At 44.9% G+C, this 72,089-nt stretch overlaps 1 protein-coding gene and 1 pseudogene across 2 annotated transcripts; one reads left to right on the top strand and one right to left on the bottom strand.

Moving 5' to 3' along the window:
* Nucleotides 1–370: 370 nt before the first annotated feature.
* On the bottom strand, nt 371–28,990 carry CAMK1G (calcium/calmodulin dependent protein kinase IG). Of its 2 annotated transcripts, none has more exons than XM_059041181.2 (13): nt 28,905–28,990; nt 20,123–20,243; nt 14,215–14,343; nt 10,795–10,869; nt 8,526–8,664; nt 7,766–7,889; nt 6,320–6,395; nt 5,159–5,271; nt 4,319–4,397; nt 2,768–2,855; nt 2,107–2,531; nt 1,396–1,523; nt 371–1,261 (listed from the first exon to the last, which is right to left on the bottom strand). In XM_059041181.2, exons 2-12 carry the CDS (start codon nt 20,212–20,214, stop codon nt 1,433–1,435), a joined length of 1,431 nt encoding a protein of 476 aa, XP_058897164.1. In that variant the 5' UTR covers nt 20,215–20,243; nt 28,905–28,990; the 3' UTR covers nt 371–1,261; nt 1,396–1,432. The 2 variants fall into 2 exon arrangements, with proteins under 2 accessions (XP_058897164.1, XP_058897154.1); XM_059041171.2 differs by lacking the exon at nt 28,905–28,990 and adding an exon at nt 27,265–27,436.
* LOC131764745 (small ribosomal subunit protein eS25-like) lies at nt 14,500–15,196 on the top strand (annotated as a pseudogene).
* Nucleotides 28,991–72,089: the final 43,099 nt, after the last annotated feature.

Consider the following 72,089-nt stretch of genomic DNA (forward strand, 5'->3'; position numbering starts at 1 on the left):
AGGTGGCACTGTTGTCCCCAAGTGAGGAAACCAAGGCACAAAAGGTTGAGTGACTCCCCCAAGGTCACAGATGTGGCAGGCAGGGCAGAGCTAGGCCTCAAACCCAAGTTCATCTATTACAGGCATTAGGAGGATGGCTGCTCCGGCTGGGCTGTCTGGGTTCCGGTGGCACCTCCCCCAAGGGGTTGTTCTGAGAAGGAAATGAGTTGATGCATGTAGCTCATGTCACTAGGTGCCTGGCCCACTGTGTGTCCCCTGACCACCCCTACCGTCGCTACCTGACCTCAAGCTCTCCGTGCATTTTCCACTCCAGAAGGCCCAGAAGCCCCTGAGCTGCTTCTGACTTAGAGAAGAACCAAAGGAAGCCTCATAGAAAAAAATATGTTCATTTTATTCAGCACAACACAGAGCACAAAGCTGGAGGGAGCGGGAGACAAGAAAACTGGGAAGGGACAACAAGGTGCCTGATTTTCAGGGAGAGAAAGGGGGGTAGAACCAGGATTTGAATTACTGGCTGAAACAACAGCCAACTTCCAATTTTTACTTAATCGAGTGTGTGTGTAGAGGGCATCCGGCCAGGATAATAATTCCTTATGGTACCTGGCTTTGGGTTTCTTTCTTTTTCATCTTGGAGGGTGTGGTCCTGCTTTCGGATGGGGGCAGGGAGGGAGGTGGATCTGAAGAGTGCTAGCCCAAGAGTGGGCTGGCCGGGTTTGGAGCTAATCCCGGAGTTAGGATTTGTACTTGGAGAGCTCACAAGCAGACCACGAAGCTGCCTGTCATTCATGCAGATGCGCAGGCCACTCCAGTAATGAGCCCATTCTGGCTATGAGGACGGAGGCTGGAGAGGCAAGATCCAGTGTGTGCTGAGCGGGGAGTCTGGGTAGATGCTCCATATGGCTTTGCTCGGAGATGGTGACGCAGCTTGGCCAGCGCATTAAGCTTCTCACGACAAACGACACAGACCCGGGTGAGAGCTATCTACGGACGCTGTGCAGAGCCACGGCACGTAGGGTTGGGGGCACGGAGCAGGCAGGCCAGGGAGACCTGGAAGCCTCGGATGCCGCCCCTCCTGCCCACAGCTTCGGTGAGGCCTCCACGCTTGGAGACTCACTCCTGGGCCTTCTGTGAGGGTCTCTGCCCCAGGTGGCAGATGTCTGCTGCGCGTAATCAGGCGTTGCTCGGCTTGCTCTCCCTTCTTCCCACTGCAGCGTAGACTCCAGGTTTGGAAAGGCAGAGAAGAGGTGAATAGCTATCTCTCCTGCAGAGGAAGGGGCTTCAGGGTGGGGGGTTGCTGTCGCCTCTGGTGTCCCTCGGACCCCATCACTGAGACTCTGTGACTGCGATTTCCCCCTGAGCCCACGGCCCTGGCCCTCCTCCCTCTAGTTCCCTCACCTGAAAATTGTAGTGACACAGACACAGGCCCCAGGGATCACATAATGAGACAGACACCAGTCTGCCCCACCCGACAGTGAGAGCTGCCGCTGGCTTTAACTGGCACCATGACCTCCGATTTGAAGTTCCTGGAAAGGAAACGGAGCAGCGGGCTATGGGGTATTTGAGGAGGAAGGAGAGCCGGGATAGTTCTCTGTGCCTGTGGCTGCCTCTCAGCCCTCCCTTCATGAGGTTCAGAGAGTACGAGCCTTTATAGAAAAGATGAATGAGATAACCAAGCCCCCAATGTCCCCCTGAAACACAGAGGCCCTGGAAACTCAAGGAAACTAACGCCCACCACTCACATCTACCCAGCTTTCTGCAGGCATTTATAATCCCTGTTGCCTCACTAAACTTTGACAGTACCTCTGTGGGGCAGGCTGAGCAGGTATGATCCAATCAACCCATTTTACAGATGAGCAAACTAGAAACAGAGATATGGATTGAAATGACAGTGGCCACACAGCTGGTGAGGGGTGGGGACAGGACTGGAGGCATTTCCCTTGACCCCCTCCTCCCCCCCATCCCCCACATCCAGAGCTCTTCCATCCTACAGAGCTGCCCCCAAATGGGAGAGGCTCTTTGGTCAATTTCTTTCAGCTCCATTGCCTGAGTTCTTTCAGACCCTGGCTGAGCAGGGCTAGGCCTTGGGCTTTGGGTGAAAATACGTACTGTTTTCTGTTGGCCTTTTTGAGGAGCGTGGGCTCAGAGCAGTAAGACGACTTCCCTTTGGTCCCGATGTTCAGGCAGCTGGAGCAGCAGCCACAGGGCCCGACGGCCAGGGGCCCCCGCTGCATGGGCACGAGGCTGCTGCTGATGTGGAGGGAGCCGTGGATCAGGCAGTTGAGGGACCTGCCCCCAGGGGCAGTGGGCGGGGGGCCATGCTGGCAGGGCAGCCGGGTCAGGGCGGGGAGGGCCCCACTCTGGTCCAGGGCGGGTGCCTCGGTGATGGTGATCTCAGGGGAGCTGGGTCTTGAGGCTTCAGAGGCTTGAGTGGTGGGTGGCCTGTGCTCTACCTCCGGGCGGACACCTGGGCTGTGCAGGTTCATGTGCAGCTTCCTCATGTGGTGTACCACGGCTGCTGCGTTGAAGGCTTGCTGAGGAGATACGAGACCAGTCTCTGGCCGTCTCCATCCTCAGAGGGCCGTGAGGCTTCAGCTTTCCCTTTGCCCTGTGACCTCTTGAAACCGATGTGTGCACTTCTCATTTCAGAGAGGGTTCAGGGAAATCCAGGGTCTGCTGGGAGACCCCAAGGAAAGCCCCTCCCCCAGCCGCCCCAGCCCAGCCTCCAGGGCCTAGACAGCCTGCCTGCCTCCTGGAGAGGACAACTCACCCTCCACTTGCTCTTGGCAAAGTTCTTCTGGATCTGGAGGCTGACTGACGGGTAGATGTCCCGGTGGAGGGCTGTGTTTCCGTTAATCCTGCGGGCGTGGAGGGGACCCCTGGCTAGTGGTGGTTACAGGGACTCAGCGGGGTTTGGGCAGGGGCTGGGCATGCAGGTCCAGGGTAAACTGAGTGGACTGCCTCAGGACAAGGGCAGCCAGAGCTAGGAAAGGGCTGGAGCCAGGGCTCCTCTTTCCGCCGGGCAGGTCATAGGGGGCCTATGCTTTAGAAACTTGCTTTAGAGCTGGGTGGGCAACCTATAGCCTGTGGCCAAATCTACTCACTGCCTGCTTTTGTAAATAAGGTCTTGCTGGAACACAGACACGCCCATTCATTCAGCTATGGGCTATGCTGCTTCTGAGCTGCAACAGGCAGATTGAGTAGTTGCCATGGAGATGATATGGCCAGCAAAGCCTAAAATATTTACTATCTGGCACTTTATAGAAAAAAAGTTTACAGACCCCATCCCCCCCCACCCCACGTCAGAGGGCCTTTGGGCTGTCACCATCCTTTGGCTCAAAACTTTGCTCAGAACCCACCTTCTCCTGCAAACCTTCCTCAGTAAGGCCACCCAATACAAGCTGCCCTTTTCTTGTCCCCTCAGCCTGTTATTCATCCATCTCTAAGTGTCCCTCAGACACTTGCCACGTACACAGTACTTTCTAGGTACTAAGGGACCCAGAGAAGTAACAGACTCGGCCCTGATCACTAGGGACTTACAGTGTAGGTTTGAAGCCTTGTTTCATGCCATGAACTAGAATAATTCATGGTGCGCTGTGTAATGGATAAGGAAAGATGGGAGGTCTGTCCAGATTGCAGGAGGCAGGGTTTTAGAGAAGGACAAAAACTGCTCTGGATCCTGAAGAATGCTACATCCAATGCAGGGCATTCGATGTGGTGAGAATGGTATGACCCAAGGTGTAATTTGGAAAAAAACTTGGTTTAGAAGGAGGGGGAGGGCAGGGAGAGAAATACAGCTATTAGGCCTTTCTGGAATACAGAAGGTATGCTGGGAATCCTGAGAAATGAAGTTAGAGGTAACAGCTCAGGCCAGGTTAGGGAAAACCTAGGCTTGCTGTGGTGGGAACTGGGAGCTTGTAAATTTCCCAGCGGGGGTGTAGCATGAAAAAAGAAGTGTTTCAAGACTTTATTTACCTGCTTTACCAATTGGTTGCTTTGTGATTGTTCTCAAAGCACCTTGCATGGAACAGACTTTGACCTCAGAGTAAAATGATGCTCTTAAGGACAGGGCAAAGTTACCTGTCTAGCTGTGTCTGCCTCCTGAACTTGACTACATGACCCAGCTGCCACCATTGGGTCAGAATCCACTTACTTAAATGCTATTTTCTTCTCTAGCTAGATCTGCTCTGTGCCCTTTGCACGTCACACAGTAAACAGCTAGGGCAAGCAGACTCCAGGGAAACACGCTGTGAACGAGTCAGCATGGTGTTTGCGGACCGACAGGTGAGGGTCTAGAGCCCACCCCCCATTCCTCACTCACCAGGGGTGCCTCAAGGCCTTCTCACAGGTGTACCGCTCATTCGGGTCCTTCTCCAGCAAGTGGCAAATAAAATCCTTGGCTAGGGGGAGCAATCAAAGATACAACAGATAAGGACCAGATTTCATGACTGATGGAAATTCACTTCCAGGCTGGTGGGTGGCACCGAAAACATCTTTAGCTCATCTTCCAAAGAGGCAATTTTAAGAGTCTTGAAAGAGAGAAAAAAACCAAACCACCTAACAACAACCCACCACAAACCACCAGAAAGGCTCTATGCAGCCGTGTCACCCACCCAACACTGTAGATACATCTCTGGGTACGAGGCACCAACGTGACTGATGTCATGCGGATGCACATTTGCACCAGTCAGGGGCCAGCACCGCACATGGGCACACGTGTGAATGCTAGCTTATCCCAGCTCTGATCCCCACTTAATGGACCCAACAACAAACACTGATAACCTTCCCACACACAGACGTTGCAGACTCCTGAGTTTGATAGGTGAAAGGCAAAACTTGGCCTTGGTTTTGCCACTCCTGCCTGGAACACTCCCTTGTGCTTGGCTCTGCCCTCCTGGCCCCTCATCTGAACCACCTGCTCCGCTGTTACCAGACATACTGCGGTTCTGCCTCCAGGAAAACAGAAGCATGAACCTGAGATGCGAATCACTTACTTGGCCTTTGACCCAGATGAAGATTTCTCCACTTTCCTTGGAGCCCGTTCTGTTAGATTCCCCAGGGACGGTCAAGAGCCAGGAGTGGCATCCTTTGTAAAGCTCTTGTCTCTTGGCAGCCTCTGCCTTGAGCCTGTTATTTTGTCCTTCACGCTGGCTGGTCTTACCTGACTCAGAAATGTCATCCCAGAACGGAGACTCAAACTCATAGTAGCCCTCCTTGATTTTCTCAAAAAGCTTAGACTCAGTGTCTTCATAGAAGGGGGGATACCCACACAGCCTGCAGTGGAATAGGAAGGTACATGCTGCTGAACGGTCCCATCCTCCCTGGGCCAACCTCTCCCCTCTGTCCAGCCTCCCACTATATACTCAGGTAGGCAACAAAAAGGTCCCCACCAGCAGTGTGACCAGGACATGGGTCTGCCTCTGATTCAGGAATGATGCAGGTTTTGTCAAGTGTTTATGAAGGAGTCAAAGCTTGGAACAGGCCACCCTGAAAGGCTTCTTTGAACATTATATCCCCCAAACCCTCACCACCTCTCCACATACTTCCCCTGACTCTCAGATGATATATAAAATATTTTTAAGAAGGATGGTAGAAACGTCCACTTGAATGTAAGTTTCATGAGGGATTTTTTAGGCTCCTTTGTTCGTCATTCTTCAGTACCTAAACCACTGATTGGCACAGAGCAGACAGTCGCTGAATATTTGTTGAGTAGATGAATGAAGAGAGGCATTATTCAACATAAGCTGAGGAAATAGAGAAATGCATCCACACTGAGGAGTCAATGACTAATCTCAGGTTATTTTCCTAAGAGCAAAGTTTGCTATAGGTGAGAAGGGATGCTGGGGAAGAGGCGGTGAGCAGGTTTGGAAGGGACAGCCTTAGAACGTGTGGAGAGGAGCGGTGACCAGGTTCGGGTTCATCCAGGCCATCATTTTGCCTTGGGCTGATGTTGCCACTTGGGCTGACGTTGCCACTTCTAAGCTTAGCTTGGCTTCTCCCTCTTTTATTGGTCACTCAACTGAGTGGGACTCAATACATTTATATACAGTAAATGGGGGTGGGGTGCTTAAAGAGGGAGTGCCATGTGGCTGAACAGTGGGTTCACACTGAGCTCTGTTTTTATAACCTGGTGGAGATCAGGACAAGAGCCTTTGGAGCTGTGTGCGTAAGTGTGTGTGTGTGCGTGCGTGTGCGTGCATGGGTACGTGCACGTGCTTTGGAGGTGGATGCTGCTCAAGGAGCTGAGATGGGGAGGAGAGAAGGAAGGGTGAGCAGGCTCTGAGATTCCTCAGGAACTAAGCCAATGCCAGCTTCTACTCACAATATGTAAGTGATGACGCCAATGGACCAGCAATCCACAGCCTTGCTGTAGGGTTTCTGGGCCAACACTTCCGGAGCTGCAGCAAACCAAAGGCAGAGTCAAAGTGAGCAGGGGCAAGAGAAAACGCTGAGGGGTGAGGGACAAATGTCAGGAAGCAGCTTAACGAAGAGGACTAGCGTAGCCCCTGGGATAGTGTTGTTTTTTAAGACTGAAAATTCCACTAGGGCAGGGACTGTGTCTTTCCCAGCAGACTAAATCTTCCTCCATCAGACTGAAAGTTCCCATGACAGGGCCTTTGACTCCCCCATCAGACTGGGGCTCTCCAGGGCTATGTTTTCCCCATTAGACTGAGTACTCTCTGGAGGCAGGGCTTACATCTCCCCACTCAGCTGGGGGACCCCCAGTACAGGGACCTTGTGCCTCCTTTCAGACAGGGAAATCTGCAAGGTAAAGGCTGTCTCTCCCACTAGATTGGGATCTCCCTGAAAGCAGAAGTTCCATTAATTGAGGACTTCCATCGAGTAGTAACTGTTCCATCAGTCTCTGTTACCTTCTGAGGGCAGGGCTTAGTCTACCCCATCAGATCAAGAGCTCCGTGAGGGAATGGGCCATGTCTTCCTCTGATTGGGAGCTCTAGGGCAGTAGTGAGCTGCTGTCTGCATTTATCCCAGATACCAGGGATTTGTATCCAATGGACTCAGTACGTGCTGGTAAGTGACCAACCTCTCTATTGGGGAGAGAGAAGATTTCCTCTGTTGATTCAGCATTGTACTTCCCACTCCCAGCCCCAACCAGGTGATGAGTGGCTAAGAGGGAAAGGGCAGTAGTGGATGCTCTGAGTTTTGGCTTTCTACCTCCTAGATCCCATGAATGCTCTCTCCTGGTACCCTGCCTGCTCTCACCTTTTGGGGGGCCCTGGAAGCCTATAGGGTTGTTAGGCAGGAGGCCCCACTTCTGCCAGTTTCCTAGGGTATTTTCTTGGGTATATATTTGGGAACCCATATTTGAGTTCCTCAGATTCAAACACAACACTGTGCCTCCAGGATACCACCAGTTGGGGGGCTGAGGTCTTCTCCAGACTGGAAGGAAGTAGAAGGAGGTCTAGTGGCCAACCTCTCAGCAATTTACTGATCTCTGCGTTTGTGATCCTTTCTCTGTGCCTGGTCTAGATAAAGGCAGGAAGTCTTTCTGCAAAAGTGAGAGCAAAAGTATAGACAGGAGGAGTGGGAAGGCTCAGGGGTAGGATGTCTTTGAAGATGTAGGATTTGTGAGCAGGAGGGGTAGTTCCAGATGGATTGGCTGGCCCTAAACCTCATAAGTGACTGTCCTACCAGGATCACCCCTGAAATTGAACACTGTCTCCTTACAACAATCCTTCTTCATGAATAACATCCATGTGGTGGAATGTAGCCAACTGGCCAACCTCCCTTCTCTTCCTAGACTCACCCACGTAGCCTGGGGTCCCACAAGCAGTGGACATGACACCATTCTGCTCCATCTTGGAGAGACCAAAGTCCGTGATCATGATCTTAGAATTCTCCTCAGGGGTGAGGTACAGGAGGTTTTCAGGCTATGGGAGAAGAGAAATATCATGTAATGCAGGATATAATCACCTGAAACAAGCATCACTTTCCTTATCCCGATACATAATTTCTTAGGGAGCAGCATCCTGTGCTCCTGACTTCAAAGCCAGACTAATCTTCCTCCATTCTTCCTTCCTTCTTCCTACCAGACCTTCAACCCCTCTAACCCAGCACCTTGAGTTTTGGCTTTGGCCCTGACTTTGCTTAGCTTTATAACTATTAATGTACTAACCCTTCCTCCTCACATCCCTGACTACCCTAAGACTGTTTTGCTTGTTGAGGAAACCAACCCTTAGTTTATTTTCTCTGATCTCTCTAAAGTCTGGTAGGTGTCTGTGACCACGTTAGCTTTCAATAAGTATTTATTAAATTTGACTGTGGCTAAATTCAAGAAATGTGTGGATTATTTTGGTATCCTAGTAGGGTGAGGCTTAGTGAAAAGTTCAGGAAAAGGCTGAGGTGCAAATGAACAATGATTGTTCAGTCACCCAAGATTTGTTTTAGAATCTGAGGGATGAGTTAGTCTAACCCTCTCATTTTACAGAGCTTAGACTTCTCATGACTCATGCAGCTTCCTAAAGGGTCATTCCCTGTTTCCCACTGAGAGGGCCCCGCCTTGGCACCTTTAAGTCTCTGTGGACGATGCCATTCTCGTGGAGGTATTTCACTGCTGACAACACCTGCTGGATCACCAGGCTGGCATCCTTCTCTGTGTAGACACCCCGTTCCAGAATCCGGTCAAAGAGCTCCCCACCAGAAACACTGTGGGCACAGGGGCAAGTGCAGGAATCCAGTACTTATTTCAGGTCAAAGGGACATGAATTCATTTGTTCTGTAGCCCTGGGGACACAGCTGTGGTGGAACAGGCAAATGCCCACAGACTGTGATTCGAGGGGTGCAGGGAGAACTACTCCAACCTCAGAACACATTCTTTGGGTACCTGGAATGATATTACTAGGGAGTCATTTATTTGGGCCAACCATTGACCTCTCCCTGGAAACTTTTTTTTTAAATGCAAAATGCTTCTGGTTAGGGTTTTGCAAGAAGCCAATAATCAACACAACATTGTAAGTCAACTATACGTCAAAAAAAAAAAAAAAAAAAGGAAGCCAATAATTGCTTCCTGTGGACACATTTCTTATCTTAGCTGCCTTCTTTCCTGGCCTAGGACACAGGAAGCCATGATGCAAAGGAGAGGTGAAGCTGAAATCAGACAAAGTAGGAAAGAGAAGGAAGTTGCAGATGAGGGCTTATGCCAGGATTTCTTTCCTCATTTTGGAAAGTTGAGATACTTAAAGCTGAAATTATGAGGTAGAGTCATATAGTAACTCTAATAGTAATAGTGTTTTTAGGCTCACATGTTATGGTATCTGAGGATTCAGAGGAGCTTTAAGGTCAGGTCCAACCCCCATGTCTTGAATGTTCTCTCCACTATTTTTGCCAAGTTTTCTAGACGGTACTGGAACACATCAGTGGCAGAGAACTCACTCCCTCCTAAGACAGACTGTTTTATTTTTTGACACTTTCTTACTATTTCTATATATTATGATGCAACCTGATTCCCTGTAGTTTCTGCAAGTGACACTGGTTGTGAATATGCACACGTGACAGCACCATGCAGCAATAAGGAAGTAGAATTTCTCTAATCAAAATGCACACCATCCTACTCCTTTTGTTTCTGTCCTGAAGCTCTGGGCTCTGCTATGGGAGCTAGAGGCCCATGAGAAAGATACTCTTTGTACACAGGTATTCCTGACTCAGAATGCCCTGGGTCCTGGAGCTGGTGCTCTAGGAGGCTTGACGTACTTTGGTGACATCTAAACCCGCCCACCTTCCTACCTGGGTGACTGTGTGCTAATTCTGTTGACTTGACCTCATTAAGGTGCCACATGGTCCCTGCTTACTTCTTAGTGCTGCTCTGGGCCCTTCCAAGCTCACTCCCTTGACTGCTTGCTACCACTATTCACTGGGCCTCAGGTGAGCCCAGGAGTTAATAGCCTGAGTTAGCTCATTAACATTTCTGAGGAATCAGCCTATCAGTCAAAAACATTGCATCCAGCTGTGCTGATGGCCGGGTGATGTGTGTGTGTGTGTGTGTGTGTGTGTGTGTGTGTGTGTGTGTGTGTGTGTGCGCGCGCGCGCGTGTGTGTGTGTACTTTATACACAGAAGCATCTCTGAGCCTAAGGCTGAGCCCTCAGGAGCACTGACCAGCCCTATAGCAGTCACTCTGAGGCATAGCTCTTATTTGGATATGACAGTGACATGGATTCCTTTCTAATGGGGTACCATTTCTGTCCTACACATGGGTACACACACAATATCAGCTTATTGTTAGCATTGGGTGCCTCTCTTTTGAGAAAGTCATTCTTTCTATTGAATTGATATCTCTCTACCTGTGGTTTCTACTCCCATGGTACTTTTACCCTGGAGGATGTTAAAATATTTAATGCCCCGTTAAGAGGACATAGACTGACTGGTCAAAATGGACTCAAGCTATGGTGCCAGAGAAGGGTTCTGGAGGCCTCCTGCTATGTCAGGCATTACCCCTTCAATTGTAGGGTTGTGGGGAGGTCCAGAAAGTTGGGGGTATAGGGAAGCAGGGAAGGATCGACAGGTTAGGGCCACAGCTATTTGCTGACTGGTAGGAAATATTTTAACAAGTGGTAAGGTTACATTGGTACATAACAACTCAATCATCAGCCCTAGTTTTACCCCTCTGTCCACTCAGAACACATGCATGGCCAGAAGGAACTCTTGGCATTTCAGGGTCTCTTGCACTAATTCTTGATTTGTCTTTTAATCACCATCCTTCCCTCATCACCGACCAACCTCTTCTGGTCCTCTAAGGCCCCGCAAGACATGTGCGGAGAAGCAGGTCACCTTCTACTTACAGCTGCATGACCAGGTAGTAGTGAGTGGTGCTCTCATAGATGTCCTCCAAGGTCACGATATTTTCATGCTTGATCCTGAGGAAGAGTAAGGGTAATGGAGAAAGGTATATGGTTCAGGTTGTCCAGACAAAGAATGCAGATCTAGCCCAGCTGGACTTTTATTTCTTTCAGAGACTATTGCTGACAATGTGTAGGAAGATAGCGTCCTTGTGAAGCCTTCCTAATAAGTAGGCGGTCACAAAGAAATTCCAGAGAAAAGATTCCCAGAACGGTGTTCAGTACATATTTTTGAATGGGTAATTGATCCTCGTGCCTTCAGGGAACAAATACTTCATTGTTACTCCAGGAATCTCTTTAAACTTTACCAAAAGAGAAAGTTAAAAGAACTGAGGGAGGCTAGGGGAGCATCGATCACTAGGTTATCCTACAAAATGGGTATCCAGGTCTCCTTCAGAAACATCGCATGAAGTGTAATCCCTCAACAGGTGGGATTTTGGTTAGCTAAGGCTCCTCATGGGTAACCACGGAGGGAGTGCTGCAAAATTATTGTTCCAGGATATTGTGAGAAGTAAGATAGATGCTCATTTTGACATGCTCAGTTCGGTGGGATGCCTTAGATCAGTGATTCTGAAGCAGGGGCTCTTTTGTCCCTGAGGGGATCTTTGACAATATCTAGTGACATTTTTGACTGTCACGATTGGGGAGGGGGGAAGTGCTCCTGGTATTTAGTGAGTAGAGGCAGGCATGTTGCTAAACATCCTATAATGCTCAGGAGAGCCCTCAACACAACAAAGAATTAGCTGGTTTAACATGTCAAGAGCAAAGTAAGAGAGTAGAACTGACATATACACACTACCAAATGTAAAATGGATGGCTAGTGGAAAGCAGCTGCATAGCACAGGGAGATCAGCTTGATGCTTTGTGACCACCTACGGGGGTGGGATAGGGAGGGTGGGAGGGAGACGCAAGAGGGAGGGGATATGGGGATATATGTATACATATAGCTGATTCACTTTGTTGTACAGTAGAAACTAACACAACATTGAAAAGCAGTTATACTCCAATAAAGATATTTAAAAAACTAAAATGGCAATAGCACTGAGGTCAAGAAACCCTGCCCTAGATTACCTTTGTCTGGGATTACTCAGAGGCTGAGGCAAGCAGAATAATCATATTAGCTGCAGGGTTGGTTTCTAGGCAGCATCTCTGTGCATGCCCATCCAGGAGAAAAGTCTCTAAGAAGTTTTACTCAAGGCAGTGCAGCACAAGGGTTAACAGACTTGGAGTCAGTTGGACCTGATTTCAGGTCTGACTCAGGCACTTATTAGCTGGGTAACCTTGTCTGGTTTACTCAAATCTTCTAAGCCTCAATTTCCTTGTCTGTAAAGTACATCTTTCCCATAGAATTATATCAGGATGAAAAGAGATAAGATGTGTAAATAGCTTAGTACAGTGCCTGGGGAAATAGAAAACACATAAACAATAGTAGCTAGCATCTTTAAGATATCAAAAAAAATACAGACCCCATGCAGTGGCTACATGATGGATTCAACTACATTTATAATCTGATGATGCTAACAGTACTTTATTGATGACTTACTCACTGAACAAATATTTATTGAGCACCTATGCTGTTAGGGACTACGATGCAATGATAAGAAAGACCATCTTAGTCCTTGCTCTCAATAAGTTTACAGTCTCTACCCTAATCTCCCTGAAGCCCAGACATACATCTCTAACGTCCTACCAGACACCTACCTCTATGTAGAGATAGGTGGATATTTATTCAATATATGTAGAGGTAGGTGGATATTTATATTTACTATATTGCAACCAATTTCTATTTCCTCTCAGCCTACACATCCTTTTCATTTGCTATCCCAAGTAATGATATGACGGTTAACATAACAGCTTAATCTCAGGGTCTTTTTTTTTTCTTTCTTAAACTATACATATGTATTTTATTTACACTTTGATCTATTTCATGATGAACAATTTTTTTCCATCTTAACCATTTTTTAGTGTATAGTTCAGCGGTATCAAATACGTTCACATCGTTGTGCAAAAATCACCTCTGTCCATCCACATAACTGTTTTCATCTTGTGAAACTGAAGTTCTATGCCCATTAAACAACAACTCCCCATTATCCCTTGACCCCAGCCCCTGGTAACCACCAGTCTACTTTCTGTCTTTATGATTTTGATTATTCTAAGTACCTCATATAAGTAGGATCATACACTATGTATCTTTTTCTGACTGGCTAATTTCATGTAGCATAATGTCCCCAAGGTTCATCCATGTTGCAAACATACTGCAGAATCTCCTTCCTTTTTAAGACTGAACAATATTCCATTGCATGTATATCCACATTTTGCTTATCCGTCCATCCACTGATGGACACTTGAGTTGCTTCCATGGTTTAGTTATTACAAATAATGCTACTATGAACGTGGGTGTACAAATATCTCTTTGAGATCCTACTTTCTCAGGGTCTTTTTAATGCTTTTCTTTTTTACACTCCTACCAGCCCACCCCCAAACCTAATCACTTCTCTCTCTGAAAAATTTCTTGAACCCAGTCTTCTTACCACCACGTGATCTTGCCACTACCTTTGCTTGCATCCTCACCCTTTACCTCGATTATTGAGAAAGTTTGTCAATTGGTCTCCTGTCCTCTAGGCTGGCATCCTCCAATCCATCCTCCACCACCATGTTTAAGAGGGATGGCTCTAAAATATAAATCTGATCCTGGGACTTTTGACTTAAAATCCTTTGATGACTTTTCTTTGCCCACAGAATAAAGTCAACATTCTTTATCATGGCATCTAAGACCCTTTATTAACAGATTCCACTTGACCATTTTAGTTTCATCTCCTGTCCCTTGACGGTACTCACTCTCAATTCAGGGGTTTCCAATTCTAACTCTCCCCTAACATCCCTTGCCAGTCCATGATTCTGTGTTAAACTTTATGCTTCTCTTGGCTGGACTTCCCTTTCTGTACTGCCCCTCCTGCCTCCACAAAATTCCACTCATCCATCAAGGTCTGTCTTCTTTGAAAATGTACCTAAAACACATACTCGTGAAAACACACATATAGGCAACCTGCATCTGTCTCCTCTGAACTCTGCCTTTTGCTGTGTGGCTCACATCCAATGGGACTGGTGCTACTTATGGGCACTTTTGACTCTGTTCACAAAATGCGAGCTCCTGAGGGTAAGGAATTTTGTTGGTTTCATCCTCGTGATCTTGATGCCTAATAAACTAATATAGCTGATGGATCAAACTGACCCATTAGCTCAATCAAAGGGAGTAATACCTCTGGGTGTGGAAATTCAGCCCCAGTCCTTCTCGAAGGTAATTTGTGAAGGAAATGTTGTGATTCCCACGGTTGCACTCGACCAACCCTAGGACCCACTCACTTTTTCAACACAGCGATCTCATTCTCCAGGCTGCTGTCCCGGAAGGCAGGCGACTTTTTGATGCACTTCAGGGCAAAGAGCTTCCCCGTTACCCTTTGTTTCACCAGGAAAACTTCTGAAAAAGCCCCTCTGAGTAGAAGACACCAAGAGATAAAAATTAGTACTGGCCAGTAGAGAACATTGCTGGAGGCAAAATAGATAGATGAAAGAAGGTGTGACTGGTAATTCATTTCACTGTCATCGTGGGCACCCGAGGAGCCGTATCCATGGCAGACCCCATCTGACATGCCCTTGTGTTCTTTCTTTCACCTATCATGTGGGAAAGAAAAGATTCTATTACAGAATCAGGGACTAGGCAGCTGCTTTTGCCTAGTTCCATAATTTGGGATTGGTTCCCAGAAACTGCTTTAGCTCTGGAGATTTCTCCTCTTGGCAAACCCATTAAAGAGAGGCCACTGCTGATCTTAGCGAGGCGCAGTGATAGCACTTGCTCTCCCGGCTTCACTAGGCTGCCCAAGGACCACAAGAAGAATAAGGATGCCGGAAAGTCAGCGAAGAAAGACAGAGGACAAATCTGGGGGCAAGGCCAAAAAGAGGAAGTGGTCCAAAGGCAAAGTTCGGGACAAGCTCAATAACCTAGTCTTGTTTGACAAAGCAACATATGAGAAACTCCGTAAAGAAGTTCCCAACTGCCTTCCCTGGTGGCACAGTGGTTGAGAGTCTGCCTGCTGATGCAGGGGACACAGGTTCGTGCCCCGGTCCGGAAAGATCCCACATACCGTGGAGCGGCTGGGCCCTGGCCAGGGCAGCCCTTCAGGAGCTCCTTAGTAAAGGATTTTTAAGCTGGTTTCAAAGCATAGAGCTCAAGTAATTTACACCAGAAACACCATGGGTTGAGATGCCCCAGCTGCTGGTGAAGATGCATGAACAGGTCCCACCAACTGTACATTTTGAAAAATAAAACTTTATTAAATCAAAAAAAGAGAGAGGCCACTGCAGAGTCAAGTTACTTGGCTTCTCCCAACATGGTATGCTGTGTAGTCACTGTGTGGCAGTTGGAAGTAGCACTGGGAGACAGGGCTCTGACGGTGAGAGAAAAAAGACTCTTGTATCTGTTTTTGAGAGTGATGATTGTCCTGAACCAATGATTAGCGGCAAGGGAGATGAGCATCCTCTCACTCAGTAGGATCTGTGAGGACAAGATGGAACTCAGCAGCTCTGGGCAGGCTGTCTGAAGACAGAAAGGATGGAACCCAATGGGAACACAGGGTAGGATTCCAAATTGCAGGCTTCTTGGTTCAAAGGGGTCCTCTGGAGACAAGGCCATAACAGCAGTTAGCAAATAGTGGATGCTGGAGCCTGATGGCCCATGTTAGAACCTCAACTTTTTGGGTAACAAGTCACTTAACTCCCGTATGCACAGTTTCTTCATCTGAAAAGTGAGAATGTCAATAGTATCTGATTCATAAGGTTGTTTAGAAGAGTACCTGAGTTATAGATATAGGTGCGTAAAAGTTTTCCTGAGATCTAGTAAACTACATGTGCTAGATACTAATATTCTTATTAGTTCTATTATTATTTGAATACCAGTAGAGAGAACACCTGATCGTAACAAGAGGCAATAGAGTTTAGGTGAGGAAATAGCTGAGCCATCCTCTCTCCTGCCATCTGGGGATTCTAGAATGAAGCCCCAATAGCAATCAAGCTTGTGTAAGGACATTCAGAATCTGCATTAGAAAATACTTGGTGTTTCCTGTTTCCCCCAGCTGCACTTGGAACTGAGTTAATTAGAGCCTTCAAAGCTTGCTCTATTCATTCATTCATTCATTCACTCGTCCCTCTAATCAAGATTTATTGAGCACCTACTGAATCTTAGACACTAGAGATAAAAAGGGAAGTGTTTCTGCTCTCAAGGAGCCTGTAAATTAGTGAAGAGCACAGACAAATGAGCAATTAACATTCACTTTGAAAAATGTTATTAGGCGTTACATGAATGCTTGTTGAGTTGACAGAACCTCTCCGTGTTAGGCACTCAGATTAGTATTGGTCTAGCTTAGAATCTAGTGCGAGAGACACAGATCAGAGGGAAGTATTATGAGACCACAGAAAATGGACTCTTAAGACAGGGCCTCTGCTATGGTTGGGCGATTATACACTGTACAATTCCAGCAGATGCCATCACCTTGGAGCCACTGTACCTTTTCATACAATAATTATAAGAACATTTTCGCTCTGGACAGCAAGCTAGAGAAAAGGACGCTTTTCCCTAACGTGTCCAAACTGACCACTTGGGATGGCGTAGAAGCACGTCATTTGTGGCCCTCTGACTTAAGAACACACTGAGCTCAGTTTTAAGGGATCAATGAGAGTTAGCCTAGGGTAAAAACAAGTTGGAAGTGATGTTTCAGGTGGGGGTGGGGAAGAAGCATGAGAAAAAGCCTAGAGGTGCAAAACAGCAGGGAGAGGCAGGGCTGCCTCAGGTAATCCAGCCTCTTTTGCTGGAGTGTGGGACAGGGAATGAGGGGAGACAAATGTGGGTGGGCACCTGGTCACGTGCCTGACAGCATATGGAAAATAGTCAGTGTTTGTGTGATGGATGGATGGGTGGATGGGTGGATGGGTGGATGGATGGGTAGGAAGTTTGGATTGGGATTATCTGTGTGTTCTACTTATCTTGAGACCCCGCTTTCCTTCTTGTAAAAGGAGAGTTGAACCACATGGCCTTAAAGATTCCTTCCACCTGTGATGTCCTTGGGTCCACCTTCAGATTTCTCCCCTTTCACCTGTATCTTTAGAACCACACATGGATGGTCTCCTGACTTCAAAGCTGACACCCACTCTGGGTGCATTTGTAAAATGAGATCAAACCTTTCCTGGGGGATCCTGCAAGGTGTGTTATCTCCTAGGGTTGTGCAATGTGGTGGTAATTACTGTTCTTTTGGCTCAGGCTGCCTTACGCATTGTGCGTGTGTATGGGGGTGGGAGGTGTAGTGTGTGTGTGTGCGCGCGCGCGCGCGCGTGTGTGTGTGTGTGTGTGTGTGTGTGTGGCAGGGGCAGGGGAGAGGGATTAGAAGACTTAATTGTGCCATCTGTCAGACAGGGGAGCAGAGAGCTAGTTTTGAGTGGCCAAGGTTGCTTGGGTCAGAAGGCAAGATGGGCAGACGCTTCAGAGCCAGGAGCAAGCGCTTGCTGCAATAGATCTTGATTTGCGTTTCCTGCTCTCAATAGCTCTCTGCTCTTGTTGGGAGCCTGGGTGATGGAGGAGGAAGGGAGGAACCAAGAAGAAAAATCTCTTCCTTGGCTGTGAAAGGAGGAGGCCTGGGACTTGGGTGATGTACCCTCTGTAATGGACGAGCTTTGCCCAGTGTCCCCAACAGCTGCCCAGGCCCTGGAATTGTGGGTAGCATCTGGGTTGATTTCACAAAAGCCTGTTTTCCCTGGTGGGTTGTTCCAGAGGAGCTGAGGACTAGAGGAAAGGGGCCTTTGTGATGGGATTCTGGCGCTTCCTGAACAGGGGAATCAGCTCTGTCTAGCTGCACCCCCTGTAGAGAGCACCTCACCTGGGTAACTCTGTGGGGTCTGCAGCCTGGGGCTGCCTGTTTCCATCCCGAGCACCACAGAGGTGACGTCTTCTTAGCTTTTGTTCAGCCTTAGCTGTTGCAACAGCTGTGAGTTGCCCTGTCTTGTCTACCTGCTTCCCTCAAGTTAGTGCTGGGCTGGGTACATTAGAGCCACCAGCAACACTTAAAATATAGATGCCTAGGGCTTCCCTGGTGGCGCAGTGGTTGAGAGTCCGCCTGCCGATGCAGGGGACACGGGTTCGTGCCCCGGTCTGGGAAGATCCCACATGCCGCGGAGTGGCTAGCCTCGTGAGCCATGGCCGCTGAGCCTGCGCGTCCGGAGCCTGTGCTCCGCAACGGGAAAGGCCACAGCAGTGAGAGGCCCACGTACCGCAAAAAAAAAAAAAAAAAAAAAAAAAAAAAAAAGATGCCTGGGACTTCCCTGGTGGCGCAGTGGTTAAGAATCTGCCTGCCAGTGCAGGGGACACAGGTTCGATCCCTGGTCCAGGAAGATCCCATACGCAGCAGAGTAACTAAGCCCCCAAGCCACAACTACTGAGCCCACGTGCCACAACTACTGAAGCCCACACGCCTAGAGCCCATGCTCCGCAATAAGGGAAGCCACTGTAATAAGAAGCATGCGCACCACAACGAAGAATAGCCCTTGTTCACTGCAACTAGAGAAAGCCCGCGCACAGCAATGAAGACACAACACAGCCAAAAATAAATAAATAAATAATTTAAAAATATATATATATATATATAGGTGCCTGGCCGCTGGGTCCTAGCTCTTAAATTCCAGCTTAGTAGTCTGGGACCAGGAATTTGTATTTTTCAAAAATTCCCTAGACTAAAATGATTTTAGAGAATTATTCATTTTCTTGAGTGTGACAGTGATATTTGTGAACATAGAAGAAAACGCCCTCATTCTTAGGCAGGGCCGACAGAGGACTCAGAGGTGATGTGTCATGATGTTTGCAAGTTGTTTATAAATTGTTCAATGCAGTGTGTGTGTGTATGTGAAACAAATTAGTAAAATGTTAACCACTATTGAATTTAGGCGGTGGTTGTACCGGAGTTCATTGTACTATTATTTCACCTTTTCTTTACTTAAACATTTTCACAGTTAAAAGTTAGAGGCATAAGCTCCCCATGTGGCTCTGATGTCCTCCTGGGTTTAGAAGCTGCTTGGCAGACCTCACTGAACTCTGTAAGGGTGGATTTTTGGGCTGCTTATCAAATCATTTCAGATTCACTCCTGAGCATTTTCTCTCTCTCCTGCCCAAATCCCCTCTCTAGCCAACCCCATCTTGATAATGGCCCTCCATGGAGGGTGGAGGCTCTGATGACCAGGGCGGCCGCTGAGATCCTTCTGTGTATGGAGTGTCACCCTTGTCTGGGATGGGAGCACTCAGAGGCCTCCTCTCAGGGCCAAGCTGGCTCCTTCACGGCTGCAGAGAGAGTGTAGGCGGCTGTCGCTGCCTGAGGTCACTGCCTCCTAGCCAGGCGGAGGGGGCTAAACTTAGCCAATTTGGCTAAAGGGAAAGCTGGCTTGAGTGGACAGCCCACTAAGGGCCCCTCATATCCCCGGCCCAATTAGCCCAGACTAATTAGCTGACCAGCTTGGGTTCTGAGGCCATGGGAGCTGGTGGCCTGGAGTGGGTGCCAGCCTGTGTCAACTGTGACCTCTCAGAGGAGGGGTAGGACTAAGTAGAGAGTCAGTTCCAGACAAGCTGTCTCTGCTCCACCAGCCATGTAATCATTGTCAAGGGGGAAGGAGCAGACACCACAGAGGCTGGTAGGAGTTTGGCTACAGCGTGACTTTATTTTCCCAACATGGTACCTAAATATGGAGCAGAAAGGATGGTGGTGGTGGGAGCCGATTCAGGTGTGTGTAACCCATCCACTCTCCAAGACTCAGAAGCTCCTTTTTTTGTCTATAGTAGACTGTGGGTTTGATCTGTTCGCTGCAGGTGGGAAATGAGGAAGCTGGGTGAGGAGGCCCAGGAAGGTTCTAGAGTCACTGAGTCTCCAGAGATGCTCCAGAACTCCTCTTTCCTGCAACCAGGGCAGGACTCACAAGTTGTCACATATCTGGAAGCAGGGCGGGGGCCTCTGGGAGAAAGGAGGCAGAGCCCTGGGGAAAAGCTGGATGGTTCTCTGTATTACCTCAAGGTGCCTTTCCCTAATCTACCCCCTGAAGCCCCTACTCTATTCCCTGAGAGCTATTGAGATAGTGTTACAGCAGCCTCAGCCCAGTTTATCATTCTCTGCTGGCCCAGGATGACTCTTTTCCGACTCCCCACAGCAGGCAGCCCAGCCACCCTATCCTCAGCCCCAGGACTCACGATCCCAGAACTTCCATGAAGATGAACGTTTTCCGGATGTTGGTGGTCTGTTTCTTCCAGGAACTGCAGTCATCTTCTTCCTTCCGACCCATTGCCTCCAGAGTTGAAGCTTCTGGGGATGCTTGGTTTGAGGAAGGGAAGAAAGCATCTGATCAGATAATTCCTCCAATAGGATGAGAACAAGTTGTAAAAAGAATCTAAAATACATCCTGCATGTAACAACTGAAAGGAACAACTGGGAGCAAAGCCTGGGTAATTGGCAAAAATAAGACTTATTCTCTCCACTTGCTTTTTAAACTACCATGACAACTTTTATTTGACCATCTACTGCATACCCACTGTGCTTGCCCCATGCTCATGGAGTTTAGAGTCTAGTAGTGGGAAATCCACTTTGTACAAACGTACGTAAGGGCAATAAGACATACACGAATGATTAACATGGGACTATCCAACTTGAAGGCATCTGGGCTGTTTCTTAAGATACCAAGTGATCACCTAGGTATTTATTCAGACTACCGGGTCAGCTGCCCTTCTTTCTATTATCACAGCTCTGATGCCACCTCCAGTCATTACTGTTCTTAACTTATGGGTTAAATGAATGAATATTAGATGAATGAGCATTGTGTTTCCTCCGCAACTCCCATGACATTTAGCACAGTGCTGGAAAAACAGTTATTCATTAAAATCTGAATTGAATTGTGTCCTGAGCTTGCATGAGCTCTCTCAATACCATATTTATTCAACAGTCAACACCTATGATGGGCCAGGGGCTGTATGTATATGTACCCTGACTGTATCCCTCTAAATAATATCTTCGGTAAACTCTCCTTGTTGATCAGTGTATGTCCTCTGTTTCCTGTTGGGACCCTGATTGATGTAATGAGAAATGGAGAACCAGAGAATTGGTCTTAGCTTCTAGTGAGGTAGATAGAGCAGATCTCAAATCTTTTATAAGGATGATTCAGAATGATTATCTGAAGATCAGATAATCTAGCCAAGGTTATAGAGCTAATTGTTTACAGTCTAGATTTCTTAGTCAAGACTAGGAACAGAAGCTATGCACCCCTCACTGTATCACACTGCCGTCTAGCCCCCTGACACCTAGTTCTAGTGTCTTAATTAATGTTCTTCAATATGTTTTTAGACAAGTGAGTTCCTGTTACATTTCATTGCAAGGTAAAATTGCTTATGGTACTTAGTGTATAACCCGGTGGTCAAGTGAAGAACACAGGTGATGGCTCTGCCTTCCTAGAAGGGTCTTATTTAGATGAAGGTCAGAGGAAGACTCACGTCATAAAATAGGTTCTGCAATACAGGGGGAAACCTTTTCTGCCTTTAAGTGACAACTGTGAGGCTTAAGACCCTGGAAAGAAGAAGAATGTGACACAAGGATGGTCCTTGCTAGGAGGAAGAGGTGTGGAAAGACTGACGATTTTGGCCCAAGTGGATCCTGAGAAGGAGACGGGGAGACAGATGGTGTCGTTGTCAGAAACACACATCTTGCTTTCACTCTCTTGTAGTAAACATCCATCTAGGAATGGGGGAGATAGGTGACATGGATGGATGGGCTCCCCGGGACTCTGCTGGTGGGAGACCCTAAGCCTTGGAGGAACTCTGACTTCAACGCATTTAACAGTCATCACGGGACAGGCCCAGATGGGGGAGGTGAGTGAGTCAGTGTCACATGACCTGCAGGGAGTCCAGAAGTTCCTCAGGGCCTGTGGGGGCTGGACCCACGGCTGACCAAACTCCATGCTCAGTGGCCTCATGTTGTTAGCTTGGAACTGAGCACAGTGGGAGTATTTACACCATGGGAACAGGCAAATGCTACCATCAGGGCCTCTCCTCCACTCCTTGCCCCATCCCCCAAGAACCAGATGTTAAATGTTTACCAGCTCACCTCTGCCCATGGCCCTGGTGAGGGGATATAGGGTTGCTAGGGCTCCTGTCAACCAGGGTCCTGAAGAAGAGACGGCTACAATCAGGGCTTCTCATGTGGAAGCAAATGTCTGGGATCAGGCCTTTAGTCGAGGATGTCGGCCTGATGCCCCAGGGGCCAGATGGGACCAGGCACTCCTCAGAGGTCACTAGTCAGCCTCTGTGAGTTCTCAGAGAACTGGGATCTGAGGTCCCTGATAAGTAGGGGGCCCCATTCTCCCCTGCCACAAACAGGTCATGTAAGTACCTTATAACATAAAAGGCTACCTTGAAAATGGAACAGGAGGAGAAAAGACCATCTCAAGGCTGTGTTTTCCTGAAAGATACTAGATCAGCCAAGTGAGACTCTTTATTAAACCTGAGATGCTATAATGGACAAGTTCAAATGTAAAGTTGCCCTTTGTACCCTTTTTGCTGCCTGGCAGGGTGGGAATTCATGGGGAAGATTTTATAGGAAATAAAGAAGCTACATCTTCTTTGTACATTTTAGTCTAGTGTATACATGTGCAACCTGGCTATATAATAATTGGTGGCTATTATTATGAAAAGCACATGTGGGAAATGTTAAGCATTCTTTAGCATTTGATACAGCCGAATGTAGACCTGGTGTACCCTTGTATCTCCAGGCCCATTTGTTGATTTGTTCCTCTTGGCAGGATGGCAGCCCAGAGGGACCACAGCAATTCACAGGCACCGGCCAGAGGAGGACTCGCCAGGCATGCAATGGTGGGCTGATCTTGAACTTAGAGGGCACAGTCTACAGGTGGAGACAAATGAACTCTGACTGGCAGAGATTGCTTTGGGGAAGATGAAATATTAGAACAGAGGGCTATCTTTAGCCAGATACTATTCTACAGATTCTTAGCCCCAAATCTAGCAGCTTCCACTTATCAGAGCTGTGCTTGGACCAATTGCTTCTTACTGTATAGATACAGGAAAGCTGAGAAGTCTTTTTGTTTGTTTGTTTTCTAATATTTCCTATCTTCTTTATTTTTGTTTTATTTTTTAATTTTAATTTTAATTTTTTTTTTTTTTTTTTGAGAAGTCTTGAAGGATGTAGGGGATGAGGGCCAGGGACTGGACCTTAAAAGGAGCCTCTCAACAGGATTAGTTTGTGTGACTCCCTCTCTGTCTCTCCCTCCACAGAACAACTGGGCTGTAGATGCCCCTTTTCCAAGTAAAGAGCCAATCAAGGGCCTTCTTTCCAGCGCAGGCCCATCAGTAGGGCATGCATCACTCCCCCTTCCGAAGCCCCCGTGGAATGATGGGTCCATTTTCCAGGAAGCATCACCACCTCATTAGCAGATCTGTACTCACTGTTCCTTCTTTCCCATTGCTCTTAAATAGCTTAAAAACATAGTATTCTTAGCCTAAGCTCGGCTATAAGAAAACATCTTTCCCGCCCACCCCTCCTCCCATACACTCAGCCCTAACAATTTAGTTCCATCTTCAGAGCTGCATGGAGAGCTCAGGGACCCTGATCTGAAACTCCACTTCATTCCCACCCCTCCTTGACCTTGGAGAAACCTCAGGGCCCTGGTGCCCTCTGTGCTAGGGGTCTAACTGTGGGCTCTGAGATGGGGGGCGGGGGTGTTCTATTGCTGCATCCTGCTTCTTTCCCTGAAAATCCTCCCTCTCCTCTCTCGATTTCTGTAATTGAGGCCCTTTCAGAGAAAAAGAAAAATTCCGAGAAGGTTGAAACTCCAATATTGCTCTCACTTGGTTCTAACGTAATCCCCACAGGGCAACACCAGGCTCCTAGTTCCTGCTCTGTTGTGTGGTCTTCCATATGACAGATGGCCTTCCTGATCTCTTGGGAAAAAATTTCATAGCTGGGGAGGAGACCACAGAGGGAAAAGTTATTCCTAAAGGGTAGGCTGCACAGCCTGGAGGTGGATGCTACCCCTGAGTGAGGTGCTTTCTGAGCTTCTGGGCATAGGCGGGTGGCATCCAGCCTGCCTATTTATGAGTTGCTGGGGAGAGATGCTCAGGCTGTGAGCCCAGGAGGCAGGCACGCTTCACATGCTTCTTTCACAGAGCATTGCTGTCCTTCTGTCCTTCCCAGGCTCCAACTGGTCACAGGGGCAGCAACTAGCCCCAGGCAGAACCTGAAGACACGTGACATTTATCTTCAGGGGCCTCCTCGTTGCCATCACCATATTACGTAGGTACCAAGTCACGTTATGACCCCACCCTGCCCAGGACCCTCTCTCTGGACACTCACTCCTGCCTGCCCTGGTCCACCTGGCCTCTTTAGCCAAAGTTTACTATCTTGAGTCATAGCCACTTAAGACTCTGCTCTGGGGTGCTTTAAAAAAAATTAATCAGCAGGGCTAATTACTTCAGAGTGTCACCCCACCTGATGAGACATCCCAGAATCTCGGGGGCACCATGTTTGAATCCAGAGGCATTCAATTCAGTCCAATCCAATGTATGTTTCCCAAACCCACAGCAGATTCCTAAACTGGATACAAGTAAACTAGTGGAGATGGACACATGGAAGGGGAGAATCTTCGAGTAGCATCCCTGCAGCCTACAACTCCAGATAATGGCTCTAACTCTGCCTATGGGAAGAGACTTCTCCAGTGCTCTCACTTGAGGCTTCTGAGCAAGGAGGCACGAATGACTTGGAGGTATGGTGGGCAAGCCTCAGAGCCTTCCTGTGGGATGAGGTGTGGCTCCTTTACTGACCCCAGAGGAATTAGCCCACCCTAAGACCACTTCTGGGGTTCTCCATTCCTTGAGAGCATGACTCAGAAAGGACTGTGGGTCTTGGGAGGGAGGTTATCAGTTGTCTTATAAACACATAAGAATGTGCTCCCTGTCTCCAGGTTGGGACACACAGAATCATGGCAATATATAAATTGTTTGGTTATAAAGGGGCCTAAAGACTAAAGCTGGGACATTTTCTTTCCTGGGTCTGGCCTAACACAGTTTCCTGGACTCTGGCCTATACTGGACTTCTCATCATCCTCTGGATTGAGAGGCACACTGGAAAGAGGTCAAATTCTGGCTTCCGTCTTGGCTCAGCACCAAGAAGTGTGCAGCCCCAGGCAGATCACTGTACATCTCTGGGCTTCCACCTTTCTCCTTAGTAAAAAGAGGAAAATGGTCTAGATTAGGGTTCCTTGACATTTGTTTTTTAGAATATTAGTCCTAGGACACTCTCTGTAAGCAAAGCAGATTTGCTGACTGCCCCTTCTTGGAGATTCATGTTCCGTGTTAGCTTATTAAAGGCTCTGGGGGCTGTTAAAGACACCTGCTTAACGCTCTTTAACCTAGTGTCCCTCAACTTTACTAGACTGTAACTGTAAATTCTTTCCTTTTGCAACACCTACTAGCATCCAGAGGATCTATGGTTGCTCAGAGCCTACTGGGGAAAGTGGGGACTAGGCCAGCTCTGATGTTCTGTGATTGTATAAATGAGCAGTAGATGAAACTTGCAGCAGCCTGCTGTCATCACTCACAGCCCTGCTCTCCTCCCTGTGCACAGGCACGTGGCTGGGTCTGTGTGTGCCATCAGAACCTACTTCCAATTCATAGGCTGCAGCTGAAGTGGCTGGTCAGCTTGCCAGAGCTCGGGCCCTGGACCTGAAAAGCTCCTGAAGACTTCTGGTGGACAGACCCTCCCAGGGACACCGGCTCCATCTCTGGGCCTCCCCCTAGTCTGGCATCTCCAAGGCCAACTCTGCATGCCAGTTTCTGTTCCCAAAATCACCGAGGAAGGTCATTTTTCAATTGCCTCCTGCAGTTTATTTCAGGCTCAAACCCACATGTAAGTTTAATCAAACCCTGCTGCAGTGACAAGCCAGAATTCTGTGCTGCTTTGTTTGGTGGCTGAAGGGTCGACACATAAGAGTCACTGGAGAGAGCTGGGTGTGTTACTTAGTCTTAATGCACTCATTTTCCTCATCTGCTGAATGGGACTAATGATCCCTGCTCTGTTTATTTCCCTGGATTCCTGGGGGCTTCCAATACATCAACAGGCATGAAAGCATTCTGTAACCTCTGAAGTGCCGTGCAGTGAGCCCACTTTATAGGCACGTGGATTAAACACTGGGCAGAGAGAGGGGAAACAAACAGTTTAAACAGGGGTGAGCCCATAGCAGGAAACGTGAATCTGCTGTTTCCTCAGCTGGTCTTGGCTCCCACATGCCTCTCAAGTGTGACCCGCATCTCACTCTGATTCTAAAGTGTTTGAAGACATATGATTTTTCATACACGTATCCCTGAAATGCAAATCAACTACTTTATCTGCTGCTCAACCAAGAAGGCAGAGCACGGAGTTAACATTGCCTGGGTTGGGTTTCTCCATGGGCTGGTCCCCACTGAGGTACCTTTCTAAGCAGGGTTCAAGAGTCATAGGTTTAACTGTGTGTCCGCCACACGCTGCCTTTAAGACCCACTCCCATGCAAGAGGCTCACTGTACTGCGCCCCCTGGAAGGAGAGAGAAGGGACCTCCACCTGGGGAGAGGGAACAGGAGGAAGGACAGGCTGAGCTCAGAAGGGCTGTGGCAAGAAGCTCTGAGTTCCCAGACTCCTCCTCCCCCCGCTCCAGGACACGGGTGTGACAATCATCCACAACCCGTGCAGCTCCCCGGCACCATCACCAGCTTGCTTTCCACGGGGGGAGCTGCTCACCCCCAGTCCCCGCGCCCTTGACCATGGCCATGCACCAGCACTTGTAGGGCTGGCTCGCAGCCCGTTTGCAGACAGCTGCCCCCCCTCTCATTCATGCCGCAACCCATTCACTTCGCTGCCTCTGGCAGGCTGCGGCTGGGCCCCGCCACTCAGGGATGGCAGCTTAGTTCTGGCCGCGTGTACGTGCGTGACTGGGGCACAGGGGGTCAGGGAGGCGCTGGTCTCTTGGAAGGGGATTCTTGGTAGTCACAGCCAGAATTGCAGAATTGCTCCCAGGCCCTAAGGTATTCGCTGCCTCAGACTGATCCCTGTGCTGGGTGATTTACCTGCCATTATCTCATTTAATGCCTTTCAAGGTAGGTATCAGGTATCGTTAACCCCATTTTATAGTTGAGGTAGTAATGGGTAGAAATATTAAGAAAAATGCCCCAAATCAAACAGATAGTAAGTGATAGAGCCGGGCACGAGCCCCAGTCCATCAGACCCCAACAGCAGTCTCCCTGACCCCCACCACGTAACCTGTTGACTCTTTCCTGCGGGTGGTTGTTGGGATTTCACTTACCTCCACCCTCATCCTTAGGATTCTCTCCTGTAATCCCACCAACCAACTGATTCCCCCGGAACGCATGGCTGGCTCGCATGATCCGGGAAAGGCTGGATCCCGGGAACACTCGGATTTCTCAACACTGAGACTGGGGCTGGCCATCTGTCTCTTGCCTAAGTGGCTCCCGGCTCCAGCTCAAACCTTTTCTCACTCTAACCTTGAGCTTCTTTCTCAAAGTTTTGCCCTATCTTTCTAAAGAGTGCTCTTAATACACATAAACACACCCACACTCACACCTGCACCATAGCTATCTGTAGTATCATGGAAAGGTCACTGATTATGTCAGAAGATCTGGGTTCAAATGCTATTGTCATCAAATGGATTTCACCAGTATCCAGCTTTGCCTTGTGGAGTCTCAGTGGAACCACTATTTGCCCCACCAGCCCAATGGGCTTGTCTTAAAGATGATTAATTAAAAGCACATTACTCACTGTAAAGTGTGGTTCCCATGTCAGGTATTACTAAGCACTTTGTGTTATGGCCTAGTGGGTCTTGTCTTTGGCCCTAGTTAAGCTTAAGTCAGTAGGACTGCCACGGGCCGGGCTGTCTCCAGCCTCTGATCTGGGAAAGATCATCTCCTCACCCAAGATGGAACCTGCTTGACTCTCTTGACCCTTCTCAGAGATTTTCCTCCTCATCCATTGATCTGGCTCCAGAACAAGCAGCTGGCCAGCCACGCACTGCTGCCAGAACAGCAGCGAGAGCCCTGGCAGCCGTCCCCGGGAGTCTCGGGGTTAATGTCTGTGCGTCAAAGTTACGTGGAAAGAAGGGGCCACAGTGCGGATGGGGGTGGTGATGAGTCCAGACCTCCTTTGACCATTTTTACCTGAGAACTGAACTAGGGAAGTTTAAAGACAGAAGGGAGAAAGACCTGCCCCTGGGGAAGGTGAAAGAGGGGGCCTCGTGACTGACAGCGGTGTCCCTGCTGAGTTCTGCATCCTAACGCAGGGGGGGGGGGGAAGGGGCGGGAGCTGGGCCATGGACCCTGCCAGGAAGGACTGAGGCTGGTCTGTCTGCCTTGGGTCTGCAGAGCCACTGACTGCTTACAAACCTCCGTTCGGCCCACTGACTCTCCTAATCTTCACAACAACCTAGACAGGTAGGGAGAACCAAAACAGGGCATTGCCCCATTTGACAGATGGGGTCTGATAGGTTAAGAAATGAAGGCTGAGCAGGAGGGAGGGGTGCAAGGGCACTGGAGGTCCTGACACCCTGCAGATGGACAGCCCTTCCCAGGCACAGAGCCCAGAGGGCTGTCCCTAAATGCAAGCAGGCATGGCAGGAGGGGCACATACAGATATTTTGCTCCCTTTTCTTTGCCCAGGAGTGCTAAAGGTTCCCACTCAAGCCAACCCTGAAGTGATGGCCAGATAATCCCCGAAGAGGTCCCACCCGGACACCCATTCAGACTTATCTTCCGAAGCAGCTACAACTTCCCCTTGATACCTCGAGAGTCAGGCAAGACAGGAACTGGGGCTGAAATAAACACCCAAGTTGCTTGCAAGAGTGGCTCTTCAAACCCACTCTCTTGGTGCCACGAGCCTCCTGCTAAACAAAGAAACCTCCTCAAACCAAATAAAGAAGCAGGTTCGTCTTACCCAGGGAATCGGTGAGAACGGTGCTTGTGGTCCTCCCACTCCAGCTCCTACAGGTCTGTAAGGATTAGCTGCTCCAGCGCTTCAACAATAAACCGAATTAAAGGGGAGGAATGCAGGGGTTTTCTTTCCTAGGACTGTAACCAGGCGGCCTTAAAGGGGAGGAAAAGTAGCTAGGGCGGCTTGTACCTCTCCTTTTCCTCAGCCTTTCCTTCCCTCTGAGCAGATCCAGAAAAATCCTTTTGCAAAGGGGCCCTTTTATGCTGTGTGTGTGTGTGATTGTATTTGCATGGAGGTGTGTGATGGAGAGAGGGAAAACATAAAAGGCAAAAACAAAACATCAAATTAAAGGTTTCCATTGGCCTGAATGGGGTGATAATAGAAAATCAGAGACTACCTGCCTCTGTTTCCCTCTTAACCACTCAGTTGCTGGTGTATGTTGTTTAAAATACCTTCCTGAGCAATAGGATATCTATACTGGCTGAAAGCAGAGACTACAGAACCTCAGTGTCTTATAAAATGGGAGAAGCACTTGGATATCCTTCGGGGGGCCCAACGCTGCATGGTTTCACCCCTCTCACCTGTTTCTAGAAGCAAAGCATTCTGATCCCCAAATCTACCATCCTCTTCTCAGTTCTAACCCATTGGACCCCAGGAGACCATTCCCCTCCTTCTGGAAACTCTTAGCTTTTAAATTGTGCCTTTCCAATTATTTATTTTTGGCTGTGTTGGGTCTTCGTTTCTGTGCGAGGGCTTTCGCTAGTTGCGGCGAGCGGGGGCCACTCTTCATGGCGGTACGCGGGTGTCTCACTGCCGTGGCCTCTCTTGTTGCGGAGCACAGGCTCCAGATGCGCAGGCTCAGTAGTTGTGGCTCACGGGCCCAATTGCTCCGCGGCATGCGGGATCCTCCCAGACCAGGGCTCGAACCCGTGTCCCCTGCATTGGCAGGCAGATTCTCAACCACTGCGCCACCAGGGAAGCCCCTGCCTTTCCATTTTTTATCGTTTGTGTTTTTTTGAATAAACAACACATTCATGTGGGTCAGAAATCAGAACTCTATTGAAAGCCATACACAGAGGTATCTCACTCCATCCACTCCCCACCCACCCCTTCCCCCTACCCTTCCCTCTATAGGTGGCCACTTTTATTAGTTTCTTGTGTATCTCTCCAGTATTTCATGCAGAAACAAACAAAATAATATATATATTCCCTGGCCCCCTTTCTTACACAAAAGACAGTAAGTAAATGCTGCCTCTTTTATATTTTCATCTCTACAATCTTAATTCAGGCCCCTCTTCTCTTCTCTTGGGTACTATTGTAATATACTAGACTAGAGTCTAATTGGTTCCTGGGTGAGGTAGTCCCCTGGGATAGTTAAGTGAGGCTTTGGAGAAGACTTCTAGGCTGGACTCCTGGGCTGTCTTTTAACTGGGTGTGTGGCCTTGGACAAATGGCTTAACTTCTTTGTGCCTCAGTTTTCTCAATCTGTCCAATGGGATAATCACTGAATTTATTTCACACACTACTGGGATGGAGCAAGACAGAAGGCAAATTGCTTAGAACAATGACTGGCACTTGGTAGGTAGTCAGTAAATGTGAGCTACTATTATTCTCTCTCTAGAATTACCACAATAAGAAAATTGCCTCCACCACAAAAATATCCATTCCCTACAGAATAAGATCCAAACACTTCATCCCATCAGTGAAGGCATTACCGGATCTGGTACAAAAGTATCCTCCCTCCCCTGAGTCCCTCCATCCACCCAGCTGACATTCCAGCCATATCACAAGAGTCACTGATTTCCAACTCTGCCTATGAAAATGCTATAGATTTTAAAAGTTCACATCAAATACCATATCATCCATGAAGCCTTCCATGATTTCTTCGCCCCGTTAGAAATAATCACTCCTTCCTCTGTGCTGTTCTCAAAACTCTCTGTCTACAACTCTCCTTAGTTCTTAATCTTTTCTGCCATGAATTCTAGTTTGTGTTTCCACTGCTGTCTCCCTTTTTGACTTGAGAGTTCTTAAGGCAGTGATTTTCGCCTCTATTCCTCCCCTCTTGTCTTCCTTTCCCTAATCTTCCTCCTGTGTCCAGCACAGGGTAGACACTCAGCCAATGTTTAGTGATGAAACAGATAGGTTCCACCAGAAGTGGAAGGGACTCTGAGAGACCAATAAATAAGAGATGATTTGCTCATGGTTGGTATACATAGTAAGTACTCAATAAATGCTAACTCATTAGTATTGATAACAAGAATAATAATATATTATTGTTATGGGTCTAACATCTTGTTTATTGCTTAGATTCTCTGGATATAGCATCCCTAACTTGATGAGCAGCTGTCCTCTTCCTGTTTAGACGCAGGAACTGGGGAGTTTATCACAGCCTGAAAAGGTCAAGTAAGGCTCATGGACGTCAACAAATGTTAGAGGGTTTATCTCCATAGGGAGCTGAATTCCACCTCTCTGAAGTCGCCCCCAACACATGTGTATGTACACTCATTCCTTGAATATTTATCAAGCACTGACTATGTATTAGGGGTTGAGGATAGAAGCCAGGCTCAGACTCAACACTCATAGAACTTCTACTGTCCAAGTGCAAGGAAGAAGTCAGTTCTGTACTCTAACTCAGAATGTGTTACTTTGTGATGCAGAGTATTTTGTTTTCTGCTACAAGTTTGAATTGGTCAAGGAACTGTCTGTGAGCGCCGACCCACCAGCATCCTCTTCCCTCCTCTCCCTTCCCTCCCATCCACCTGCACACTGCTGGTCTTGGAGAGCCACAGTTCCGGGAATAAATTCTCAGCTGTGGAAACGGAAGTAGGTTCAGCAGATGTTGGGTGGCATGGGAGAAAGTGTTGCCTCTTTATGCTGAATTCAGAAGGCGGATGTTTTTGCAAGTACTGACTGGGTCATATGCCAGACATCAGAGGCCGGAACGGGGAGCATCCACTGCTCCGGTATTGATACAGGTAACTAGAAAATGTTTCCCAAGGAGGTGGAAGAGAGCTTTTGGCTTGATAACACTGGCACACTTGTGCACACACAGGCATGCACACATACACCCCTGTGCTTGCATTTTGGCTTGGTTCAGATTCTTGTAATGGCTGTATCGCTATGTTTTCCCCAATCGACAATTCAACCAAATATTTATTACACATAAACTAAAACACAGAGAACAATCGGAGATCAATTAATAGCTAAATAGGATGCTATTAACTCATGTTGTCCCCAGAGATGAGGCCATGCGGAGCCGGCTGTGGTGGGCTGGAGATGGCAGGAAAGCTTCCATGGAAAAGTTTCATGGGAGTCAGCCTGAGCCTTAAGGATGAGTAGGACCAGATTTGGGAGGTGTGGTGGCTGGGATGGGATTAGGAAAAACACAGAGCTTGGAACATACAAGATGTGTGCTGGATACGACGACCTGCAATGCAGTGAGAGATGAGAGTGTCTAGTGTTGGAGCAGCGAGGGCTTTGGACTTGCCCGCAAAGGCAGTAGAGTGTCATTGCAGGTTCTTAAGCAAGGATGTTGATGGGAACCCAGTGGTGACGTGCCTGACGCTGGGAAAATCGGAGACTGGAAAATCAGCAGACAAGCCTTGCAGTCACCTAGACCTGAGGGGGTGAGGGCTGGCTGGAACCAAGAGGAAGCAGGAGTGGAGAGAAGAAGGGAGTGGCCTGAACGGGGTGTCATTGCCCGTCAGCTTCCTCCTTTCACCCCAAAATGATTGGTGTGGGTCTGTGCTTATCAAGCTATTATTTAGTTCACAGGTGATGCCGGCAAAAGGAGAAGTGGCTAAGTGTACTCACCAGGTCCTCACCTCTGCTGCTCCCGTGTGCTCACACTTATCCCCCAAATAAACAAAATAAGGGGTCTTCCTGTGGTTGGGGTAAGGGGGAGAAAAAGGAGGTGCGCTCACGAGGACAGAGCAATCCTTTGTCTGTCAAAGAGCACATTCTTGCCTCCCCTTGGTCTGTGCAGTCTTTTACATGTAATTAGATCTCAGATTGAGCTTTCTGAATAGGAAATGACAAGACATAATGAGGTGCCGGGGTGGAAAGGGAAGGGAAAACAATATCCATTAGTTCATTCATGCAACAAATATTTGTGAGCACCTACTCTGTCCTGGGCAGTAAGCTGGGCTCTGAGCATACAGTAGTAAACCCAATAGGCACAGTCTCTGTCCTGATGAGTCTTGTGTTCTAGCAGTATTGTCAGATTTTAAACAAATACAGATCATTACAATTGTGATAAATACAATGAACAGTTTAGGGCATTAAGGAAGTATATGATAGGGGAATCTTACTAGCCCCAAGGAAGTGACTTTCAAACTGAAATCAGAAAAAAGGAGAATTATCTACAAGAACAGTTGGAGACACCAAAGAACAGCAAGTGTAAAGGCCCTGGGGTGGAAAGGAGCCATACCTATTGGGAAGACAGAGAAGTGCACTGTGGCTGGCAGCGAGAGCAGGAGAGAGAGGAGCCCCAATTGCTACTGGTGAAGCAGGAAAAGGAGAAAATCACGCAAGGCCTTCAAAGTATGATGGGGAAGATGATGAGGGGGGAGGGGCCACCAAGGAACAAATCCCATTGATGTCATAACACATTTCCCACTGAAGTTGGTTAATAGAGAATGGAATGGGTACAGGGAGTGAGGATGGGGGGAGAGAATGGAAATGACAGGACAGCAGAGACAGGCTGGCACAATGTGATACTTGCTACTTTAGTATTTGTTTTCAAAATAAAGCACCAGATTTCTAGTGCTTCCAGGAATAGGCATGATCTGCATTGTTCCTGCAGCCTGTGATGTGCTCATCTTTTTATTTGAAGTGAACCTGTAAAAAGTCTCCTCTCCTAAGCACCCTTCCCTGGGTCCACAGGCAAAATGGACCACGCTCTCTGTTCTCCCAAAGCCTGTCTCTACAATGGCGTCCACCCTGCTCCAATGAGATGGACATTGGTCTGATGCATGTCAAGGTTGCCCATAAGTGACAAATTCTCTAAGGGTACAGACCATGCCTCAATTACCTCTATAACCACCATATTGCCTGGCAGAGAGCATGTTCCACAAAGGTTTGCAAAATCAAAGTGCTGAATAAAACCTAAAAGGAGAGGTTTCTGATGTGTCCTGAGTTTGACACCATTAACGGTAGGAGCAGGAATTCAGTCCATTAGTAACAGGCTACCATGGGCTACCCCTCCCCCCCACAGAATCCAGAAGAATATATAAAAGAGTTCACTTCTTCTGGTTTGCGTTGCATCTTCCAACTTCTTTAGAGTCTGCAGAGTTGGGTGTTGGGTGGGCCATTCAGTCAGCGTCTCTGGCTGCTTCCCCCTGGCCCCTCCCCCTAGGGAGGAAGGTATCAGTCCATGACACCCATATCAGCCCATGAAAGAACTTTCTCTTTCTTCTCTTCTTTCCCGTGATTCATCCTATATACCCTTCCTGCACATCTTCCTAATCTACTCAGCCTCTGCCAAGGTTCAGCAAGCATTCAGCTATATCTAGCTCTACTCTGGGTGGGACCAGGGTGGCATTGGATCCTGTAGGTTGAATGCCCTATGAGGTGAGTAGATTTTCACCTGACCCCCTCCTCTTGTGTTTGCTGTGTGTCTATGGCTAGAAGAATCTGTCACCTTTGTTGCCTTGAGTCACATTCCCAAATGAGCCAAGTCTCGGTATATGCCACGTTCCAGGAAGAAATGGGGAGCAGAATAAATCTATCACCTTGGGCTTTGGATTTTTGGCTGATGACATAGTCAGTTTCTGTGTGGGTACCTGCTTCTGGTCCTCGGCAGAGATTGCTGTACCTTCCTCCTCTGTGTCCATCATTATCTGCATGTATTTCTGTATCCGTAGCTGGTGGAATCAGTCATGACTCTCCAAGGTCACCAGTGTGACCTTGAAAGGCAGTGGTGGGGGGCAAAGGTGTTGGGTGGGTGTTCATGAGTATCACTTGCCTGATCCAAACTTTTGTTAAGGCTACTTACAAAGTACCTGATTGTCCAATTTGATTTTAATCTCCTTTTTCTGTTTCTTCCTAACCCTCCAGGGAATGAACAAATAAAGAGACTGGCCTATAAAGGAAAAATTATGATGGTGAGAATTTCACTAAAGAATTTAGCCCACATCACCATGTTTACAAACATATTCTCCCCAGACAGGGGTTTAGGTGACCTAGCATTTGTCCCCATAACATTTTTTCTATCTAAACAAACTGGGATGAGTCGAAACCTCAAGGATCTTCCTGTTCTGCTCTGTTAAATTGGGCTAACAATGTCAGTCTACCCCACAAGTCTATTGGGGTCAAATGACATGAAAGGATGTGTATGAAACATGAACAGTAATGTTGCATTTATTCCCGGTTGAAATCATGTGTCTGGCGCCCGGTCCTGCCCCCGCCTCAGGCAGAGTTACAAGGCTCAGGACTGTTCTTAGCTTCTCTAGAGAGAAGATAGGCTAGCAGGGCTTCCTCAGTCCCAAGGGGGAGCTGCCACTGCCCTCTAGTGACAGCCTTCTGCCCAGACCTGGTGCCTGCGTCCACCCCTCTGGCTGATGGGGAGAACAGACCTTCTTTCTGGTAGGACTGTTTGTTTCTGACAAACCCTTCCTCAAAAAAGCCTCGCCTTGAAATTCTCCATATTCGTGCTCTAGGTGGTGAGTGCTGCTCTTTTTTATACTATTCTAAGAACTAACAAATATTTGTCAGGGGTCTATTATGGTGGGTGGGAAGTGTGCCAGGCATGGAGGTGACCCTCCTCCCCGCCCCCGCTGTCTCATCTGTCTCAGGAGGAGAAGACCTCACACCAGTCATCTGCAGGATGTCAACCTTCTGGAAACTTTCCAGGGATGATAACTGAGCCTCCCACCCTGTCCCCTCGCCCCGCCCCCAACCCTGAAAGGACCCAACAGGACCACAGAGACAACCTGCTAATTATCTCTGTTCCCACCGTGCCCAGCGCAGAAAGGCATTCTGGGAGGATCCACCTACTGAGGAATTTGTCTACTGAATGCATAGTTGACCTTCACAAGTGCCTCCCGTGATAGATGCTGAAATTCTGTAATATGTATACATCTCTTTGAGAGTCACAGTGAAGAGGTTAGGAATCAGACAGGAGAGCAGACTTAGGATAGAATTTGGGGTGTTCTATTACTAGCGGTGTGATCCTAGGCAAGTTTCTTAACATTTCTGAGTCTGTTTCTCACTCATAAAATGGGCCTAAGGGAACACCTTCCTCAACAAGAGGGTCCTAAGAATTAAATGAGATAATGTATGTGAAGTGCTTGGGAAACGATCTGCACTCAGGAAGTGGACCCTTTGGGGGTGTGACTCAGTTTGAGACACAGCAGGGAACAATACAGAGAGTAAGGCAGCTCCAGAGGGCTGGATGGAGGGGTGGAGGCAGCAGATGGGGCCGGGGAAGGGGCAGTGTCCACATGGATGGGGAGTGAGGGTACGTGTGTGCACGCCTGCAAGTGATGTCTGAACATAGAGGATTTCCATGTACAGTGAGGTCTCAGCATAAGATCCTAAGGTGTAGCAGTGACAGGTCCTCTCCTCTCTTGGGATAACTGTCTTTTCCAGGAAGAGGAGCAGTGCGGAGCTCCAGAGCACTCTAGTACCCAGGCAAGTCCAGCGCACGCCCTGGTTATGGACTTAGTCACAAGTAGGGGGAGGGCAGTGAAAAGACCCAACCTTTCCTTAATAATGGGGTAGGGAGAGTGGCAACCAGGACTCTTGAACAACTGAAATGTTAAGAGCTAAGAGCTAGACAGTATTCTGGGGACACATCCACCCCTGGTGCCCCTGGGGAAAGTAGCCACAATGACCCTCCCACCAACCCTCCTTCCAGTGGCCCTCTCTCCACCCCTGCTGCGGGCAGGTGAACCCCTCCCCCCCATCCAAGGTTTCAGGACGAGGAGGGCTCCGAGGCTGCTGGCAGCAACACCACCAAAATGGTCTCATCTCCAATTGTCCCTGAGATAGAACATTTAAATAATAGAACTGATGATAAGTAGGAATCAGCAGAAATCATTTACTCCTGAGGAAGAAAATAACTGCTTGGTTTAGTTACCAGATCTCCTGTCTGACAGTTTGCAGTGCTGTGGTCCAAATTTGACCTTGGGAGATGCATTGAAAGAACCTTGTGGAGGGAGAGAATGCAGGCATGAGGCCTCCAGGGCCAGGTCTGTGGGATGAGAACAATGGCCTGCATTTGGAACAGACATAATACACTCCACGTCCAAGGCTAGTTCCTGTACCTTGTATTGGAGGCGAGTCTGCAGCACTGGGATGGGAAGCAAGCTGGCATTGACACTTCAGGTTATGCATTGTTTTGATCTCAACTTTCAGCATTGCTACCTCCCCCAACAGGTGGGAGGAAGCAGAGAGAAAATGGTCTGTCGAGGCTTTTCAGAACCCTGGGGAAAGCAACCAAGCTAAAAGATTACCAAGAGAACCGGAGATTATCTTCTTGCAGTGGTGGCAAGGCCAGTGTACTCAGTAGCACTAGAAAATTATTGACTGACCTTGGGGTGCAGAGGTCCTAGATGAGACTACTGCAAAGGTCATGTTTGGAGCTCAGACCTGCAAGATGGTGTGTTTAAGGGAGAGCAAGAGGAGGGAGGTATTTCTTCTATTCTCCTCCTGGACGAGGGCATAGCAGATACCAGGAACAGAAGGAAAGAGCAGCACCAAAGGCAGACCCTGTTCCTTTTCCAACCTTAGGAAGTTTTGGAAGTATCAGGTCAGTCATTCTGGACATTTCTCTGTAAGGTAAGGTTGACTTTATGGGAGCCTGTAACTGGCTGAGAATGGAAGGATTAAGGGCCAGACAGAGCTCAGTATCTGGAGAGGGGGCTGATGGGTAATAGCTGGTACATCATATCCCGCAAGAAGTAATGGGGTCATCGCAACAACCGTGCAGGAAACTGCAGTGGGGGGTCCGGGAGAAGGCAGTATTCTGAGACTGTCCTGCCATATACCTTCGTGTGGGCCGCCTCCCCTGCCTGGAGTGTCCTCTCCTTTTCTGATGAGATTATTCACTGTGCTTTAAAAATAGCTCACATCTTACCCCTCTGCGAAATCCTCCGTGACAAGGTGATTCACTCTCTCCACAGTGTCTGGCAATATCTTATTCATTTTGCCATCATTTTCAAAATTTTATATTATTAAATTAATGTATTTTACAAAATACTGAGCCCTTAGAGTAGATACTTGGTCTTTAAGTGCCTCGCATATAGCAGCTAGTAATTTATTAATTCAACAAATATAAATTAGGATTCAGGGAGGCAGGCCAGTGGGTAGCATGGAGGTGAGATTTGGTGGGGGCGATGTCAGGGTAAAACCCTAAGCTCAAGGTTAGCATAGAAACAAAGGCAAGGAAATGTCCTTGTCCCAGAGGAATTGGGGACTGGGTGGTGTTTTAATGCAGGGATCCCAGCAGAGGAATCCAGGTCAGAAATGGGACTCAGGGAGGAGAATTCATTGCAGGAATAAGGTGGGGACTCAGTCACAGAGTTGAATATTCACCCTGAGAAAGGCTGGATGCTGACCAAGTCTCAGGAGCATTGAACAAAAGGTTCTTCTAGGCTCCTTAATGGAAGGCAGTCCTGATGTCCATGCTGGAATGGGGCTGAGTCTGCAGCTGGGGGCACAGGGTTGAAGGGGTCTCTGTTGTAGTTGGAGAATTGATGATGCCATGTATCAACAAGTCAACAAGCCACAGACCTGGACCATTGCTTTGTCCTCTCTTCTCCACAAAGGGTAGAGCAGGCAGCACTAGCACACCTGATGGGCTCTCCAGAAAATCAGCCTGATGCCAACGTTAGATATTAGACATGCTCTGAACAAAATGTGGAAACGAAACTTGCAGAGATGCAGATGCACCATCCATGCACGTACTACCTGTCCATGTTTTCCACAGAGCCTACTTGTAGTTTTAAAATTCAAGAACAGTTCTGTGGCTTTTCTTTTCCCTTGGGGAGTATCACATGGTTTCTCACTCCAGAAAAGCCTCCTGGGAGAGATCCTTTTTCTAACCCATGGATTGGAGAAGGGTGGGTTACAGCTCAGGTATGATAAACACGTCTATGGGAGGTGTTTAATCATCATGAAAACAACCAGAAAGTGAAGTGGAAAAGTCAAGTAATCTTAGGTCTTAGAATAATGACAGTTCAGGTCCTAGCAGCCCTTTGCAAATTCTCATCTCATAGAAGAGGTTTTCATTCTAGATTTGAGTCCTTGTGGGGTGACTTCAGATAAATCTGAGCCTCATTTTTTTCAACTCTAGGATGGAGGAATAATCTTGCAATTATTGTAAGTAATCTTGTAAGTAAGTATTTGTAAGTAAGTAATCTTGACTGCATTTGGGTTCTTATAATCATAGTGAATAACTCCTGTGGGGTCTACACAGCCCTCTTTCCCCTTTCTGAGCACATCCTTCCACCTCTTTTCTGCTGGGAAATGCTCATTTTCTTGTTACATGGCTCCAATGGGAGCCATCATGTCTGTGTAGAACCTACCCTTGGCCACAGTTGATGGGTCAAAGGTGAGCTCCGTTTAGTTTTGTTGTCAAATGAACTTCAAGTTTATTAAAAAATTTTTTTTCTTTTGGATTTTCTGGGCTTTTTTGATTTTGGAATTGTAGATAAAGGGTTGTGGAATTGTAGGTAGTCGAGTCTAGCCATATTTAGGTCATGCATGTCTATTTCCTCTATGAGAATGTGAATTCTTTGAGGACAGGAATGAAGACCTCCTCCAGGGATCCTACAGTCCCCTCAAGTTCAGCATGTCTAATGTGAAGTCAGGAGTAGGAAGGGTCAGGGGTGAGGTGGAGCCAGAAAACTGAACATGTTCTCCCCATACTGGATCCTCCACCTGTATCCTGTGTTATCCTCTTAGTTATCCAACCTGGAAGCCTGAGTCACTCGTGACCCCTCAACCTCCCTCACCCTTCCACATCCAGTAAATCTCCTAGTCTTGCTGATTGAATTTCCTAAATATTTCTTGAATTTGTCCCTTCTTCATTCCTTCATGGCTGGACTTCATCATCTCTCGCCTGGATTATAATAAGAGCTCTAAATTGGTCTTATTTCCTCTAGTTTTGCCTCTCTCCCATCACCATTCTTCACTAGCCTGGCTAAAATGATTGATCTGTAATGTAAATCTGAACATATCACTCATTTAAAATCTACCCAGGGCTCCCCATTGCCTGCAGGATCAAATCCAAGCTCTATGGCACAGTACAGATCTGGCTAAACTCCCTGCATACACGTCGTTGTTTCATGCTTCACGGACTTTGTCGTACTGGTGCTCTCCTTTTGCTTAGGATACCCATCCTGTATTTCTCCACCTTTAAAAACCATCTCAGACTTCAACTGCTTGAGAAGCCTTCTTTGGATTGGGCAAAAAAAGTCCCGTGACACCCTATCACTCTATGTATGTGCCTTTATCGCTCAGTACATGGTTTAGTGTTGAAAATATTTTCTTCATGACTGTCTCCCCAGCTAGACCACAAATCCTTTGAGAACAGCGACCATGTCATATTCATCTTTGTAGCCTTAATTCTTACTTAGTTCATGATTAGAACTTAGTAGATTCTTAAGAAATGCTGAGTGTGAGAATGATTCTTCTGGGCTCATTTAGGAAACTGAGGAGGTGGACCTGCCAGAAGTCTATATGCATGGATGTTGAGTAGACTCTGGGGAAGAACCTCAATATATGTCTGCTGATGGGATTTAGATACAAGAGGCCAAGTCTCAGGGAACCAGAAGTGTTCTATAGAAGCAAGTGTGCAGGGGAGCCGAGGAACATTGTGGGAGAAGTCCTTCTGAGGCAAGATGAGCCTGTTCCTGGGGAAGAAACTACTTGTTAGATGGGAGGGGTATAGCCTGGTGGCAGTTACTTGAAATCACCTTGGGCTCAGTGTTAATATGTTCTCTCCAGAAGAAAAAGTGATTCTAACTAAAACAAGAAAGTGTTGCTTCAGGAAACCCTGTAAAGCATTAGGGCACAAATTGCCTCTAAACAGTGTTCCATGAAGGGGAAAGAGCCATTTCCACCTGACTACTTCATTCTCAAACTGGACATGTGCAAACAGTATAGGTAGAAGGTCAGGACGTTGGTGGTAGCACATGATGGATCAATGATGGCCATCAGGGAAGAACTGCACGGCTCCAGAGAAAAGCAGGTGAGACCAGAGTGGAAGGTGGAGAATCCCAAGGGATCTCACAGTAGCAGCAGAGAGACTAGCTCAAGGGAAGACATGAAACAGCCTCTGAGGATTTACAATAATACTTGGGGCAACTTTGCAGAAGGCTCTCGATTTGATGTGAATTCAAGGGGTGGGGTGGAAGAGATAGGGACATTTGGGTTATTACTCATTGAGATTTTCAAGCTACACTGATAGGCTAGAAAGCTGAAGAAATTAACTCTAGAATCTAATTAAAGAATGATTTCTTTTTCTCTTTATACCCTGGACATTGGCATCCGCGTCTGGCCTGTCAGAAGGGTTGGTGGTTGTGAGAGAGTATACCCTCCTGTTATAGGTTGAATTGCATTTCCCTCAAATTCATATGTTGAAGTCCTAACCCCCCAGTAACTCAGAATGTGATCTTATTCAGAAATAGAGTCTTTGCCAGTGGAATTAGTCAAGATGAAGTCATTAGGATGAGCACTAATCCAATATGACTGGTGCCTTGATAAAAAGGGGAAATTTGGGTACAGATACGCACACAGAAAGTGAAGATGAAGGCAGAGATTGGGGGGATGCCTTTATAAGACAAGGAACACTAAAGATTGCTGGCAAGCCAGCAGAAACTAGGAGAAAGGCATGGAACAGTCTCTCCCTCATGGCTCCCAGAAGGGATCAACCCTTCTGACACCATGATTTTTTTTTTCCCTTGTTCATTTTGGCTTTATTTATTTGTTTATTTATTTTTAACTTCTTTATTGGAGTATAATTGCTTTACAATGGTATGTTGGTTTCTGCTTTATAACAAAGCAAATCAGTTATACATATACATATGTTCCCATATCTCTTCCCTCTTGTGTCTCCCTCCCTCCCACCCTCCCTATCCCACCCCTCTACGTGGTCACAAAGCACCGAGCTGATCTCCCTGTGCTATGCGGCTGCTTCCCACTAGCTATCTATTCTACGTTTGATAGTGTGTATATGTCCCTGTCACTCTCTCACTTTGTCCCAGCTTACCCTTCCCCCTCCCCATATCCTCAAGTCCATGCTCTAGTAGGTCTGTGTTTTATTCCCATCCTACCCCTAGTCTCTTCATGACATTTTTTTTTCTTAGATTCCATATATATGTGTTAGCATATGGTATTTGTTTTTCTCCTTCTGACTTACTTCACTCTGTATGACAGACTCCAGGTCTATCCACCTCATTACAAATAACTCAGTTTCATTTCTTTTTATGGCTGAGTAATATTCCATTGTATATATGTGCCACATCTTCTTTATCCATTCATCTGTTGATGGACACTTAGGTTGCTTCCATGTCCTGGCTATTGTAAATAGAGCTGCAATGAACATTTTGGTACATGACTCTTTTTGAATTATGGTTTTCTCAGGGAGAGGGTATGGAGAAAAGGGAACACTCTTGCACTGCCGGTGGGAATGTTAATTGATACAGCCACTATGGAGAACAGTATGGAGGTTTCTTAAAAAACTACAAATAGAACTACCATATGACCCTACAATCCCACTACTGGGTATATACCCTGACACCATGATTTTGAACATATAGCCTCCAGAACTGTGAGACAGTACACTCCTGTTGTTTAAGTCCCCCAGTTGGTGGTAGTTTGTTACAGCAGCCCTAGCAACTCATAACACCTTCACAGAGATGGATAGGACTGACCTGGGGATAGGACCCTTGTGCAGCTGGGCAGTGCTGCAGTAAGGAAGTGCTGGGATCAGCTTGCCTCTTGCGCACACAGGCTGGAATGCGAGCTATGGAAGATCCCAAGTCTGCCTTTGTTGCTCTGTCAAAATGTGAAATCCTCAACTACTTTTTCATTCTCAGTTTGGAGTCAGAGCCCGGGGGCTGTCCTTCAGGAGCTGTGTATGCAACATGCTTAACATGTCAAAATTATCTGACACGTGAGTGGTTACTGCTTGTTTTTCACAGCACAATTCCAACTGCTGGTCCATCTGACTCCTGCAAGAAAGGAAAGACATGTTGCCATGTCTGTGACCACCTGTAGACTTGGTCAGAAAGGATTGCTTGAGGCACTGCTCGACAGCACTGTGCCTTGTGAATGCCAAGTACACCCCTGGGCAGGCTGAGACCCTTCACAATACAGACCTTCAATACAGAGTAACAGATGTGAGCACTTAGTTCATTCCGAGTTATTTGTCTTCTCAGTCAGACCCCAGGTTGCAGACAAAGGTTTGAATTGTCAGCAGAAATTGTGACTGTTGAGTGAATATGTGGATGTGTATATCTTTCTCTCTCTGTCTCTGTTTCTGTGTGTGTGTGTGTGTGAGAGAGAGAGAGAGACAAATGGATGGAATAACTGACCTTGGATCTTTGATAGCTATCTAAACAAAATAGCCAGTATTTTTAGATTGCCTTGAAAACTGTAGTGTTTCAAAATCATTGCCAGGGAGATTTTGAACTTTTATTTATCAAGAAAAACAGGAAAAGAGAGAATTGTAAACCCCAGGGAAGAAATCTGAAATTTTGAGGCCAAAGACTGACTCCCTTTGATGCGCTAACAAGGATCATTGAATATCCTGTTTTTCGGGTTAAACAAATCCCTCTTGATGATGTAACATTCCTCCAGAAATATCACAGAGTGACCAGAGAGATACACACCAAAGCTCACGTTTTGAAGCTGTATAAGGCACTAGACTAGCGCCCTCTGCTGGCCATTTTGGATCAGCTCGAGGCCCTTTCTGTAGCGAAGTCCTGTCGATTCCCGCTGATTACAGAAAAAACAAACACGTTGGATTTCCGTCTCCCTTTCCTAATTTCTAGTAGAGTGTGGGTCTTTGATAAGACACAGTAAAGGAATAGTTTTCATTACCATCACCCATGGACGTTTTGAGAGTCTATTACTATCAGTGGGAGAAAGGCTTATTTTTCATGTAGGTGCCCTAACCTCAAGAGGTGTTTTAGTCACTACTCGCTGGGGTGGCCCCTCAGTAACGCTAAGACTTAAAACCTGTTCCTATGACATCGTCAGATAAGAACCTGGCAGAAGCTCACCAGTAGTGAGAGGAGGTGCCGAGATATCAGGTGGAGGCACTGCAGCTGGATGTGTTCCTCCAGATGGAATAGGGTCAAGGGGAGGGGTTGGCGAGGGGAAGATGGAGGGAGTGAGCTTAAGGAGATTCCCGGGTCCCCATTTAAGGAGGACCCGTAAGATCTGGGAAGCAATTCTATAAGAAAAGTCGAGAAATGTCTTGTCTCATCCTCCCAATTGGTGATCAACTACTACGAAGACTGTGTTCTTTTAGAGGCATGGACACTGCCTGCATGACCTTCTGGCCATTGAGGGGCATCAGTGAGGGGCCTTAAAGACCTTCTGTTGGAACTGGATCCCATTTTATTTATTTATTTTTTTTTTTGGTACGCGGGCCTCTCACTGTTAGGCCTCTCCCGTTGCGGAGCACAGGCTCCGGACGCGCAGGCTCAGCGGCCATGGCTCACCCAGCCTCTCTGCAGCATGTGGGATCTTCCCGGACCGGGGCACGAACCCGTGACCCCTACATCGGCAGGTGGATTCTCAACCACTGCGCCACCAGGGAAGCCCCTGGATCCCATTTTAAATATCTGGCTTGAGCTAATTCCTTCCTAAATCTGTAGAGTTACTGGTGTGGGGTTGCTCCCTGTAGAACTGTTTATATTTATTATTATTATTATTATTTTTGCGGTATGCGGGCCTCTCACAGCTGTGGCCTCTCCCATTGCGGAGCACAGGCTCCAGACGCCCAGGCTCAGCGGCCATGGCTCACGGGCCCAGCCGCTCCGCGGCATGTGGGATCTTCCCGGCCCGGGGCACGAACCCGCGTCCCCTGCATCGGCAGGCGGACTCTCAACCCCTGCGCCACCAGGGAAGCCCGAACTGTTTATATTTAGAATAACTAGGTCTGAACTACCAGCTTATCCAGAAACCAGGCCTTCCCACTACAGTCTCCTCTACTCTCTCTTCAAAAACAAAATTAATTGCACAATGATGGAGCAGAACAGTGGTTGAAAACATGGACTCTAGTGTTAGACTGGCTGGATGAGAGTCCCAGCTGTGTCTCTCACTACCTGTGTGACCTGGGAAAACTGCATAACCACACATTGCTTCAGTTTCCTCATTTGTAAAATGGGAATGTAAATGGTACTTAACCATCAGGGCTGTCATGAGAGATAAATGAGTTAATACACAGAAAGCACTTAGAACCGTTCCTGGCACATAGTAAGCACCCTGGTTATTGCCTATCACAACCATCATCACTGCTCTATGACCAACATGTAAGAGGCTGAAAGTGTGTCCCCGATAACCACCATTCCGTTTTGACTTGGTTGCACGTGTTCCTGTGAGTGAGAAGAGATATGCTCGGGTGGCAGGGTTACAGTACAAGTGCTCCAACACCTAGTTCACCTCTCTCTCCCAGAGACATGGAAGGCTTCTTCTACCTGGAACGTGGGCAGGGCCGTGCGAGTAGTTGTGGTAGGTGAAATGTGAATGGATATGATTACTGTCATCACTTCTGGGCTGAGATAGTTAAAAGCCCAAACGTGATTCTTCACTATCTTTTCCTTTGTCCCAGCAGCTTAAGAAGGTCAGATGTTCTAGAAATTGCAGCTGTAAGATGATGGGCCGTCTGTTGACCTGAGTCCTCCAGTGACCTCATGGTAACAGAGATGCACTACTCTTATTCCATATGCAACATGAACAAGAAGTAAACTTTCATGGTGTGAAGCCACTGAGATTCAGGAGTTATTACCGCAGCACAGCCTGGCCCAGGAGTTCTGTCCAGTCTGCTTATCTGGGATCATGTTAGAAATGCAAATTCTTGGGTTCCACCCCACACAGACTGAATCAGAGTCTGAGGGTGGGACCAGCAATCTGGGTTTTAACAACTGCCTCAGGTGAATATGACACAGGTCAAGTTTGAGAACCACTGCTCTAACTTGTTTTGAATAAAACAGGTGACAAAGGCCAGGTAGAGATCCTACTCTCTCAGCTCCCAGTTACCCAGGGACTTTGACCTCATAGGTGGCCACAGTTTGGGATGATCCATCCTGCTTTACCCCTTCCCATTGGTTGAGATATTTAAGCATCAGCTGTCTTAGAATAGTTAACATCAAACAGATCAAGGCCCAGGGTTTTTACTTGAAGTCAAAAAATCACTTGGATATGGGTTCATGGTTGCTTTAAGAAGGTGAATGCTTTCTAGTTCTTTTAGGTGTGTCTGAAAGCACAGGGGTTTATTGCTGTCTTTCTCACTCTCTGCTCTGTAGCCCCTCTTTTTCCCAGGGAAGACAGTCTGATGGTCCCCATTTCACCTAGGAAGAAAAGGAGGTTCCGAGTGGTCCAGTTATTTATCCATGGCACAGAGCCATAGCTTTGCACTACAGCCCTGGTGCTCGGCCTCACGCAAGCAGGTGCTCAGCAAATGACTGTAGAATAATGAAGATATAAGGACATTAGCTGGCCTAATACATTGCTTAATTGTCTGAGCCCAGCTGCATCTCAGTCCTGGTACTCATCCCTGTGCCTGGGTGGGTCCCAACAGCACTAAGGAGGCATCTCGGCAAAGGGCAGACACAAGAGGGACCATGTGATCCAGCCCTTTCTGAGCCCTTTGCAGAAGAGCTCTCCCAGAGAAGTGAGAGCCTGTGGTCAGCAGAGGGCAGTATTGTTTTAACAACCACTTTGTGGGGAGCAGGATGCTTTGGCTGGCAATACTGATGGAATTGACAGAGGCCAGAGGGTCTGGTCCATTTAAAGAACAAAAACAGCAAAAAAAATTTTAAAAAAGGACGGGCTTCCCTGGTGGCACAGTGGTTGAGAGTCTGCCTGCTGATGCGGGGGACACGGGTTCGTGCCCCAGTCCGGGAAGATCCCACATGCCGCGGAGCGGCTGGGCCCGTGAGCCATGGCTGCTGGGCCTGCGCATCCGGAGCCTGTGCTCCGCAACGGGAGAGGCCACAACAGTGAGAGGCCCGTGTACCGCAAACAAACAAACAAAACAAAACAAAGGACACTTACATACCCACCATATTATTAGACAATTAGCATTTCCTATATAATTCAAATTTTCTCTCTGAAAATTTTCGTATTAAAATGTTAGAAGAAGAAAGAGGATAAAGCTCTAAGCTGTGCCACCTCAGTCCTAGGGCTAGTGAGTAGCTCACCCATCTGGACCAGTCTCATAGCCACTGGATGTGTGCGTTGGTATCAATCTTTATTAAGCATCTTATTCTTAATATTCATCATACTCTCTCTGCTCAGAGACCTGCCCCGAAGAGCTCTCTTGCTCTCTTTCTTTCCCTGTCTTTTCTTCCTCTTTCTCTCCTTTCTCCCTCACACTCTCTCCTTTACCCCTGGTGTGAGTCTAGGTGGATGGCTGCTGAGTTAGCAAGGCCAGGTACTGGGACCAAGGGGGTAGATGTGAAAGACACAACAGATCCCTTCCCTTAAGAATTTACAGTCTTGGCAAGACAAACCCACAGAAGCAGAACTTCGAGGAGAAAGGCAGGTGAACAGTTAAATTATGTTCTCTGAGCCACAGGAAAAACACAAGTTTGAGCCTTGGACTCAGACCTTGGAAAGAGGCTCTGAACTTCTTCAGGAATTCTTCATCATGAGCTTTCGAGAATGCACCTCTTCCATATCTCCAAACATCCTGAAAGGTCCTCCATGGTAGAGCTCATCCCTATATCCAAAGGAAAAAGGGACAGATTCCTTAATATGGCTGTGAGAGGGCATCTGAACTCATCCAAGAGGTTGCAGATACCCCTCCCCCTAGTATTGCTATAATCCATTCTTAGGCCCACCTGAATCATTCCAAGGCTCTGTGACCCATGTGTGACCTAGAATTAGGTCAGGCTTCCTAGGACTACTCTAGCCAGAGGCAGGGCTTAGCCAGGTTCCAAATCAGCCTGGCTCCCCATCCCCAGGCACTAGCTGAGACTTCTGAGAAGGACGCTGCCTCCTACTGCTCTGCTGCCAGAAGGAGCCAGGATGCCCCCCAGGAACTGGGTGCTGGGAGGTGAGAGGCACCATTAGCAGCTGCGGCTGCACTGGCATTAGGAGATTAATGAGCCTCTTTGAATAACCAATGTAGCTAGAGCCAACTGTTGGCAATGAGTTAGAGCAAAGCCATTCTGTGCTTCGGATCTGTCAGCTGGGACCCCCAAAGAAGTAGAACAGCAGCTAGACAGAAAGGAAGAGCTGAAATTCCACCTTCCCCCTCCTAGGCTAGTGCTCTAGCTGTAATGACCCCGATCTAAGCCTTCCATGATCATAGCAATCTAATATAGGCCATGTTGATTTGAGACACAAATAAGGCCATGAGGGTCTTTAAGAGGTCATCTTGTCTGCTATCCCGCTGCCACTTAGGACCACAGAGCAGCACTTTTCAGAGTCGAATCTGGGTCTAGATCACATGGGATCCTGGAAAACTTGCTCCCAGGTGATTGCCAATGCTTCTGATCCAGGGACGGCCCTTTGAGTAGCAAGGGAGGGGGAGAGAGAGAACACTTATTTCATTAAGTTGAGATCTTAGTGTTTATACTTCATTCATCATTTATTTGTTGACTCAACAGTGTCCACTCTGCGCTAAGCAGCTGGATTCACATATAGGCACAGCGAGGGGTGTGGTGTGGTGTGGGGTGGGGTGTAAAAGTACCCTGGAGTAACCAGAGCGATGTCCTGGGGCTAAGAGGAGGAGACTGGGTCACAACAGGGTGGGCTGTTCACTCTACAAGAGCCTGTGCCCCTCCTCCCTTCCAAGAATGCCTTCCTAAAGTTGCATTGACTGCAGCCAATAGCCAGGCAGGCAGAGGGGAGAGAGAAGGGATACTCACATCATCTTCTCTTTAAGAGAGAAAATTCATCTTAAAAGCAGTGGGAGTGGGGGCCCTGAACCAAGATGGTGGAGTAGAAGGACGTGCTCTCACTCCCTCTTGTGAGAACACCAGAATCACAGCTAGCTGCTGGACAATCATTGACAGGAGGACACTGGAACTCACCAAAAAAGATACCCCATATCCAAAGACAAAGGAGAAGCCACAATGAAATGGAAGGAGGGGCACAATCACAGGAATATCAAATCCCATAACTGCTGGGTGGGTGACTCACAGACTGGAGGACACATACCACAGAAGTCCACCCACTGGAGTGAAGGTTCTGAGCCCCATGTCAGGCTTCCCAACCTGGGGGTCCGGCAACGGGATGAGGAATTCCTAGAGAATCAGACTTTGAAGTTAGTGGGGTTTGATTGCAGGACTTTGACAGGACTGGGAGAAACAAGAGACTCCACTCTTGGAGGGCACACACAAAGCAGTGTGTGCATCGGGACCCAGGGGAAGGAGCAGTGACCCCAGGGGAGACTGAACCAGACCTACCTGCTAGTGTTGGAGGGGTTTCTGCAGAGGCAGGGTGTGGCTGTGGCTCACCATGGGGACAAGGACACTGGAAGCAGAAGTTTCGGGAAGTACTCCTTGGTGCGAACCCCCCCCAGAGTCTGCCATTAGCTCTTCCAGAGAGCCCAGGTAGGCTCCAGTGTTGGGTTGCCTCAGGCCAAACAACCAACAGGGAGGGAATCCAGCCCCACCCATCAGCAGTCCATTGACTAAGTGGATTAAAGCTTTACTGAGCTCTGCTCACCAGACCAATAGTCAGCACTACCCACCACCAGTCCCTCCCATCAGGAAACATGGACAAGCCTCTTAGACAGCCTCATCCACCAGAGGGCAGACAGCAGAAGCAAGAGGAACTACAATCCTGCAGCCTGTGGAACAAAAGCCACATTCACAGAAAGATAGACAAGATGAAAAAGCAGAGAGCTATGTACCAAATGAAGGAACAAGATAAAACCCCAGAAAAACAGCTAAATGAAGTAGAGATAGGCAACCTTCCAGAAAAAGAATTCAGAATAATGATAGTGAAGATAATCCAGGACCTTGGAAAAAGAATGGAGGCAAAGATCAAGAAGATGCAAGAAATGTTTAACAAAGACCTAAGAAGAATTAAAGAACAAACAAACAGAGATGAACAATACAATAACTGAAATGAAAACTACACTAGAAGGAATCAAAAGCAGAATAACTGAGGCAGAAGAACGGATAAGTGACCTGGAAGTCAGAATGGTGGAATTCACTGCTGAGGAACAGAATAAAAGAAAAAGAATGAAAGGAAATGAAGACAGCTTAAGAGACCCCTGGGAAAACATTAAATGCAACAACATTCACATTATAGGCGTCACAGAAAGAGGAGAGAGAGAGAAAGGACGAGAGAAAATATTTGAAGAGATTATAGTTGAAAAATTCCCTAACATGGGAAAGGAAATAGCCACCCAAGTCCAGGAAGTGCAGAGAGTCCCATACAGACTAAACCCAAGGAGAAACACACTAAGACACATAGTAATCAAACTGGCAAAAATTAAAAACAAAGAAAAATTATTGAAAGCAGCAAGGGAAAATGACAAATAACATACAAGGGAACTCCCATAAGGTTAACAGTTGATTTCTCAGCAGAAACTCTACAAGCCAGAAGAGAGTGGCATGATATACTTAAAGCGATGAAAGGGAAGAACCTACAACCAAGATTACTTTACCCCGCAAGGATCTCATTCAGATTTGATGGAGAAATCAAAAGCTTTACAGACAAGCAAAAATGAAGAGAATTCAGCACCACCAAACCAGCTCTACAACAAATGCTAAAGAAACTTCTCTAAGTGGTAAACACAGAGAAGAAAAGAACCTACAAAAACAAACACAAAACAATTAAGAAAAAGGGTAATAGGAACATACATATTGATAATTACCTTAAACGTGAATGGATTAAATGCTACAACCAAAAGACAGGCTTGCTGAATGGATACAAAAACAAGACCCATATATATGCGTCTACAAGAGACCCACTTCAGACCAAGGGACACCTACAGACTGAAAGTGAGGGGATGGAAAAAGATATTGCATGCAAATGGAAATCAAAATAAAGCTGGAGTGGCAATACTCATATTAGATAAAATAGACTTTAAAAAAAGAATGTTACAAGAGACAAGGAAGGACACTACATAATGATCAAGGGACCAATCCAAGAAGAAGATATAACAATTATAAATATATATGCACTCAACATAGGAGAACCTCAATACATAGGAAACTGCTAACAGCTATAAAAGAGGAAATCGACAGTAACACAAACATAGTGGGGGGATTTTAACACCTCACACCAATGACGGATCATCGAAAATGAAAATAAATAAGGAAACAGAAGCTTTAAATGACACAGTAGATCAGATAGATTTAATTGATATTTATAGGACATTCCATCCAAAAACAGCAGATTACACTTTCTTCTCAAGTGTGCATGGAACATTCTCCAGGATAGATCAAATATTCGGTCACAAATCAAGCTCAGTAAATTTAAGAAAATTGAAGTCATATCAAGTATCTTTTCTGACCACAACACTATGAGATTAGAAATGAATTACAGAGAAAAACACGTAAAAACTACAAACACATAGAGGCTAACAATGTTATTAAATAACCAAGAGATCACTGAAGAAATCAAAGGGGAAATAAAAAAATACCTAGTGACAAATGACAATGAAAACATGACAATCCAAAACCTATGGGATGCAGCAAAAGCAGTTTTAAGAGAGGAATTTTATAGCTCTACAAGCTTACCTCAAGAAACAAGAAAAATCTCAAATACACAATCTAACCTTACACCTAAAGGAACTAGAGAAAGAAGAACAAACAAAACCCAAAGTTAGCAGAAGGAAAGAAATCATCAAGATCAGAGCAGAAATAATGAAATAGAAACAAAGAAAACAATAGCAAGATCAATAAAACTAAATGTTTGTTCTTTGAGAAGATAAACATAATCGATAAACCATTACCCAGACTCATCAAGAAAAAGAGGGAGAGGACTAAAATCAATAAAATTAGAAATGAAAAAGGAGAAGTTACAACAGACACGAGAGTAATACAAAGCATCCTAAGAGACTACTACAAGAAACTCTATGCCAATAAAATGGACAACCTGGAAGAAATGGACAAATTTTTAGAAAGGTATAAGCTCCCAAGCCTGAACCACGAAGAAGTAGAAAATATGAACAGACCAATCACAAGTAGTGAAATTGAAACTGTGATTAAAAATCTTCCAACAAACAAAAGTCCAGGACCAGATGGCTTCACAGGCGAATTCTATCAAACATTTAGAGAAAAGCTAACCACCCATCCTTCTCAAACTTTTCCAAAACATTGCAGAGGAAGGAACACTCCCAAACTCATTCTAGGAGGTCACCATCACCCTGATACCAAAACCAGACAAAGACACTACAAAAAAAGAAAATTTCAGACCAATATCACTGATGAATATTGATGCAAAAATCCTCAACAAAATACTAGCAAACAGAATCCAACAACACATTAAAAGGATCATACACCACGATCAAGTGGGATTTATCCTAGTAAAGCAAGGATTCTTCAATATATGCAAATCAATCAATGTGATACACCATATTAACAAATTGAAGCATAAAAACCATATGATCATCTCAATAGATACAGAAAAGCTTTTGACAAAATTCAACACCCATTTATGATAAAAACGCTCCAGAAAGTGTGCATAGACAGAACCTACCACAACATAATAAAGGCAATATACGACAAACCCACAGCAAACATCATTCTCAATGGTGAAAAACTGAAAACATTTCCTCTAAGATGAGGAACAAGACAAGGATGTCGATTCTCACAACTATTATTCAACATAGTTTTGGAAGTTCTAGCCCCAGCAATCAGAGAAGAAAACAAAATAAAAGGAATACAAATCGGAAAAGAGGAAGTAAAACTGTCACTATTTGGAGATGACATGATACTATACATAGAGAATCCTAAAGATGCCAACAGAAAACTACTAGAGCTAATCAATGAATCTGGTAAAGTTGTAGGATACAAAATTAATGCACAGAAATCTCTTGCATTCCTATACACTAATGATGAAATATCTGAAAGTGAAATTAAGGAAACACTCCCATTTACAATTGCAACAAAAAGAATAAAATACCTAGGAATAAACCTACCTAAGGAGACAAAAGACCTGTATGCCAAAAACTATAAGACACTGATGAAAGGAATTAAATATGATACTAACAGATGGAGAGATATACCATGTTCTTGGATTGGAAGAATCAATATTGTGAAAATGACTATACTACCCAAAGCAATCTACAGATTCAATGCAATCTCTATCAAATTACCAATGGCATTTTTAACAGAACTAGAATAAAAAATCTTAAAATTTGTATGGAAACACAAAAGACCCCGAATAGCCAAAGCAGTCTTGAGGGGAAAAAAATGAGCTGGAGGAATCAGACTCCCTGACTTCAGACTATATAACAAAGCCACAGTAATCAAGACAATATGGTACTGGCACAAATACAGAAACATAGATCAATGTAACAAGATAGAAAACCCAGAGATAAACCCACACAACTATGGTCAACTTATCTATGACAAAGGAGGCAAAGATATACAATGGAGAAAAGACAGCCTCTTCTATAAGTGACGCTGGGAAAATTGGACAGCTACATGTAAAAGAATGAAAGTAGAACACTCCCTAACACCATACACAGAAATAAACTCAAAATGGATTCGGAACCTAAATGTGAGACTGGACACTATAAAACTCTTGGAGGAAAACATAGGAAGAGCACTCTTTGACATAAATCACAGCAAGATCTTTTTTGATCCACCTTCCAGAGTAATGGAAATGAAAACAAAAATAAACAAATGGGAGCTAATGAAACTTAAAAGCTCTTGCAAAGCAAAGGAAACCACAAACATGATGAACTGACAACCCTCAGAATGGGAGAAAATATTTGCAAACAAACCAACGGACAAAGGATTAATCTCCAAAATATATAAACAGCTCATGCAGCTCAATATATTTTGTTTGTTTGTTTGTTTTTAAACATCTTTATTAGAGTATAATTGCTTTACAATGGTGTGTTAGTTTCTGCTTTATAACAAAGTGAATCAGTTATACATATACATATGTTCCCATATCTCTTCCCTCTTGCATCACCCTCCCTCCCACCCTCCTATCCCACCCCTCTAGATGGTCACAAAGCACCGAGCTGATCTCCCTGTGCTATGCGGCTGCTTCCCACTAGCTATCTGTTTTACATTTGGTAGTGTATATATGTCCATGCCACTCTCTCACTTTGTCCCAACTTACCCTTCCCCCTCCCTGTATTCTCCAGTCCATTGTCTACTAGGTCTGTGTCTTTATTCCTGTCTTGCCCCTAGGTTCCTCATGACCATTTTTTTTTTAGATTCCATATATATGGAAACCATTATATATGGAATAGCCATTCCCGGCTTGCTGTGGTGTGTTTTTGATTTCTGTCCAGGGTGATTGATTACAGAAGAGCAAATTAACTCCCACCGCTTTTAGTTTATTTTTTTAAAAAATTTATTTATTTATTTATTTATTTTTGGCTGTGTTGCATCTTTGCTACTGTGCGTGGGCTTTCTCCAGTTGAGGGGAGTGGTGGCCACTCTTCATTGTGGTGCATGGGCCTCTCACTCTCGTGGCCTCTCCCATTGAGGAGCACAGGCTCCAGACATGCAGGTTCAGTAGTTGTGGCTCACAGGCCTAGCCACTCCGCGGCATGTGGGATCTTCCCAAACTGGGGCATGAACCCATATCCCCTGCACTGTCAGGCAGATACTTAACCACTGTGCCACCAGGGAAGCCCTTACTTTAAAAAAAAAAAAAAAATTATTTTATTTATTTATTTTTATAGCAGGTCCTTATTAGTCATCCATTTTATACACATCAGTGTATACATGTCAATCCCAATCGCACAATTCATCACACCCTCCCCGCACTGCCGCTTTCCCCCCTTGATGTCCATACTTTTGTTCTCTACATCTGTGTCTCAATTTCTGCCCTGCAAATCGATTCATCTGTACCATTTTTCTAGGTTCCACATATATGCATTAATATATGATATTTGTTTTTCTCTTTCTGACTTACTTCACTCTGTATGACAGTCTCTAGATCCATCCATGTCTCAACAAATGACCTAATTTCATTCCTTTTTATGGCGGAGTAATATTCCATTGGATATATGTACCACATCTTCTTTATCCATTTGTCTGTTGATGGACACTTAGGTTGCTTCCATGTCCTGTCTATTGTGAACAGAGCTGCAGTGAATATTTTGGTACATGACTCTGTTTGAATTATGGTTTTCTCAGGGTACATGCCCAGTAGTGGGATTGCTGTGTCATATGGTAGTTCTATTTTTAGTTATTTAAGGAACCTCCATACTGTTCTCCATAGTGGCTGTATCAATTTACATTCCCACCACATGCAGCTCAATATTAAAAAAAAAAACCAACCCAATCCAAAAATGGGCAGAAGACCTAAATAGATGTTTCTCCAAAGAAGACATACAGCTGGCCAAGAAGCACATGAAAAGCTGCTCAACATCAGTAATTATTAGAGAAATGCAAATCAAAACTACAATGAGGTATCACCTCACACCAGTTAGAATGGGCATCATCAGAAAATCTACAGACAACAAATGCTGGAGAGGGTGTGGAGAAGAGGGAACCCTCTTGCACTGTTGGTGAGAATGTAAATTGATACAACCACTATGGAGAACAGTATGGAGATTCCTTAGAAAACTAAAAATAAAATTACCTACAACCCAGCAATCCCACTACTGGGCATATTCTCTGAGAAAACAATAATTCAAAAAGATACATGCACCCGTGTTCACTGCAGCACTATTTACAATAGCCAGGTCATGGAAGCAACCTAAGTGTCCATCAACAGACAAATGAATAAAGAAGATGTGGCATATATATATATATATATATATATATATATATATAGGTCATTTGTTGAGACATGGATGGATCTAGAGACTGTCATACAGAGTGAAGTGAGTCAGAAAGAGAAAAATAAATATCGTATATTAACACATATATGTGGAACCTAGAAAAATGGTATAGATGAACCAGTTTGCAGGGCAGAAACTGAGACACAGATGTAGAGAACAAACGTATGGACACCAAGGCGGGGGAAGTGGGGGGTGGTGGCAGTGGGATGAACTGGGAGATTGGGATTGACATGTATACACTGATGTGTATAAAATGGATGACTAATAAGAACCTGTTGTATAAAAAAAAATTAAATAAAATTCAAAAAAAAAGTAAACTAAAAGCAGTAGAAGCTAATTTGCTCTTTAATCAATCACCCTGGACAGAAATCAAAAACACACCACAGCAAGCCGGGAATGGCTAAGAGGAGATGCAAGGCTGGCAGGCAGGGAGGGGTCCCTATGGAGAGGATATTTTTCTCTTGATGGGTTTAAAATAAAATGAATCTTAAGGGCATTTGGCTTATATGTATGCATGCGTGTGTGCATATGTGTATGTGTGTGTGTGTGTGTGTGCGTGTGTGTTTGGGGGGCCATGTCTAAAGTGGTGTCAATCTTTTCCAGACTTCTAAGCAGTCTCCAGCTTGCCCATTGTCCAGCCTCTTTTTTGATGCATATATGGGCAGCGGGGAGAAGATAACTTCAGGAAAGTCTTCTCCATACTCCTCTCTTTGCTAAAGGTACCACGGAGGCAAGGAGCTTCCCGTTGTCTGTGCCTTTAAGCTCATCACTGGATATATTCTGTTTCCTCCTGAGCCTTAGTTTTCTTCCCTGTAGAATGGGGAGGCCCACATTGCTGGACAGAGGAAGGGAGCGGGGTTGTGACTAAAACTGGTGTAAGATAAACTCCAGGAGGACCTGGTACTCTGGTTATTTCCACCTGGATCTTGTTGTTCCCATGGGGGTGGGAACAACAGCCTAAGCTAGTCTCAATCTAAAAACACCTGCTCAGGAACACCACGTGGTACAGTATGCTGTCTCCAGCTGCCCTGTCTCACTGCTCAGAGATGTGCTCCCAACAAGCTCCTTTCCTTATTTGCTGTCTTTCCTTCCCTGTCCTTTCTTTCCTCTTTCTCTCCCTTCTCCCTCAAACTCTGTCTTTTACCCCTGTATCTAGCGCAACCATATTTTTAAATTGAAAGTCGAAATATAGTCTGACAATGGTTCAGAGTATTTGAAATCTGGATATTTACGAGCATTCTAGAATGTATGATCACTCTAACCACCTTTATTTATACTTTCTCCTTTGCTCTACTGCTGCTCTGTGCTATAACTCCATGGCCATAAGACAATCAGTTGGGGTCAACAAGATGCCAAATATCCAGATGTTTAGAAATGTCCAGACGGTAGATTCAATTTTTACAGTTTTGCTTATTCTGGGTGCTTGGAGCCCTGTGGACTCAATTCAGTAAAAACAAATAGATGAATAAATAAAGATAACCTGTATAACCCAAGCAGTGAGTTGTTTAGCATCCCGTTTTCAAAATCATTGGTAGACAGATGGGGATTTTTTCTTTCTGCTGGCTTTGTTTGGGTGGTGTGCTATGCAGACGTCACATAAGCTGTCTCTGACCATGCTTTCTGGGGACCTTTCTAGAAAAGAGATTCTTCCAGTAGAAGAACAGTCTGAGGAAGAAACACCATGGCTCAGTTTTCTGGAGCCAAGGGGACTGTGTAATAATGAGTGGAGTCCCTCATCCAAATCCTTATCACATCATCCGTCCATCCACCTATCTACTCATCTACTCATTCATCCTTCCTTTCATCCATCTATCCATCCATCCATCCGTCCATCCAGCCACCCACTTCCTCACCTACCCAACCTGCTTTTCTTTCCTCCCTCCCTTCCTCCTTCCTGCCTTCCTTCCTTATTTTCCTCCTTCAAAACTATGTGCCTTGCACTGTGCTTGGTACTAGTCCTTGCCTACTAGGACTCACAATGTACTGGGTGAGACAGATGTGCACACAGCTGTTAATACACAGTTGTAGAGCATGTACATTTTCCCCCAGATCCATCTCTGGACAATCCCACCTTCTCCCCCTGGCCTCACATTTCCCCTCCTCTCTATGGTGGGGAATTGTCTTCAGGAATTCACAGAGTCCTAGAGAAGGGCTGCTCCTTTGTTAGCTAGCTCTCCTTCCCAACAAGTATGGGTGGCTGGAAGGAGGAGTGATTTAGACATAAAAGTTTGAATGGTGTCCTTTTCTCTTCTTTCCCTCTAGAGTTCTTTTTTTAAAAAATTAATTAATTTATTTGTTTTTATTTTTAGTTGTGTTGGGTCTTTGTTCTGTGCGCCTGCGCGGGCTTCTCATTGTCATGGGTTCTCTTGTCACGTAGCACGGGCTCTAGAGCACAGGCTCAGTAGTTGTGGCACACGGGCTTAGTTGCTCCACGGCATGTGGGAATCTTCCCAGGCCAGGGATCGAACCCGTGTCCCCTGCATTGGCAGGCAGATTCCTACCCACTACACCACCAGGGAAGTCCCCCACTCTAGAGTTCTTAATTTATGTTTCTGCATAGAACAGCAGCCCTCTCATCAAAGAGCGCAGCAAACCTCTGATTAGGCAAAGGACATTTCTTTCCTTTGAATGTTCTGCCCTTGCATCACCACCCCCCAGAGGGAGCATATGGACTGGGAGGCAGAACCATTTATTTATTTCAGTTCTGGATGGGGTGTAGCCTGGTGGGAGAGTGTAACCAAGAGGAGAGAAGGCCTGTGGCTTTTGGAGCTTAATTAAACATATTTACAAAATCCAGGAAGAACTAGGGAAGCAGAGAGACAGAGGCTTGTATTGCGTTATAAGATTAATAAACCAATTAAATAAAGACTGCAGCAGCCTGGCAGCCCCAATGGGGCAGGAGGCGAGTTTGACAGCTGCTCTTTTCTGATGATTGCCACACATTTTAGAAGAAAAGACAGCCTGGGCTTCCCACCTTCCATAAGAGAATACCCCAGGCTGTTGTCTTATCTAATCACTCACACTGCTAGTCAAGTTGTTTTCTAAGCCTGTAGGTTGAATGTCATGGTTAGCCAACTGGGAAAAAAAGAAAACAAAAGCTATTTCTTCTCTTCTAATCCTTAAAAAAAAAAAAAAAAAGCAGCAGTATGAGACCATTTATTTCTTCCTGTGATGCACCATTCCTGGGAGCAGTGGAATGGGGTAGGCGGGAGAATTCTGGGAGTATCAGCAGGCAAACCACAGAGCAGTCTAGTCTTCCTTCCTTTCTGTTGGTGTTAGCGTGCTCCTCCATGGCTCAGGCTCCCTCAGGATCAAATCACTGTTTGGATTTTTGCATGTGTTGTATTAGGTTTAAATGCCCCTCTCGCCTCCCACCCCCACAGCCATTGCCTTGGGCATAATTAGTGAAAAAAGGACTTTTTGCAAAGTCTAGTGAATACCCTTCCTTTCTGAAGCAACAAACAAAGTACTCCTATTCACGGAGTGGCAGTGAGGAGTGAACCCCACATGCCTCTCTTTTCTGAAGACCTGTAGGCCCACCCCTTCGTGTCTGCTCCTGGCCCAGAGCCCAAAGACTCCCCCATTAAAACTGTGAGTGAGACTGTGGACAGACAGGTCCCTCCTGATGGGACGTGTCAGTTTGGAGCACTCGCCTACATTGATATCCAAGAGCATGAAGAGTGTGAAGGGCTTCCTACCCGGGCTCAGCTGTGCGAGCCCTGCGGGTTTTGGGGGCCTCGGTGTTGCATCAGCTGCCTTGGCTTAGTTTTCACAGCTGTCAGACATGCTCTGATCAGGAGTCTGTAAAATGCTGATGGGGAGGGCAAGTCTCAGGAAAGATTCTGGGCAATTTAAGTTTTCTCATTTGAAAAAAAAAAGTGAGGGATAGTAATTATATAATTATGATAATTTAAAAAATCAATTATAATAAAATCAATTCTATCTGCTTTATGAAATTGACAAAGAAGCATGGTGAATAATGTATTTGGAGAATTCTAGGAAAATATGAATATCTATAGTTATCAAGAAGTGCTTGGATGCTCTTCTGGAACAAAATACTGAAAGAATCAATCAATCAGACTGACCTGGGACTTACCAATTTCGATCTTCCCAAGTTGTTTAACATCTCAGAGCTTCATTTTAAGCGAGCATAAGAACAATTGAGATCAAAAGTGTGGACTTTGGCATTATAATCAGGCTTTCTCACTTACTAGTTGTTTAACTTTGAAAGATGTATTTGAGCCTTATTTTTCTCATCTGTAAAATGGGAATAATCATAATTCTTACCTCATAGGATTATTGTAAGGACTGATTACCATCATTCATATAAAGTTATAGCTTAGTATCTAGTACATAGTAAGTATTCAGCATAGTAATAATAATTATATATCATAACCTTAATTGTTTTATTAATAAATGAGATTATGTATGTAAAGCATCCTGCACAGTATCTGGAACATGGCAGATGTTCAATAAATAAAGGTTCCCCACATTCTCTCCTTCCTAAATGAATGAACCAGACTATACATTAAAAACCTGGCCTAACTGGGTTTCCTGTTGAACAGAAAGGCTGTTGTAACATTGAATGGACAGAGACGGAGAGGGTCCCAAGCCTTCGATAGCTCTGGTCCACAGGGTCACTGCTTTCTCTAGGAGAAAGAATGGCCCTTAAGGGATCAAGTAGAAGAAAAAGTTAGGAAATCATGACCCTGCAGGAAGGCTGGAACTGGCCTCTGCTGCCAGGACCCCTCCTCACCTCCAGGCTCAAAGGCAGTGCCCTTCCATTTTGCTCATGTACCTTCCGATGTATTCTAAAATCTATGTAGCACATCAAACATCCTTAAGTAATTATTTACAAAATTCTACATATGTTGAAATCATTCCAGAGGATATGAAACTATGAAACTCTTTAAAAAGAAACTATCATCACTCATATTTAATGAGTAGAATCTAAATTCAGTGGAATCTAAATACCATAGTGATTTGATATCCATCGTCGTCCATTTGAAAAGCCTGTGAGCAAACTTTTTCTTTAACACTGAGAACTTTTATTTCATTCTTTTTCTTAAACTTGTCTTTCTATTTTGTTTCTCACAGAAACTTATTCTAATGTAGTATATTTTTATGTTTGATAATCCTTTATTGACCACTGAATATGCATTTCTGAAATAATATTATGTATGTATTACATAAAATGTATGTATCAGAAATTTTAAAAAATTATTTTAAATTCTGGTTAAAAAAACACATAAGATCAGACTTGCTCTGCTCTGGCACCTGGAAGCACACAGGAAGTCCTTCACCAATAACTAAACTTTCTTGAAATGAGGTTTGGAGGAATCTAGCAACTCAACTGGGTGCTATCTCTACTGCAAACACAATGTTACCTGGCAACATCCAGTGACATGAAAATATGATGTTTCAGACCAATCTGCTTCATTTAGAAAGAGAAAGCAAGAGAAGGACGTGCTCTCACTCCCTCCCTCTGGGAGAACACCAGAATCACAACTAACTGCTGAACAATTATTGACAGGAAGACATCGGAACTCACCAAAAAAGATACCCCACATGCAAAGACAAAGGAGAAGCCAAAATGAGATGGTAGGAGGGGCACAATCACAGGAATATCAAATCCCATAACTGCTGGGTGGGTGACTCACAGACTGGAGGACACATACCACAGAAGTCCACCCACTGGAGTGAAGGTTCTGAGCCCGATGTCAGGCTTCCCAATATGGGGGTCTGGCAATGGGAGGAAGAATTCCTAGAGAATCAGACTTAGAAGCCTAGCGGGATTTGATTGTAGGACATTGACAGGACTGAGGGAACAGAGACTCAACTCTTGGAGGGCACACACAAAGTAGTATGCACATCGGGACCCAAGGGAAGGAGCAGTGATCCATAAGAGACTGAACCAGACCTACCTGCTAGTGTTGGAGGGTCTCCTGCAGAAGTGGGGGGTAGCTGTGTCTCACCATGAGGACAAGGACACTGGCAGCAGAACTTCTGGGAAGTATTCCTAATGTGAGTCATCCCAGAGTCAGCACTAGCCCCACCAAAGAGTCCGGGTAGGCTCCAGTGTTGGGTTGCATCAGGCTAAATAACCAACAGGGAGGGAATCCACAACCCCACATGAGCAGACAAGGGGATTAAAGTTTTACTGAGCTCTGCCAACCAAAGCAACAGCCAGCTCTACCCACCACCAGTCACTCCCATAGGAAACTTGCACAAGTGTCTTAGATAGCCACATCCATCACAGGGCAGATAGCAGAAGCAAGAAGAACTACAATCCTGCAGCCTGTGGAACAAAAGCCACATTCACAGAAAGATAGACAAGATGAAAAGGCAGAGGGCTCTGTACCAGATCAAAGAAAAAGATAAAACCCCAGAAAAACAACTAAATGAAGTAGAGATAGGAAAATTTCCAGAAAAAGAATTCAGAATAATGATAATGAAGATGATCAAGGACCTCGGAAAAAAAATGGAGGCAAAGATCAAGAAGATGCAAGAAATGTTTAACAAAGATCAAGAGAATTAAAGAACAAACAGAGCTGAACAATACAATAACTGAAAAGAAAAATACACTAGATGGAATCAATAGCAGAATAACTGAGCCAGAAGAATGGATAAGTGACCTGGAAGACAGAATGGTGGAATTCACTGCTCAAGAACAGAATAAAGAAAAAAGAATGAAAAGAAATGAAGACAGCCTAAGAGACCTCTGGGACAACATTAAACACAACAACATTCATATTATAGGGGTTGCAGAAAAAGAAGAGAGAGAGAGAAAGGACGAGAGAAAATATTTGAAGAGATTATAGTAAAAAATCTTCCTTAACATGGGAAAGGAAATAGCCACCCAAGTCCAGGAAGCACAGAGAGTCCCATACAGAATAAACCCAAGGAGAAACACGCTAAGACACATAGTAATCAAACTGGCAAAAATTAAAAACAAAGAAAAATTATTGAAAGCAGCAAGGGAAAGTGACAAATAACATACAAGGGAACTCCCATAAGGTTAACAGTTGATTTCTCAGCAGAAATTCTACAAGCTAGAAGAGAGTGGCATGATATACTTAAAGCGATGAAAGGGAAGAACCTACAACCAAGATTACTCTACCCCGCAAGGATCTCATTCAGATTTGATGGAGAAATCAAAAGCTTTACAGACAAGCAAAAGCGAAGAGAATTCAGCACCACCAAACCAGCTCTACAGCAAATTCTAAAGGAACTTCTAAGTGGGAAAGAGAAGAGAAGAAAAGGACCTACAAAAACAAACCCAAAACAATTAAGAAAATGGTCATAGGAACATACATATCGATAATTACCTTAAACGTGAGTGGATTAAGTGCTCCAACCAAAAGACACAGGCTTGCTGAATGGATACAAAAACTAGACCCATATATATGCTGTCTACAAGAGACCCACTTCAGACCTAGGGACACATACACACTGAAAGTGAGGGCATGGAAAAAGATATTGCATACAAATGGAAATCAAAAGAAAGCTGGAGTAGCAATACTCATATCAGATAAAATAGACTTTAAAATAAAGAATGTTACAAGAGCCAAGGAAGGACACTACATAATGATCAAGGGATCAATCCAAGAAGAAATAATGATCATGAATATATATGCACCCAACATAGGAGCACCTCAATACATAAGGAAAATAAAAGAGGAAATTGACAGTAACACAATAATAGTGGAGGACTTTAACACCTCACTTACACCAATGGAAGATCATCTGAACAAAAAACTAATAAGGAAACACAGCTTAAAGGACACAATAGACCAGATAGATTTAATTGATATTTATAGGACATTCCATCCAAAAACAGTAGATTACACTTTCTTCTCAAGTGTGCATGGAACGTTCTCCAGGATAGGTCACATCTTAGGCCCATACAAGCCTCAGTAAATTTAAGAAAATTGAAATCATATCCAGCATCTTTTCTGACCACAACGCTATGAGGTTAGAAACCAATAACAGGGAAAAAAGGATAAAAAACACAAATGCATGGAGGCTAAACAATACATTACTAAATAACCAAGAGATCACTGAAGACATCAAAGAGGAAATCAAAAAATATCTAGAGACAAATGACAAAGAAAACATGACGAATCAAACCCTATGGGATACAGCAAAAGCAGTTCTAAGAGGGAAGTTTCGAGCTATATGAGCCTACCTCAAGAAACAAGAAAAATCTCAAATAAACAATCTAACCTTACAACTAAAGGAACAAGAGAAAGAAGAACAAACAAAACCCAAAGTGAGCAGAAGGAAAGAAATCATCAAGATGTGAGCAGATATAAATGAAATATAACAAAGAAAACAATAGCAAAGATTAATAACACTAAAAGCTGGTTCTTTAAGATAAACAAAATTGATAAAACATTAGTCAGACTCATCAAGAAAAAGAGGGAGAGGACTAAAATCAATAAAATTAGAAATGAAAAAGGAGAAGTTACAACAGACACCACAGAAATACAAAGCATTCTAAAAGACTACTATAAGCAACTCTATGCCAATAAAATGGACAACCTGGAAGAAATGGACAAATTCTTAGAAAGGTATAAGCTCCCAAGCCTGAACCACGAAGAAATAGAAAATATGAACAGACCAATCACAAGTAATGAAATTGAAACTGTGATTAAAAATCTTCCAACAAACAAAAGTCCAGGACCAGATGGCTTCACAGGTGAATTCTATCAAACATTTAGAGAAGAGCTAACACCCATCCTTCTCAAATTCTTCCAAAACATTGCAGAGGAAGGAACACTCCCAAACTCATTCTAGGAGGTCACCATCACCCTGATACCAAAACCAGACAAAGACACTACAAAAAAAGAAAATTTCAGACCAATATCACTGATGAATATTGATTCAAAAATCCTCAACAAAATACTAGCAAACAGAATCCAACAACACATTAAAAGGAACATACACCGTGATCAAGTGGGATTTATCCTAGTGATGCAAGGGTTCCTCAATATATGCAAATCAATCAATGTGATACACCATATTAACAAATTGAAGCATAAAAACCATATGATCATCTCAACAGATGCAGAAAAAGCTTTTGACAAAATTTAACACCAATTTTGATAAAAACACTCCAGAAAGTGGGCATAGAGGGAACCTACCACAACATAATAAAGGCAATATATGACAAACCCACAGCAAACATCATTCTCAATGGTGAAAAACTGGAAACATTTTCTCTAAGATGAGGAACAAGACAAGGATGTTGATTCTCACGACTATTATTCAACATAGTTTTGGAAGTCCTAGCCATGGCAATCAGAGAAGAAAAATAAATAAAAAGAATATAAATTGGAAAAGAAGAAGTAAAACTGTCACTGTTTGTGGATAACATGATACTAAACACAGAGAATCCTAAAGATGCCACCAGAAAACTACTAGAACTAATCAATGAATGTAGTAAAGTTGCAGGATACAAAATTAATGCACAGAAATCTTGTGCATTCCTATACACTAATGATGAAATATCTGAAGGAGAAATTAAGGAAACACTCTTATTTACCATTGCAACAAAAAGAATAAAATACCTAGGAATAAATCTACCTAGAAAGACAAAAGACCTGTATACAGAAAACTATAAGAAACTGATGAAAGAAATTAAAGATGATACCAACAGATGGAGAGATATACCATGTTCTTGGATTGGAAGAATCAATATTGTGAAAATGACTATACTACCCAAAGCAATCTACAGATTCAATGTAACCTCTATCAAATTACCAATGGCAGTTTTTACAGAACTAGAACAAAAAAATCTTAAAATTTGTATGGAAACACAAAAGACCCCGAATAGACAAAGCGGTCATAAGGGAATAAAAACTGAGCTGGAGGAGTCAGGTTCCCAGACTTCAGACTATACTACAAAGCTACAGTAATCAAGACAATATGGTACTGGCACAAAAACAGAAATATAGATCAATGGAACAGGAAAGAAAGCCCAGAGATAAACCCACGCAACTATGGTCAACTAATCTATGACAAAGGAGGCAAGGATACCCAATGAAGAAAAGACAGTCTCTTCAATAAGTGGTGCTGAGAGTACTGGACAGCTACATGTAAAAGAATGAAATTAGAACACTCCATAACACCATACAGAGAAATAAACTCAGAACAGATTCTAGACCTAAATGGAAGACCGGATACTATAAAACTCTTTGAGGAAAACATAGGCAGAACACTCTTTGACATAAATCACAGTAAGATCTTTTTTGATCCACCTCCTAGAGTAATGGAAATAACAACAAAAGTAAACAAATGGGAGCTCACGAAACTTAAAAGCTTCTGCAGCAAAGGAAACTACAAACACAACGAACAGACAAATGCTCAGAATGGGAGAAAATATTTGCAAATGAATCAACGGACAAAGGATTAATCTCCAAAATATATAAACAGCTCATGCAGCTCAATATTAAAAAAAACAAAGAACCCAATCCAAAAATGTACAGAAGACCTAAACAGACATTTCTCCAAAGAAGACCTACAGATGGCCAAGAAGCACATGAAAAGCTGCTCACATCACTAATTATTAGAGAAATGCAAATGAAAAGTACAATGGGGTATCACCTCACACCAGTTAGAATGGGCATCATCAGAAAATCTACAAACAACAAATGCTGGAAAGGGTGTGGAGAATAGGGAATCCTCTTGCACTGTTGGTGGGAATGTGAATTGATATAGCCACTCTGGAGAACAGTATGGAGGTTCCTTAGAAAACTAAAAATAGAATTACCATATGACCCAGCAATCCCACTACAGAGCATATACCCAGAGAAATCTATGATTCAAAAAGACACATGCACCCCAATGTTCATTGCAGCACTATATACAATAGCCAGGCCATGGAAGCAACCTAAATGCCCATCCACAGACAAATGGATAAAAAAGATGTGGTACATATATACAATGGAATATTACTCAACCATATAAAGGAACGAAATTGGTTCATTTGTTGAGACGTGGATGAATCAGAGACTGTCATACAGAGTGAAGTAAGTCAGAAAGAGAAAAACAAATATTGTATATTGACGCATATATGTGGAACCTAGAAAAATGGTATAGATGAACCAGTTTGCAGGGTGGAAATTGAGACATTGTTGTAGACAACAAATGTATGGACACCAAGTAGGGAAAGCAGCGGCAGGTGGGGGTGGTGATGTGATGAATTGGCCATTGGGATTGACATGTATACACTGATGTGTATAAAATGGAAGATTAATAAGTACCTGCTGTATAAAAAAATAAATAAAATAGAATTCAAAAACTCAAAAAAAACCCATAAAATTTATCATCTTAACCATTTTTAAGTAGTGTTAAGTGTACACACATTGTTATACATAATATGAATTTTTAATATTGAAATATTTTCATAAAGTTCTAAGTGTTAAAATTACTTCTTGAATGGGCAATCATTATAATTATTATCAGTGTACAAATAATCAAAACAAAATAAATATAGCATAAATTTTGTCAATACTAAATTAAATAGTAAAAATTTATTGTGAGTACATTTCTTAATGAGGTTAATGGGATTTTCCCAATTGGATAACAATTATTACTTATTGCTAGAGTGACAAAGGTTCTTCATCAATTCTATTCTTTTTTTTTTTTTTTTTTTGCGGTATGCGGGCCTCTCACTGCTGTGGCCTCTCCCATCGCGGAGTACAGGCTGCGGACGCGCAGGCTCAGCGGCCATGGCCCACGGGCCCAGCCACTCCGCGGCATGTGGGATCCTCCCGGACCAGGGCACGAACCCGTGTCCCCTGCACCGGCAGGCGGACTCCCAACCACTGCGCCACCAGGGAAGCCCATCAATTCTATTCTTTTTTGAAAACTATTTGTTTTGTTTTTTATAGATGTGAACACTGGTAAATGTTGCTAACATGAATAAGTTGATAGGAACAGGAGATGTTTTATTTCGATAACTTCATTAATTATTTGAAATCTTTTTGGGTTAAACACCCCAAATCACACAGTGACCTATTGTCAAAAATTATTTTCTCCTTCAATTTTGTTGAAAGAGAAAACGCTTTCTAAGGAATTTGTTATCCATAATTAGAACCATTCACACTCTCAATTTCTGGGAATATCCAAAAGGTTTCCTAAAATTTATTCAATGACTATTAATTACATCTGTTATTTTTTTCACCTTGTCTCATTCAATTTATTTTAAAAAGATTGGAAAATTAAAACATTGTTAATTTTAATCCACTTTTCCAAATGCAGTTTTAAGAAATAAAATGCTTTTATTTTATTACATGCTTTACCTTTTGGTTAAAACCTTAGAGCTCAGATTTAGTCCTTTCAGTTTATGGAAAATGCATAATCTATTTAGCAAAGCCTGTTTTTCTTGTCAAGCCAGTCTGCAAAGCAGACTTCCTCTAAGAAAAAGTGTGACAAATTTTTAATTCAAATCAGCATTACAATACATTTTGGGGAATATTATGAAACCCACAGTGTGAAGGATTACTTCTAATTTTGTAAAAAAAAGCTTACTAAAAGCAAGATGAAGATCATAAAGAATATAATATAATTAATCTATTTCATGAAAAGTTGTGGAAACAGGAATAAATCTATATGCTGTTTTTCATCAGTTTGTCATAATTCAATGTTATGTGCCCAAAGTGAAGTTATTTATGAAACAAAAAGCATGATAAAAGGTGTGGCATTTTTTGAGTAAATGTGTATGTAAGTAACTCCTTTAATTTCATTAAACATTGAGATAAATTCTCTAACACTTTAATGAGGGAGAAAGGTATACATTGCTTAAAATGAGTTTGTCTAGCTGCTAGCATTTAATTTTTTTTCTTGATTAATAGGAGGTGTAGGAGGGAAAATATTTAAACATTTTATAAGATGAAGTAGTCTCAGGATTGATTGTAATTGGAATACATATCTCACTATATTACTTGATAAAATAGATTTTAACAACCTACTGAATAATGCACACTGCATTCAAAAGAAATCACATAAAACCTTTATGTGTGGGTTATATCCAGTACAACTTAGCAACTTTAGTAGGCCCTGAAAATGTCTCAGTGTGTTTAAAAGAATCAGTGTTACAAACCTCTGCTGGTGTGGCTGTTCAAAGGTTTTGTTGTTTTTTGCTGTTTGGGTTTTGTCTTATCCTAGGATTGAATATTGAGAAGAGTTGAAAAGAATTGCTCTTCTTTCATATGGAGGGAGAAGGAAAGCCATTTTTAGTCTTCATTATTCCTTACAATGCTGTCTTTTCTTCATTCTCCCCAGACCCTGTCAAAAGCAATGTATTCTTTGACAGGACTTGAGGAGTGCAGAGCTGCTGTCCTTACCCCAAAATGCCAACACACCCACCGCCCATACTCCATAATACATCTGATTAAAGGCCACTTCTACAAGGGTCCATTACCTAGGATGTGGCTTTCTCTTACCTAAAGAATGGACGAAACAGGGAAGGAATTGAAGTCTTAAGAAGGGGTTATTTTGTCTTAATTCATCAGTAAGGAGACCCACCCCAAAATAATATTTTTAATTTTCCTTTTTGTTTGGGGCCCTGAAGGATTTTACAACCTGGAGAGTATACCATAATAGGCCTGGGAATGGGTGAAGGAAACACCTTTCTTTTGTAAAGTTGGAGAAGGGTGATTAAAAAGGGGGACGACTGAAAAAAGGGAACCCACGTGACACTAGGGAGTAGTGTATGTAGAATTTGAATATCTGAAATTGATAGAATTAGCCATATCTGCAGACCCCTTGGAAAGTCCTCACATATGGAAAGTTCTTCTCCGCCATCCACACACACACACACACACACACACACACACACACCCTTACAAGCTTACATCCACTGTATACTCCCAAACACACTTTCACACACCTTCACACTTATACACACTCTTGCACTTGTATACATATAGATTCACAGACTCACACACACGGAAACATCCATACACCCTCATTGTCACTCACACACTGCCTTACATAGCCACACACATCTGCACACACCTACACTCACATACAGTACAGAGGTTGGTACTAGGCCCAGAGAGGTCTTTTATTTGCTTTAGATCACACAGCACAACTGTGTCTCCCAGTTTTAAGACTCCTTTTCTAAGAGATCACCTATAACTCCCCTTACCCTGGCTACAAGTCCTGCTTTTCTTCTAGGAGAATGGAAGTGATCTGATTTTCTGTTGAGACGTCCAGCCCCTTGCTCTGCTAGAATGATAAGATGCCAGGTCTTGGCAAGTCCTCCCTAATTCCCTGACTGCCCAGTGTTGTGTCAGCAAAGCTCTGCTTGCCCTGAGAATCAGTAGAGTTTTGCTCAGAGGCAGTGCATCCAGGGAGATCTATCCTAACAGAATAAAAGTCCAAGAATGTACCTAATTGCTGATTGGTTCTGGCGTCAGTCGCTGGCTGGCAGCAAACAGGAATCATTATTGATGCATCCAGATACACTTGTGCTGCTTGTGGTCCTGTTTTTCCAGCGAGAAGCAGCATGGTTGCCCGAATGCAGATGGTCACCTTGGGATACGGTTCCATGACTGTCCCAGTTGTGCTGTGTGACTTGGAGCAAGTAAAACATCTCTCTGGACCTCCCACCAACCTCTGCAATATGTGTGGGTGTAAGTATGTGTGAGTGTAAGTATGCAATGTAAGAGAGTGTATGAATGTGAGTGTGTGGATGTGTGTGTGAATGTGAGTTTGTGTGAGAGAGTTTGAGAACATATGGCATGTGTGCGTGTGTTTGTGTGTGTGTATGGGAGTATGTGTATTTCAGTGCAAGAGTGTTTGTAAGCGTGAAGGCTTGTGCGAGTGTGTGATGAGTGATTGTGTGTTTGTGTACATGCAGGTGGTGTAGAAAGGGAGAGTGAGGCAAAAGGGAATCTTTATTTTATTTATTTATTTGTTTATACATCTTTATTGGAGTATAATTGCTTTACAATGTTGTGTTAGTTTCTGCTGTGTAACAAAGTGAATCAGCTATATGTATATATATATTCCCATATCCCCTCCCTCTTGCGTCTCCCTCCCAACCTCCCTATCTCACTCCTCTAGGTGGTCACAAAGCACAGAGCTGATCTCCCTGTGCTATGCTACTGGTAGGGAATCTTTAAAGAAATCTTAAAGCATCTTAGTATCACCCAGTAATGAGTGAGGACACATGCGATTATTCTACTTCCTTCAACAGATAATGATTTGTACATACAGTATACGTTTGCTGCTGGGCTCAGTGTTGGAGTTCAATGATAAACCAGAAAAAACATGGTCCTTGTCCTCATGGAGCCTATGGTTTTGGATTCAGTTTAGAACACAGGCTTTAGCATGCCTGTGTGAGTTGCGACAGGGATTGTCAGGGACTGTGGGAGCACAGAGAAGGGCACCTGGGCTCAGCTAGAGGCAGGGCCCTTCCTGTTGAGACCTGAATAGTGGGCACAGGGTCCTGGTGAAGTCGAAGCAGAATGCTCTGGGCGGTGCTGTGCAGTATGGTAGCCACTAGCCATATGTAGCTTTTGAGCACTTGAAAACGTGACGCGTTAAAACTGGCATGTGCTATAGGTGTAAAATACACACCAGGTTTTGAAGACTTAGTAGGAAAAAGAATGTAAATTGTCTCAATATTTTATTATCCTAATTACATGTTAAATGATAACATTTTGCATAGACTGAATTAAACAAAATATATTATTAATGATAAGATCACCTGTTTCTTTCTACTTATATTTCAATGTGGCTGCTAGAAAATTTAAGATGGCATAAGTGGCTTGAGCTCTTCTGGCATTTTTCTACTGGCCAGCGCTGCTCTAGGCAACAAGAATGGTCTGTGCAGAGATTCAAGGGGTTTGGAGAACTGGAAGAGATTTCTCACTGCTCAGCTGGTGAGAATGGGAGAGGTCGTGGGGTGGCAACATGAAGGGTCTGGTGAGCCCCTTAAAAGTATCACTGAAGGGCACTTCCCTGGCGGTCCAGTGGTTAAGACTCTGTGCTTCTACTGCAGGGGGCACGGGTTTAGTCCCTGGTCGGGGAACTAAGATCCTGCATGTGCT

The sequence above is a fragment of the Kogia breviceps genome, chromosome 1 (genome assembly GCF_026419965.1).
Source record: "Kogia breviceps isolate mKogBre1 chromosome 1, mKogBre1 haplotype 1, whole genome shotgun sequence".
Classification (NCBI taxonomy): Eukaryota; Metazoa; Chordata; class Mammalia; order Artiodactyla; family Physeteridae; genus Kogia; species Kogia breviceps.

What these genes read in the sequence shown, in the direction of transcription:
- CAMK1G (XM_059041171.2), bottom strand. Translation starts at nt 27,343, where the DNA reads ATGCGAGCCAGCCATGCGTTCCGGGGGAATCAGTTGGTTGGTGGGATT. An exon ending in TTCATGGAAGTTCTGGGATC is followed by an intron (nt 14,344 to 20,122) that starts GTGAGTCCTGGG and finishes TCTTCTACTCAG; the next exon opens with AGGGGCTTTTTCAGAAGTTT. An exon ending in TACTACCTGGTCATGCAGCT is followed by an intron (nt 8,665 to 10,794) that starts GTAAGTAGAAGG and finishes CTGTGCCCACAG; the next exon opens with TGTTTCTGGTGGGGAGCTCT.